Below are 66,656 nucleotides of genomic sequence, written 5' to 3'. Positions count from 1 at the left end.
ACAACAAAAACAAGATAGATCTGGTTTCGACTATAACCGATACCGTAGAATACAGGCACCTAACAGACCGCTACAGAGGGAAGAGGCCCTAAAACTTCACCATGAAGCTAACTTACCGGTAGGACCCGTTAGTATAGAACAGATTTCGGCTTTTCAAAAAATATTAGAACCCGAATACCAAATTATAGTGTTTAGCGCTGAAAATAATTTTAAGAAAATTTATGAAGGTGAAATTTACGCTGAAAAAAAAATTTTCCTTCTGCTTGCAGATACACATATGCATGTTATTAAAAGTTTAGCAGCCATGTTCGGATGTGTTTCTTATTGTAACAAATGCTTAGTAACATTTAGTAATGTATTTAGGGCCTCAAATCATAAATGTTATAATGAACCCACAAAATGTTGGCGATGTTACTCTGAGACATTCCACGAGAGCCCATCCTTGGACGTCGTGAAATGTCCAGATTGTAATAGGTATTTTAAAGGTCCCGAATGCTTCCAAATACATAGAACTAATAAAATTTGTGAAAAAGTAAAAAGATGCAAAATTTGCTGCGAGGAAATTGAAAAAAATCAGAAATGTAGTAAAGTATGCCCAAAATGTAAAATTGAACATCCGCCTAGGCTTTGTTATGTCCAACCCCTTACTAAAAAGTATAAGGAAACACCTTATTGTTATTTCGATACCGAATGTATAGTAGATAATTCCCTTCATACCCCAATACTTCTAGTTTCTGCTATGCAAATAGAGGAAAATGTTTACGATTATAACATTTTTAGAGGACTAGATTGCGTAGACAAATTTATGCAATACCTAACCCAAGTAGATGAAAAAATTGTTTTTACAAGAGACAACAAAAGACGTAGAGTAACCAAACCTAGGTTTGAAAATGTTACTATTGTTGCTCATAACATGAGAGCCTATGACGGGTTTTTCATTTTACAATGGTTAATCCATAATTATGGAAAAATAGAAATTATATTCGATGGAGCAAAACTGCTAGCAATGTTTGTTAAAAACCAAAATTTAAAATTTATATGTAGTTTTTCCTTTCTGGCTATACCATTAAGGGCTTTTTCGGAGACATTTCAGTTGGGTTCAACCTGCAAGCAGTTTTTCCCATATATCTTTTTAAACAAAAACAGTTTAGATTATTGTGGAAAAATTCCCGAAAAATCTTATTTTCAGCCAGAGTTTATGAAAAAAGATGATAACATAGCTTTTGAAAAGTGGTTTAGTGAAAAGTCAAAACAACCCGTTTATAATGCCATGTTAGAGTTACAAGAATATTGCGTGGCTGATGTCCAAGTCCTTCAGAAGGGTGTAGACTGTTTTCGTAACCATTTCAAAACAGTAACGGGTTTAGACCCAATGAACTGCGGTGCGATAACCATAGCTGGAGCTTGTACTTCGGTGTATCTTCACACATACTTACAGAAGAATACCCTTGGTGTCGTTCCAAACCCTGGATTCCGTGGTTCAGGTAACCAGAGCAAGAAAGCCATAAGATGGATGGCATGGGTAAGTAAGGAAAGAAAGGTCGAGATTCAAACTGTAATGTCAGCATCAGGAGAAAAGAAAATTGGACCATATGCAGTTGATGGTTATTGTGGTGACCCGGAAATAATTTTAGAATTCATGGGCTGTTTATATCACGCGTGTAAAAAGTGTTACAAAGGAAGTGAGTGGAATAGCGTAGTTAAGGAAACCAATAAAGATATTTACGAAAAAGGACTTGATAGAATACAATACATTAAAGAGCTTCATCCTAGGGCTGAGATCATTACTATGTGGGAATGTGATTACGATAAACTGATGGCTGAAAATTCAGATTTTAGGGAATTTTGTAATTCAGTCGAAGTGTGTGACCCTATCTTATCAAGATCAGCGCTTTATGGAGGACGATGCGAACCCCTAAAGTTATACTATAAAGCAGATCCAAGTAAAAATGAACGTATTTTATATTTTGACATTATGTCTTTATACCCTAGTCAAAATAAATATGGTATTTACCCGAAGCATTTCCCTGAGGTGATTCAATTCAATTTTGATTATCGGAAAGACGCTTATTTTGGAATCATGTCGGCGACATTGTTACCCCCATATGGTCTGTACATTCCTGTATTACCCTACAGACATAATGGGCGATTGTATTTTCCTTTATGTAAATCTTGTGTAATCGAAGAAAATACTGAACTTTGTAGTCATAGCGATGGTGAAAGGTCCATTTCGGGCGTGTGGTGTACCCCAGAAATTTATAAAGCTATGGAAATGGGTTACAAACTTTTAAAAATATCAGAAGTGCATCATTATAAACTTTCAAATATGAAAAAGGTGTAAGCGACGGACTTTTCGGTGGTTACGTAAATAAATTTTTAAAGATTAAGCAGGCCAACTCGGGGTTCCCCTCCTCAGTTAAAACCTTCGAAGAAAAGAGGGAATATTTAGATTCAATTTATGAGACTGAAGGAATCAAAATCGAAATGGATGAGGTAACTAAAAACCCTGCTATGAGAGCAATCTCAAAAATGTTTGAACTCACTATGGGGAAAATTTGGATTAAATACTAACAAACCAAAGTCTATCATAATAGATGATTATAAAGATCTAATTGGCATTTTAGTAGACGACACAAAAGAACTTATAGATTTAGGGCCCAAAACGAAGAGCTATGTTTGTTAACGTATAGTTTTAAGGATGAGTTTCAACCCACATATTATAAGGGGAACCCATATGTTGCCAGCTTTGTTTCATGTTATGGTAGATTAACTCTTTATAAAACACTTGCAAAGTTGAATGAGCGTGTACTTTATATGGATACTGATAGCGTAATCTTTGTTGCAAAAGAGGGGGACTACATACCCCCCACCGGTATTAACTTGGGGTGTTGGGTAAACGAACTGGGAGAGGAATCAATTTTAGAATTTGTTTGCAATGCTCCAAAAAGTTACGCCCTGAAAACTACAGACAACAAAACTATCGTGAAAGTAAAGGGCTTAAGTCTTCAAAATCGAATAAATGAAAATATTGTAAATTTTGACTCCATATTTGAAAGTATTCATAATCAATCAAAAAGAATTAAAGTAGCCGTTCCTTTTAATGTACGTAGAGATAAATATACGGCAACAATAATAAATAAAAAAATGGAAAAGACATTTGGATATACATTTAACAAGCGCGTAGTTGAGGGTTTTAATACATTTGCATATGGTTACTTAACAGAGACAACTCAGGATGTAACTGTGTTTGAAATACCTATCAAAGATAGACATAATTACGCCCTTTACAATGCACTAAGGTTTAAAGATCGTATTCGAAAGGTGGAAAAAATGTTACTCAAAATATATGCAATTCGAACTGAGCAATAAAATATTCGAGTGTTCAATTTTTTGTGTCATTTTAATTACATTTATTAACCATGGCGTGTCGAATAAAATTTGTAGCGCCCTTTCAGATGTTATGCGCAGGTTCTAGCATGTGTGGTAAATCATCGTGGGTTTTTAATTTATTAAGATATAGAACATGCATGATTAGTCCAAAACCAGATCGGATAGTTTATTGCTATTCAATTTACCAAAATAAATTTGATGATCTGTTAAGGGAAATCCCTGAGATAGAATTTTTGGAAGGGTTACCCCCGAATAACGAAGAATTTTGGAATAGAAATCAAAATAACCTCCTGGTGTTGGATGATTTAGCTTCAGAATGTGGTAATAGTAAAGAAATAGCTGATATGTTTATTAAGGGCAGTCACCACTATAATACCAGCATAATTTTAATTACACAGAGCTTATTTAGTAAAAATAAAGAGTTCAGATTGATTAGCCTAAATTGCGTTTATAGTTTAATATTCAAATGTCCCAGGGATTCATCGCCAATACAATTTTTAAGTAGGCAAGTTTTTCCTAGAAAAAGTCAGTTTCTAGTGAAGGCCTACGCCATTGCTACTGAAAAGCCGCACTGGTACATTTTGATTGACTGTCATCAAGCCACGGATGAATGTCTACGAGTTAGAACAAATGTCCTCCCTCTAGATGGAAATATGTACGTATTTATCGACGAATAAGAAAGAGTGACGGCGCATTTTTAATCTATTTAATACAATGATTCTGCCGGTCTCACTTCGTAAGAAATACTCCTACCTAACTTTGCTTAAACGAAGCAATAAAATTCAAAGAAAACACATTCTAAAAAACAGTACCAAAGATCAATTAAAGACGCTTTGTAATATTTGTTTTAACATTACACACGGCGGGATACCTTTGACCTCCAAACTAAAAAAATCATTTAAAACGTCACAGGAGAGTTATAAGGCTATTGGCTCAAAAGTCTTTGCCATTAAGTAAGAAGCGTCAGTTGATGATTAATCAATCAGGCGGAGCCTTTTGGCCAATGTTACTAGCTAGTATTATCCCTAGTGCTATCTCAGCTATAAAAAGTTTAACATGAAGAAAATGGTTTTGGTGCCTGCCAATACCATTTTGGATCCGGTGGATAAAGAATTATCTGAGCTAGATCAAGAAATGCATAACATTCTTCGAAAGTCCGGGTCTACAGAAACTAAACTTAGAGAATACTTGGAAACCCTGCAAAAATATTTAAATATGAAGAAACTAGTACAACCCATTACCGTAAAAACTGTATCGGCACCTCCTACAACTTATCCAGCGCTACCTTCTACCCCGGTGATTTCTACTTCTACCGCTACCGCTACTTTACCCATTACTTCGAGCCTAACAGGAATACACGCAACTACCCCCATTATGCCTACCGCTTCTGCACAGGGTTCCACCATTTTTCAAGCACCACCTAGCGGGTCCACCTTGACATGGCAGCCATTTACGGCTACGGCTATAGCGGCTAAGTCTCCACCACCCAAAAGAAAAAAAACTCTACGTAAAAACAGCGTGGCTCAATCATTAGATGAATTTAAAAAATTTCAAGAACTATATTCGCCTCTTCATTCTAAACGTAAAACCAGAAAAGATAAAAAACTGTTGTACCCACTACACTATGGAAAGAAAAATTTAAATAAACGTTTTTTTATTGATTGCAATATTTATTTTGATGTTTCAACAAATGATTACATAAAAACAATAGAACCAAAGCTTCATTATACATTAAATCATTTGGTTTATATAAATCTTGAATAATAACGTTTAGATTATAACCGTAACAGGCATTAACTAGATAAAAAATACAATGTAAACCGCATGTTAAAGATAATGGATATTGAACAGGTACAGGGTTTATAAACCATTCTTTAGCGTAGACATAATGATCGCTAAGATTATAATAAGAGGTATCATTTCCATAAGAATCAAAAAAGTTCCCTACATAATTATTTACATATATAGCTAACCAATGAAGTCCTGGACTCGATGAAGGTTCCGTATTTAGATAAAAGCAATATTTAGCTTGCTTTGGCGGTAATGGTTTTTGATCGAAAGAAATAATAATTTTAGATTCAAACTCGGCGTACACTATTACAGTTATGGACTAGCGGAGATTTGAACTTCATAGATATTCTTAGGCTTCCCTGTTTGTTTCTTGACAAATGTTCAGCGCCCGCTTGTTCTTCCGGTGTAAGATCGAACGCGTACAGAGCGTTACCCTCTTTAAATTCTTCGAAGGTAATACAGTTTCCTTTATTACTTTTGAACAAATCCAAGGCCGTATAGTTTGAGAGGTACTCTCTGGAATACTCGTTAACGGCATAGTGGGGTGTAAACGGAGGATTGGGATATGTTTGATTTCCAATTGTTAGTGCCAAGTAGCTTAAATTAAAATGATTGAATTCAAAGCTATTCAAATCTAGGGCTCCATTAAAGGCCGTTGTTCTAACTAAGCCGATAACTACGCGTGATGGTTGTCTTTCCATAAAGACATTTTCTCGTATAATGTCAGTGGAACCGCTACTGATGGAAAAGTATTTTAACACTGTTCTGTTAATTGGATAAATTACATTGTGCTTTTCGTGTACCATCGCCTGAGCTAACATAATCTCATTATTTATTTTAATCTTTTTTATAAATAATGTAACATCGTCAATTTTAATTTTAAATTTAGGATTAAGTGCTGCTGTAGATATAATTGCAAATTCATTAACTTACTTTATGAAGCGAAACCGTACATCAATATTATTAATGAGAAATCGACTCATTCGACATACATCCAAATGTAAATCACCCAACATATCAATGCGTTTCGATAGGGCAGCCCGATCTCTTCGTTTCAGCATTCCATTCTTGTCGTTGTTTGACGCGGGCAAAACCATTTTACTAGCGTCCACAGGGTCATCTTTGTAATACATTTTTGAAGAAAGATAGGACTTTTTGGCACTTGTACCATAGTTTAAATGTGTTTCAAAAAATGCCAAATATCGGTAGGCATTCGTTGGTGTATTAACTTGCGTATCTCCAAAAAATACGTCAACTTGACTAAATAAAGATGCGTGTAATAAATTTGTAGGACCAACGTCCTTGTCTTGAGAAGTTAAAGAAGATCCATCCTCCTTAACTAGTTTGACTCGAACTTGCAATAAGGTTTTAGACAAATCCATAAAGACGTCATTAGATCCAGGGATAAAAAATTCAATTAGTCCATCATCAGAAAGCGAAGCCAAAGCTTTATACATAGCAGAATCACTATTCTCTATGTTGTAATTTGTTGGTGGCTCCGCGAACAAATCCAGTTCAGACATCATTCCTTCAACCATTGTTATTTTTAATCGAGAAAATCGGTTTACGTTCTTTTTCTCTTTTTTGATCGCTTTTTAGGCTTCAGCTTTCTGCGAAGTCCTTGGCCCGTTTGTTGTTGAGCCAAGTCTTGGCTAGCCTTTTGTAGTAAATTTGATCCTGCTTCGCTCAAATTTGATTTCAATGATTCTCTTAGGTTTCTTCCTGCTACGAGATCCCCTGCTATTCTCGACCCCGTTCTGAGAGCTTCCCTACCTAACACATTACCTGCTGGTCGAAATGTCGGTGTAATATATCTAATTAAACTTTTGAAGATGCTTCCGAGTCCGTTTCCTCTTTGAAATACAGGCCCCCGGAAGTGATTAAGACCATTTCCGGTTTGGCTTAATTAGTAGTTTAGTTATATGTTACTTCGTGACATGCTTGAGAATGAAATGAAGTTTTATGACGGACTTGTTTAATTTAAACATAATATTTTCTCCGAAATCTGTCCTCATATCAATTTCGATCATTTCAAATGATGGACATCTTAAAGGGTAATAATCAATGTTTTGAAACCTATGTACAGCTAAGCTAGAAGATTTATCATTTATTATTGGTATAACCCTCAGAAGAGGGGCATAAACGTCACCAACCACTTGTGGTAGAATTAAATTTGTATAAATATACAAACTAGCCGTACCCTTGTCTATATCGGCAACACTTTTTCCAGTTTCATCCATAAGGGGTCTATCCATTTGGTCCATATGAAACCCTAATAGTCTACCTAGACCAGACTGATTTTTGTTAAAACACAAATAATAGTTATTTTCACATTTTACGTTTACTTTTCCGTCGGGATTAAGCTTAATTACAAAATTACTACTGTGTTCTCGAGATATTGCGTGGCGCATTGCTTCAATAACATTTTCAATATGGTTATTCTGGCCGGGTTGAATTTGCAGAGTAATTTCCCTTGGATTCGTTGGGCCTTTTCTTTTTCTTATATGGAAAAAATTATTGGAACTATTTAGTTCTAAAGGATGGTCTTTCTTTCTTTTAATCAGTTCTTCGGGAAAAGTGTATCTCTCTTTGATCCAATCCATGAAGGGTAAGCCTAAGATTATCCCCATTTCTTCCGGTATTTGAATTTCATATCCATTTTTAGCTCTCAGAGCGCAAAAAGCCTTCTCATTGTCATCACTGTAGGTGATAAACATATAAACCGACCGTCGTATTTCGGGGGGTATGGCATTATTAATAGATTTAATTAAACTCTTATTAAACATCGTATTCGTCTCCACGCAAGTTTCCCGCGACAAGTCGTATCTTATACTGGTCCCAGCTGTTTTCAGTATAGTCATGTACTTCAGCATTGAAATATAAATACTCGCCGGATACATTATCCCAGGCCTGGGGTAAAAATGCTTCGGCAAGCCCCACATGCCAATTACCAACTAAGTTTAAAGGAGCTGGTAACTGAACTTTAAAATGAGATTGCGTGTTATCCGGAAAGACATTCATAGAAGCCGAACTTACGAGTGTAACATAAAATGAATCGTTCGACATGGTTAACAAGATTAAAATGAACATTTATTTATTTGCCAATAGACATATATCAGTAGACTACCTTTTGAAGTTCGCATTCGTAAAAGGCACCTCTTATTTCTTCGTCGTTGTAATCTTTAACTACGTAACAAACTGGATTTCTGTAAAGAACTTTTGATACGGTAAATATTTCCCTCGTCCAATAACCTTTATAACCCTTTTCGAAAAGAGGTTTACTCTTTGACAGTCTGACAAAATCACCAATCTTTAACTTTGGGGGTTTAGCAGGTTTTTGATTGCCATACAAACGCTGCCATACTAAATGTTCATTTTCGATATTAACATCTTTTGGAGCGAAACCAATACTTGAATGCGTACTAGAGTTATAGGCCTTCATGATGTTTGGCAAACTACCAATATAATTACATTTTTTGGTTCTTGTAAATAGTTTGAGTATTTTATCCTTTAACGTTCTGTTAAATCTTTCAATAACACCGCACTTTATCCTTCCAACACTTGTATAGTTGAATACCCTCTTTCTTCAAATATTCTTTAAACAATTTTGATAGAAATTCACTGCCTTGTCAACATTAATACGAAAAGGCTTTCTCTCTTTGATCGCTTTCTGAAATGCACTTAAAACTTCTCTACTAGTTTTATTCTATAAAGGAAAACTCCAGGCATATTTTAAGAATACGTCTAACTAAGAGGGTTTTCAGAATCGTAATATACTCGGCTTAATTTTGATTCCATTGTTATTGCTAAGCTTAAATTCTATTACCCTATTCCTTTTATTTAGAATTGATTTCACTATAACAATACAACTGTATTCATACGCTATATGTTATCACCATAAGTATGGGTCTATAGAATATATGCCAAAAGCATTAATCATCTACGTAGATAGTAAGAATTTAACAATAGAATTTTTCCTGGAATTGAACAGTACGAAACTAGCGCCGCGCGCGGAGTTAAAATGGGAGAAGGAACTCGCGGCGCGCGCGGGGAACCCCGCGGGGGTGAGTCTCAGGGGGGAAGGAACTCGCGGCGCAGGGAACTCGCGAAGATTCACCGCGGCGGTGGCGGCGGCGAACAGTTCATACCATTGAAATATGCTAATTTTTGTTACCACGCTCCTAATTTATACCTCTACCGTGGTACCAAGTGGGGCCCTATACTACTTCGAGAGCTAGGGCTTTCACGGGGTTATAATACAAAGCTTCGAGAGCTAGGGCTTTCACGGGGTTATAATACAAAGCTTCGAGAGCTAGGGCTTTCACGGGGTTATAATACAAAGCTTCGAGAGCTAGGGCTTTCACGGGGTTATAATACAAAGCTTCGAGAGCTAGGACTTTCAGAGGGTAATATACAAAGCTTCGAGAGCTAGGGCTTTCACGGGGTTATAATACAAAGCTTCGAGAGCTAGGGCTTTCACGGGGCTATAATACAAACCTTCGAGAGCTAGGGCTTTCACGGGGTTATAATACAAAGCTTCGAGAGCTAGGACTTTCACAGGGTTATAATACAAAGCTTCGAGAGCTAGGACTTTCACAGGGTTATAATACAAAACTTCGAGAGCTAGGATTTTCACAGGGTTATAATACAAAGCTTCGAGAGCTAGGACTTTCACAGGGTTATAATACAAAGCTTCGAGAGCTAGGGCTTTCACGGGGTTATAATACAAAGCTTCGAGTGCTAGGGCTTTCATGGGGTTATAATACAAAGCTTCGAGAGCTAGGACTTTCACAGGGTAATAATACAAAGCTTCGAGAGCTAGGACTTTCATGGGGTTATAATTCAAAGCTTCGAGAGCTAGGACTTTCACGGGGCTATAATACAAACCTTCGAGATCTAGGGCTTTCACGGGGCTATAATACAAACCTTCGAGAGCTAGGGCTTTCACGGGGCTATAATACAAACCTTCGAGAGCTAGGGCTTTCACGGGGTTATAATACAAAGCTTCGAGAGCTAGGGCTTTCACGGGGTTATAATACAAAGCTTCGAGAGCTAGGGCTTTCACGAGGCTATAATACAAAGCTTCGAGAGCTAGGGCTTTCACGGGGTTATAATACAAAGCTTCGAGAGCTAGGGCTTTCACGAGGCTATAATACAAAGCTTCGAGAGCTAGGGCTTTCACAGGGTTATAATACAAAGCTTCGAGAGCTAGGGCTTTCACGGGGTTATAATACAAAGCTTCGAGTGCTAGGGCTTTCATGGGGTTATAATACAAAGCTTCGAGAGCTAGGACTTTCACAGGGTAATAATACAAAGCTTCGAGAGCTAGGACTTTCACGGGGTTATAATTCAAAGCTTCGAGATCTAGGGCTTTCACGGGGCTATAATACAAACCTTCGAGATCTAGGGCTTTCACGGGGCTATAATACAAACCTTCGAGAGCTAGGGCTTTCACGGGGCTATAATACAAACCTTCGAGAGCTAGGGCTTTCACGGGGTTATAATACAAAGCTTCGAGAGCTAGGGCTTTCACGGGGTTATAATACAAAGCTTCGAGAGCTAGGGCTTTCACGAGGCTATAATACAAAGCTTCGAGAGCTAGGGCTTTCACGGGGTTATAATACAAAGCTTCGAGAGCTAGGGCTTTCACAGGGTTATAATACAAAGCTTCTACAGATAGAACTTTCACAGGGTTATAATACAAAGCTTCTACAGATAGGACTTTCACAGGGTTATAATACAAAGCTTCTACAGCTAGGACTTTCACAGGGTTATAATACAAAGCTTCTACAGCTAGGAAGTTCACCAACCATAACGGTATACTAGACTTCTACAGCTATTTCTTTTTAACGAAACATATTCCTTTATGATACGAATAGTGCGATTCTCTGTAAGAGGCCTCGAATCTATCTTGAAAAAGTTTGTTTCCCGAACACTAAATCTAACTGGCAATGGTACTCAGTTGAAATTTCTCTTCAAGACCAGGCAGAAGAGACATGTTAAAAGAATCAAAGAACATTTTCAGGGCCGTTTTACTTTTTAAAAATTTATATTAAAATCTCCAACTACAACTGTCGGAACAGAGGCATCGTATCTAATATCGAACAAAGGATTAAAATCCTCAAAAACTGATCTCAAACTCGCTCTGGGCGATTTGTACAACAAAACAACAGTCATCGGTTCATTTTCAATGGAAACATCCAACCAACAACGTTCCACATGCGAATTTCTGAAAGGTCTATCGGTTCGCAAAACCCTATTATCCAAATTGTTAACTACATTTTCGGGTGTGTCTTTTAAATAAATGGAAGAACCAAACGCAATTCTACGTGCCGTTCTTGGCAGATAAATGCCACCCACTTCCTTAATGGATGGCACACTGAAATCATCGGTATCTTTTTTCCACGTTTCAACAAGCATAATAACTGGGCATTTTTTATTACCGTGTCTGCTAAAATATCTTCCAAATGCGCGTTTAAGGACTGCACAATATGAACATAAATGTAAACCCGTTCGTTCAAAAACGGTAATACAATACTCTTCGTATCCCGTAATCTTTTAAGTTCCAATTCTACTTGATTGTTTTTAGGCGCATTTGGAACTTGAAATTTACCCTCAATAAACAAACCGAAGGCGTTTCTCGCCCTACAGCAAGCAACGTATAAATGAGTTCTCTCTAATTTCTTTCTGGGATTACAATGCACTACTACGGACGAGAATGTATCGCCTTGACTCTTGTGTATCGTAATAGCCTCAGAAATGACCAAAGGAAACTGTTTCCTAGAGACCGAAACATTATTTTGCCTCCATTTTCTGCTGAATGCCTTAGTAACTTTCTCAACAGGAGTCCAAATCCTGTTAAACTTATTCTGCTCGTATAACCCGTGACTCTTTTGTCTCAACAACTTTGCAACATTAGCATCAGCAAACTCAATCCAAACCCTAAACGGAATTTGTTCACCGAGCCTATTTGTGCAGTACTCTATTTTTCTTAACCAACCTGTTGCCCCATTTGTAAGTCCGTCAGACGTATCTACATTGTTAGTCATCATATATCTCGCACCACAAGCGAGTGTTAGTTCTTTAGGAAGACCATACGTATCAGACGTTGCTAACGTTTGAACTTGGGAAAGAATGTTACTTTTAACTTTGCTACTAAGATCACCATTTACAATATCTACTGAAATTGAAATGCACTTTTCCGTACTCATTTTTAAAAGAGTCTCTTGGTTAAATTGGTTGACTTCAACATTAGTAGGAAAAAGATGTATCGCTTCTTTAGCCGGTACACGCTCTCTGTTTACTTCAAACTTACGAATAAGTCAATATCATCCAGATTCATACTTCCCACAGCCATTCTATTCAAAGCTTCCGCAAACCTCTTATCATCTTTTTTCCTCATAATCTCTTCAAGCTCACTAAATTGGAATTCCTCCCATATTGGGTTACCAATTAAAGACGCATATGGATTGTCACTATCACTTTGACTTTGAAAAGCGAAATGATCCCGGACGGGTCTAAGTTGGTTAAAATCTCCAACTAAAAGTACAGACACACCACCAAAATAATCTGGGCAACCCATTATCTCTTGCATTCTCGAGTTAACTCGGTTAAAAACCTTCGCACCAACCATTGATATTTCGTCAATAATTAACAACTTCACTTGACCATACATCAATCTACAATTGTGAAGAGTTTCACTTTCTAAAGGCAGCCTTGCCCGTATGTGCGCATCGCAGAACTTTAACCTCCGAGGGATTAGACCCTGGTTGCTTATGGTAAAATCTAGTAACAGATTCAAATATGGCACTTATCAAAACGCTTTTTCCAACACCAGCGCCTCCTGTAACAAATAGCCGTAAAGGCGTTTCTTTGCACTTTAAATGGTGCAGAACTTCATAAAATATTTCTCTCTGTTTCAAATTCAGCTTTCTAACAAGGGCATTGTATTCTGAATCATTAACTAACGTGACTGATGGAGTAACGGTTTTTTCCGCATTACCATCAAGAATATCTCTGTTAATATTTCCTATTGCCTTTTCCACTGCATCTATTAGAAATTCAGAATCTTCAACAATTAAAGACCTATCTATTTCATTTTGATGTTCCAATTCAGGCTGAATATTAGTAAGATCAGCTTCAATAGCTTCACTTTCGAAATCTCCCACAGCCTGTTCAATAGCTGCTTCGTCAATTTCATGATGAAATTATTTTCTAGATTCCGTTATAGTCTCAAATCTAAGCTCATACTCAGATTTTACATCATTTGTCAAAATATCTCTACTCTCATCACGCCAAGACGAGAATAGCATGACTTGTTCACGATAAAACTACTCGGGATCTTTCACTAAATTGAATCTAAGATACCGTATAATTTTAGAATGACCACGTTTTCTAATGAACCGTAAATCATTTTTCAGTTTTAACCATTTAACACATTGAACATCATCGTTCTCACCGTCATCAATATGACTTTGAGTTTTCGAAACTCTACGGCTTTTGGAAAATTCATACCAAGCGGCAAATTAAGCTAACGTTACTGCCTCTAAATCATCTGGCCTTTGAACATAATGGTTTGGACAATTGTTCAAGCTCAACTTTGCTTTTGAGAATATAAACACGATTTTCGGGCACATTTGTATTAACATAAATGCAAGCACGACTACACCTGGAGACTGGAATTTGTAAAGCGCTATAAGCCGCTTCCTGCGCGCTTACCTCGTGCGCGTTCAAAAACTGATTAGCAATCACCTTCAACTTTTGCTTCACCGTGCATTTATCTGACTGCGCTCGTTTAACGGCTTCACGCAGAAATATTGACGCTGAAATTTCCCTATATAAGACACGATACACATAACCAGAGCCCATGGATCAAGAACAATCTGAATTTCCATATTCGCTTGCCAAAGGCGCAAAGTGCAAGGGTTGTACGGATTAATCCTAGTATCTTTAGGGTGTCTTTTCAATAAAACCACTTTCTTTTCGCCTACAAGGGCATGAATGTCAAGCCGCGATTTTATTATGTGATTTAGGATATTAACTCCTACATCAGGTGTCTTGAAGTTATGAAGCTCTCGGTCCAATAATGTTTGGATATTTCTAACGAAATTTGTGGTGTTTAGCTTAGAGTAATTTCTTAGAGTTGTCTTCCCCTTCATTATTTTTATGCAGTGTTTTTCACGGGTTATTATAATAGTATCGTGATCAGAAATACCAGTGGGAATTACACTGACGTTTGATATTCTGTTAGGGAAATTTTGTATAAACATGGTCAATTAAAATTTTGGTTTTAAGAGTAATCCTGGTTGGTAGTTATTATTATTATTAATATTAGTATTATTTATGAGTTTACATTTTAAGGATAGTGATTTGGCTAGTACGTCGCAGTTTGTATCACCGATTAAAATAATTTCTACGTTTATTCTGACAAAGACGTCTATTTGATAGCGCAGGACTTCCAGCGATTTATCAATATTATGGTGAGGAGGAATCTACATCATACCGATGTGAAGGGGGCTCGAGTTTTGATTATTCATTGTAAGCCAAATAATTTCCAAAGCCGAAATGTCATAAGTCCTTGGGAGAGTGTTAGATGTAATTTGTAGTCCAATTCTAGTGTATACGCATACTCCACCGCCTTTCTTACGAGTTATATATAGCCTCCAAAATTGAATCCTTTTATTTCGCAGACAACATCGGGTATATCAGGTGTCAGACAAGTTTCAGATAATCCCAGGATATCCAGATTATGAGTATGTAAAAGATATTCTATGTTTGGTAATTTGAATTTGAGGCTTCTAACCTTTAGATAGCCAATTTTAAGACCTTTGTGCTGCGTTATTTTATGTCCCATCTTGAGGTTGTCGTCGTCAAAAGCTTAATAAGTTTCGTCAGTAAGTCAGACTTCATCTTCCCAGGGGTTCGGTTAGCGAAATCTTCTTATGGACATCGGGTTTGGCCAGTTTTCCCGTCTTAGGATAATGTTGTCGTATTTACCCCTACATTCGATGAAAAAATCTGAGAACCAGTAGCCTTCTTCATTGTATGGGGATATATTTGAGTTAGTGATATTCAAATCGTATAGATACTTAGTGATATCTTCGATAGAGGTGTTTGGGTCACATTGTGAAAGTATGAAGACTTATAATGGTGTTTTTGACCATCGTGTGGAGTCAGGGTTTTCATTCGTTTTCCATATTTTTGTCTGATCGCACCTTTTGGATCTATCTTTTAATAGATGTATACATGAAACCCCGTTTGGCCATATTTGAGGGTTTAGGATCTCCTCCGGAGACGAGTTAGTGCGAACCAGAAAAAACTTTGAAGTAGCAGCAGGTTGTTTGGATATATAAGTTAATCTGGTACCTGTTAATTTTATTGTTCTAGACGAGAGGTGGTCAAGTATGTGTTTCTCCCGTGTGTCGAGACGGCAATTTCCTATCAGAAAGTAGTTTTGTTCTTTCAGGGTCTTTAGGATGCAGGTGGCAAGTCTTTCTGGCGGCATAAGTCCATCTCTCCTTGTCGTTTCTCGTGTTATTACTGTCCTTTCGATTGGTTTAGGAATAGTTTTATTCTTCTTGCAGGAGATTTCTACCGTTGGTTCGCCCTTTCGCGTTGCTTTATTTAGAGACAGTTCTGTAGAAGATTTATTTTGGATGTTATTATTTAATTGTGACCGAGGTTATGTCTGTGGCTGGCCCGGGCGTTGGAATGACGACATTGGGTGCACAAGAGGGACAGCACCCGGATAGACAAGTGGTGGAGCATGCTTTTGAGTTTAGTTCAGTACTGGTTGAGATTGCTTTATTTTTTCCTCTATTATTGTAAAACAGTCAGAGGTAGTAGTTTGTAGTGTTTCAATTTTGTTATTTAATTCGTCAATTGTAGTTTTGTTTAATTAAATTTTATTCTCAAGAGTAGTAATCAGTACTTCATTCGCTATTCGTTGTTTCACTTCTGCTTCGAGTGTTTGCCTTAGATTGTGCAAATCTTTATTTAGAGTACTTATCGTGTTTTCGGTTTTCTTTTTGGTGTTGTTTACTAGTTTCTTGAAGTCAAGGAAATCTTGAGCCATCCGTTTGACGCTTGACAGTTCTTGTACTCAGTCGGTGCACATCCAGAGAGATCCGGCTACTACATTTTCTAGGCCTTCATTTTTCCAAATTTCTCACCTCCGCCTTTAAATTCACAATCCTCTGTGCAGTTTTTCATTGCTTAAATCCAAAGGCTTGAACCCAGTAAAACGGCCATAAGATATGAACCCGACAGTATTAAAAATTTAAAATTTAATGTTGAAACTTAAATGAAGAGAGGAGTTTTATGCGCCGAGGCTTATCGTTTCGGCTAAAAACGCGGAGCAAAAATAACTATAGAAAAAAGGTCTTACCTTACTTTCTTTATCAATATGAACAACTAGATTTACAGCTTGATTACATCTCCTATCACGAGTTCTACTACATTGGAACGCTACGTTGTAACTCTCCCCACCATAAATACAATGAAAGGCTGGATTAAATTTTATAAGAATGTCGCTTCTCAAAACCTGAAATAAAACCTGATTAATAAGGATTAAAATTTAAAAGAAAAAGTACGAGTAACCTAACATTATACCTTAAAAGAACGGCCTTTTTCTAAATATAAAAGGAAAAAATATTAAAATTAAAATAAATGATCTCTTGTTTTAAAAAAATTAGCATTAAATTAGTCTTAAAAGCGGGGACTACCGCGCCGCCATTGCTAAACCGAACCTCTTTCATCCTGTGAGGATTCAACCAATCCCTTTAGGCGTAAGTTATGACGTGACTAAGCAATGGCGGCGCAATAGTCTCGTTCTTAAGACTAATTAAACGCTAATTATTTTGTTATAAGAGATAATCTATTTCTGTTTTAATATTTTTCATTTTATATTTAGAAAAAGGTCGTTCTTTTACGGTATGTTATGTCATTTAAACGTTTCCTTTAATTAAGGTATAAAAACCAATTAACCCTCGTGAATGAAGCCATTACATACTGGTCTTGTATTATCCTCTCCCGGAGTAGTTAGCATGACTTGATCACCGACTAGCAATGATGGTCTACCTTCTGCTAAACCTGGAACGGTTAATTTAATAAATTCTCCGGAACGTGATAAACAAACCTAGAAATTAATATAAAAATTAAAATTAACTAATAACATTGAATTAATAAATAAATACTTCTTTAAATCTCTCATATCATATCTTCTCATATCTAAAGTTACCTGAATCTCTTCTAAATGTAAAAGGGCAGAAAATCTATCACTGTAATTATCCTTTGCCAGTTATTCGGCTAAAAATGGCATGTATTTAAAAAGGTCTTCATAGTCATTGTCAAGAATGATTCTCCATAGATTCTTTGGGATGAGATATAAGCCCAATTTAACAGGAACGGACCGCGACAAATTGGTCTCGCCGTTATGGTCTTGCCGATTTGGTCTCGCCGTTTTGGTCTCGGGAATAATGGGCCTTGAAACAAATGGGTCTCGGGATAAATGGGTCTCGGGACCTAACCCAACCCAACCTTGTTTGGGGTAAGAAGATTATTTGAGTATTAAAAGCCCGCCTCTTACCACGAACAATTTTTTAGCAAAAATAGGGATATTTTGGAAAAGGTGTCAGATAATTAATTGGAGAATATTTTCGAAAAGGTGGCAGCTAACTATTAGGAGAATATTTTGGAAAAGGTGGCAGCTAATTAATAGAAAAATATTTTGGAAAAGGTGGCGACGAATTATTGGAACCATTGTTTTGGAAAAAGTGGCAACGAATTATTGGGACTATTGCTTTGGAAAAAGATGCAACTAATTAGGTAACGAAATAATCACGAGACCATGACCAAATAATCACGATACCAAATAGTCCCGAGACCAAAAAATCACGATACCAAATAGTCCCGAGACCAAATAATCACGATACCAAATGGTCCCGAGACCAAATAATCAGGATATTAATTGTGATCTCGTCGAGTACGGTCATGCTCTTATCGCGCTCCGCGGTTTTGTCGGTTTTTCAATGTTTCGCGACGTTATGGGTTCCTTATCTTTCTTGATAAATTAGTCTAATTTAAAGTAATTTTATAAGTTTTTTCAGGTTAGATATGGCTTCCCAAAACAATTCTTTAAGTGTATGTCCCCAGTGCGGCAAGCATTTCAAGAGTCTTAACGGTCATTACAGCAAGTCTTCGACGTGTTCCAAACCTTCAACGGTCGACCCGTGTATCTTGGACCCATTGGCCGCCTCGGACCATGTAAATATAGTGTCTCTTCTCGCTAAGTCCAGCCGCCGTGTCCTTCGTCGTATCCCCAAGGGAGCCAGGAACCAAGAGGCGGTTTCCTTGTCCAATGATTTAAACAAGGTGGTACGTGAGAACACTGTTGCGTCTTGGCATGCTCTCCTTTGCTTCGCGGCAGCATGCCTGCAAATTCCCGGTAAAACGAATGGCAGGGTGGTCTCTCTGGCAACACGCGTGAAACAAAATATTTTAACATTTCAGGAGGGCCCTGTCCTCCCCACAGTCGCTTGTAGACCAAAAATTTCGAAAAAGTCTGTTTTACAAGAACACGCTTTCGCTAAGGTGGTAGAAGCTAAACTTGCAGACGGGGATATCACGGGGGCCGTCCGGGTCGTTTGCTCAGATGACTCTTTCGCCCCAAACGATGCTGCCACACTTTCGACCCTCCGAGGTAAGCATCCTTCAGGCGCAAACCATAACGACTTCTCTTTTGAAACTGAGGACATTTTATCATCGCTACCACATTTAATGGCCACCGAGGCTGAGGTTCGGGCTGCGCTGGTTTCTTTCCCTGCTGGTTCGGCGGGGGGTCTGGACTTAGTCACACCCCAGCACTTGAAGGATTTAACAGGCGCGGGCATGGGTGCGGCCGGGGAAGGCCTGTTAAAATCTCTCACGGCCCTTTGAAATTTGATGCTAGGTGGCCTTTTTCCTCAGGACATTTGCCCCGTCCTGTACGGTGCCTCTGTGCGCTCTAAATAAGAAAGACGGTGGTATCCGGCCCATAGCAGTGGGAAGCACCATCCGCCGTCTGGGTTCTAAACTGGAATGCACACGCATTATGCCAACACTGGGCCCGGTTTTTCGACCAATTCAACTGGGCTTTGGTACTAGAGGAGGGGCCGAAGCTGCTGCCCATGCGGCTAGGAGATTTGTCAATCACCCGCATAAAAGCCCTAAAATACTACTAAAAAAATAGACTTTTTAAACGCTTTCAATCTGGCTCGTAGAGATCGGTTCTTGGAATGTGTATATAAGTAGGTTCCTGAACTTTATTTATACCTGAGCCTGTGTTGCAAGACGCCGTCGCAACTCGCTTTCGGGGAAAATTTAATCACCTCTTAGCGCGGGGTCCAGCAAGGCGACCCCCTAGGCCCTGCACTCTTCTGCCTCTTGGTACATAGGATTGCGTCATGCATGGAGTCGGAATTAAACATTTGGTACTTGGATGACTCCTCGTTAGGAGGGGACCCCTGTCGGCACTGAATGATTTGATTCGGGTAAAACAACTTTCCGCGGACGTCGGGCTCGAGCTTAATCCAACGAAATGCGAATTATTGATTGTTAGCCCCGCCGAACAGGACGAGGATTTTTTAGGGCCCTTTTTGAAGCGGAGGCGCCGGGTCTTTCGATAGTCCCCCGTTCGGAGTGTTTTTTATTGGGTGCGCCGCTTTCGGATGAGGCCATTTTCAAAGGCCTGGATCTTAAAATCACGGCACTATAAACTATGGCCAAGAACCTTCCTCATATTTCCTCTCACTGCGGTTCTTTCTTCTTGAAAAACTCAATGGCCATCCCAAAACTGTCGTACTTGCTACGTTGTGCGCCTACCTGGCGCTGTACTGACGACCTGGCAGCCTTTGACGATGTCTTGCAACAGACTATCCAAAATGTGACCAATACGTTAATGGCGGCCCCCCAGTGGGAGGAGGTGGCCCTTCCTGTATCCAAGGGAGGTTTCGGAATTCGCCATGCATCTAAGCTGTCGTTGCCAGCTGTAGCTGAGCTGGTAGAAGACATCTTGCCGTTAGCGTTAAAGGGAGTCAGTGACCCGTCGTGCGAGGAAGGCCTTGCCAGATGGCGTGACTTATCCCATCAGGATTTTCGCCCTGAGGACCTCCGGGGTGTACAACGTGAGTGGGAGCGTCCACTGGTCGCGAACTCACACAAGTCTTTACTTGACTTACCGTTGGATGCCCTGGATAAGGGTCGGTGGACATCTATTGCCTCTAAGGAATCCGGGGCCTCGTTGAACGCGCTTCCTTCTTCTTCGCTTGGCACACTCCTCGATGATGCCTCTTTTGGTATCGCGGTTGGCCTCCGGTTAGGTGCCGAGATATGCGTCTCGTATACATGTAAGTGTGGCTCCAAGGTTGAGTCGCGCGGTACCCATGGTTTAAGCTGCAAGAGAAGCGCGGGGCGTTTGTCACGACACGGCGTTGTGAATGATCTCCTGAGACGTGCCTTGCGTTCGGCCGAGGTGCCCTCCATACTGGAACCACCGGGGTTGTCCAGGGACGACGGAAAGCGCCCGGACGGGTTGTCGTTAGTCCCCTGGTCGGGCGGGAAATCTCTCGTTTGGGATTTCACATGCACTGACCCTCTCGCGCCTTCATACCTAGCCTCCTCAGCATCAGCCTTTCTCTGGGCCGCGTCCCAGGCTGAGAGTAAGAAGAGAGCGAAATATTCGACGCTGGAGAACCGTTTTATGTTTACGGCGGTGGCCACCGAAACTATGGGGTTATTTGGAAGGGAGGGACTCATGTTGGTCCATGACATCGGGCGCCGCATTCGCAACGTCTCTGGAGAAAACGCGCTGTCGAGTTTTTAATTCATTAAATCGCGGTCGCCGTTCAACGCGGCAACGCCGCGTCTATTTTAGACACATTTCCTCCTTGTTTTTCTTTGGAGGATTATTTAGTGTTTTTACCCTCACATCGACGTGTCTTCATTGACTTTGTTTTTCGACCTTTTTTCTCTTTTTGTACAAAAAAATTAATAAGTGAAATAAATTTTAACAATTTTATCAATAAAACATGAAATCATAGATACTGCCTTTATGAATGAGTGAATTCTTTGCGAATATGCTGCCAAAATTTCAACTTTACTCTCAAAGTATTTCTTTGCTTAAAAATTTATCTCTTCAATTACCTTCTTCTATGTCTTGTATGTTAATTTTTTCAAGTCCCGCCTTCAAGTGGTTGACTGTAATTTTTTATTTTTTCGAATATTCGTATATTTTTTTAATTGGCTTTATACGATTCGATAAAAATTCCATTATTATTTTTGGCAGCTCCTTATAATCTGGATCACCGTTTCTAAAGAAATGTTTGGAATGGTTAATATAACATGCTTGAAGTTAGTGTAGTGTACGGTGTTCAATGAGAAAGGCGATTTCGACTGCCTGCTCTTATAATTTTTGGCCTCTGGGAATGGTTGGTTCGATATCCCGTATGTCCATTTATCTCTCTTAAATGGGCAGTCGAATAAGTATTACCCTTGTTACTTACTTTTTTATAATTTCATCTATAGAAATCATGTCAAATGATAAAATTAAAACCAAAACCAATTCAATTATATTAGCACACACAAATGAAACTCTTGACCAAGCACCCATAAATTGGATTCTTATCGAAGCGCTTCATACTTACAGAGAAAACCCTGTACAGTCTGTTTGATGAAATTAATCAAGACATTTTGACCAGGAGATGTAAAGGCATGAGTAGAATAACTTCTCTGTGTTCAAGTTTTGTGAGGAGCGGAAGGCAATACATTTTCAGGTTGGTTATGATTGAGGATTATTTGTTCGAGCGTACTGTAAAAATTTCCACATTCTATTGTATATATATTTAAGTTTCATTTGCAACACTTGGAACATTGTCTTCCTTTTCAAACTCTGTTCCCGACAGAGAGAATTATTCTTTTTTTTTCGGGTATTTGGCCAATCACTCTAGACAATTCTTCCAATTTTGAGCGTTTTCTGGCGTATCCAATTATTTGATTTGTAATAATTCCACGGTTGGTGTGTACAGCTTCATAAATAATAATTATATTAAAAATTTTCCATATTAACCTTTATAACTTCACTGTTAAAAATAACCGTTTCTTCCTGTTGAATTACCGTAAAATTTCAACAAGTAATATCCAATACTAGATATTACCGTTGGATTAACAGGATATTTACTATAAGCAACAGTAAAAATGTAATAATTTTATCAACTGTACATTTAGCAGTAAATGTTCAATAAATAACAAGAAAGTTACTGTTATCTTAATATACCGTACCATCAACAATAAAGTAATGGTAAAAATACTGTCGATGAAAAATACTGTAAAATCAACACTAAGTAATAGTAGAAACATAGTCGTTTAGAAATATCGTAACATCAACAATAAATACTCGGTGATCAACTGTGAGGATGCTGTTAGGTTAGGAATAACATATCAACAATGGTATTCTTTGCATTGCGTTTCGTACTACCCCAAATGAAATAAATTCAAATAATTTCACCTTTTTTCTCTGTTAGGATATTATTTACTATTATTTATTTATTATTACAATTTACGACATTGGACAACAACTTAGCGTGACAAATCGGATTAACCAGCAATCTTCCACGTAATTCAAGGATGCCAGATTGAGGGAAATTTCCCATATCTAGGGAAATTTATTTTAATGGTATTGGATTTATTTCCTATAAATTAATTGAATTAAAAATTACTTATCTCAGATTTTTCAACAACAATTACAATTTCCTAAAACATTTTATCTAGAAATTTATTTTTACCTCTCCGAGTGACGATGACGTCACGGAGAGGTATTATACTGAACGCATCTGTGTGTCCGTCTGTCTGTCAAAGCGTTAGCAGTTGGCAAATAGGAGCAAACGTGTTCGCAATTTCCGGACCGCATTCGCAGTATACAGAAATTCGGAAAACTATACTTCATTGCTATATTTATCTTACTTAACGTCAATCATTAACTAGCCGTTATAACTTCATCAGCTGGCTAACCGCGAACTCTTTCACCCAATAACAATCGGTATTTAAAGGATTCTAACAACAACACCATGCACTAGTCTTTCGTCTATACAACATAGACACCAATCTGAAACATAAGCTTCTACTGCATCTACATCTTTAGGTTTAAGATGTACGCGGCGAGCGGCTAGGGTTACGAGAAACGTCTAGCCTCCCAATGGCAGGGCTTCCACCGCAGGTTCACGCATATGCTAATTTTCTTATACCTCACTGTGAATCGATCACCTTATATACCCTAAATTCACGAAAATTCGGAAAAAGGTGTTCGCTGGAAGTCAAACGTTAACAATAGCTATGTTTAAAATAATTTTAATAATGAAGTTTCTTGCATCGACTTATCTATAATTAATCTAAAATACAGACGACTAAAATAATTAATATAAGATATATAAATTTAATTATTTAAGATAAACTTCTTTCTTCAGAACGACACGATTGAAAGTTTATATAGAACGAGTAATGAAGATTGCATCTGAATCGAAACACTATACGCGTATCAAAGTTAATATAAAGCGAGTAGGATGAAAAGATCTTTTACAAAACCATAAACATTTTCTTTTTGCTGAATATTAAATGAAAATCAATTAAATATATTTCGGTATTACGATTCTTTTAGTAGTTGTGTAGCTATAAATCTCTGATTCATTTCAATATTCCAAGAACATCTCTTGATAATAATATTTCAAATTTTGTGTTTACTATTTAATTCAGCTTTACTACATTTATATATAGCGTAAAAGTAAAATTTATCTTTCATAGTTTCAATGGATGATAACGCTTAATACTTTAGTAACTGTTGCTCTGAGTGGATCCATGAGTTAAGAATTCCTTGGGCTAAAGCAAAATAAGCCTTGATTCATGTTCTCCTTGCGGAGGTCTTAACGGTTCAGAGTGAGCCGAAAGTTAAATACACATTTAAATGATATATATTAGGTCCTTAAATAGAATTAAGGAGGATATATAGTAAAGGAATAGACACTTTAACCTTTACAAATGAACTAGGCAAATTTTTACTTTTTATTTCCTGTTATCTCATTGGCTGATTGTGCTTTGTTTGAAAAGTATAATTCTTTTTAGGAAATGTTAGCTCTCGACTCGGAGAGGTTTATTTTGGTTTCCCAACTTAATTTGAGGGATATTGTTACCATCTATTTAGACTTGAAAATTATGATTGAAAACCTTGAAAATAAACCGTAAAAACACATAAAATTTGCTGTAGTTACGATGGGCTGCCGTCATTTAATTTTAAAATTATGGGATGTTACCAGTAATTACTACGGTTAACTGTAATTTTATTTGAAAAACTAGTAGGAAGGAAGGCAGAATTTAACGTTGGAACAACAGTAACGTTCCAGTAAAAGTAACTTTACTTCACTTCTGCATGGAGCAAGATCTTAATTGCAAGATTTACGTGTAAAATAACGTCGGGGTTTTTTACCGTCATTTTATTTTAAAATAATAGTAGAAATCAGGTACAGCTTACTGTTGACACCACAGTAACGTTTCTGTTAAACTAATTATACTATACTTGTACATATATCAGGTTTTTAATTTCAAGTTTCATGATACAATTAATGTTGATGTTAACGGTAAGAAAAACCTGTAATTTAACGGTAACTTTCCTGGTAATTTTCTGCCAGTAAAATTGCCGTAATTTCAACAGTAATTTTTTACAGTGTTGTTAGTTAAATAATTATAAAAGTTTCCAACTTTAATTTTACAATGATAAAAACTAGTACGGCTTCTTAGTGGTCCTTAACATGCTGGTTAATTATCTACACAATAATTTTACCTCGCGAATGACACAAACCAATTATAAGCCTTTCAGGCTCTAAGCACTGCTCTCACAAAACTATCTAAATTGTGCTTGTTGCACCATCGATTTACTTTTAAATTTTCTAGGAACAAGTTCAGATTACCCGGCGCTTGTAAAAGTTCAAATAAGTATATATTCGTGTTCAAGACAATTAAAAAAAAAGAAATGTAAATTAAGCTCAGGGTTAACGTTTTCATAATTTTTAAATAGCTAAAACATTAATTTGAAGTTGCAGAACAAGAATATCGACTTCATTTTGTTTATAAGTGCGTGGTAACCCGCACTTATACCACTTTCTAACATTTGGAATGCCATTGAACATTTCAGAAAAACGAAAGGGGTTCTGAAGGGGAAAAAAATACCGCGATAGCAAGAGGCTGTGCTTCAAGGCCCAATATCGTGCTTATCATGCAATGCTATTACTAAAACAACAACGAGACATCATAACTGTGTCGTTTCCTTCAGCATATAGTCAAACATTATATAAAATGTTACTTTTATTTTTTTATTTATTTCCAGAATGCTAACGGACGATTGTTACGCTATTACCCCCTTGAACTACAGCTTACTCATGCATTTTTAAATAAAGAAATGGTTTTCTACTCAAAACTATTTACTTTCTTTATAGCCCAGACACTTGAGCAATCCAAGGGATACGTAGTCTCCCACCACCACAAACCCCTGGAAATTTGGAATGTCACCTAAATAATCAAAAATGAATGCAAGCAAGTCAATATCATTGTTTAGCTCTTGCTCAAATATGTACAATTTCTCTGTTGTTTCATAACATTTTCATGGTAACGCATAAAAATTAGTTGTTAACACTATTTACACTCACACACCCAACTATTTACTATGCTTGTCTAAGGCGAATTCTCTGACAAACTCTATTTTAGTAAGAGTCACCAGATAAGCCAAATGGTATGCAGGGCTCACGTCAACTCATATCCTCAAATTTATAATTTGTAAAAAGCAAGCCTAAAGTGACAAAAAAAAAGAAATGTCCTTGCCGAATACAATTTTTTCAGACATGAAACAGGTTTTCATAATTGTTCTTTACATGAATAAAGCTCTTTTAGAATCTCGAATCCGAATGCAAAAACAAACAATTCGTTTCAATCTAATTATTACGAAATAAAAACTTAAAAAATAAAATATAGAGCAAAGTTGGGTTCACTATTTTTTGGTTTTGAACAAATGTGATGTCATTATTTTTGCGTTAAAACCGTCCGGCAGCTTAGTGATAGAAATATATTACGTTGTTGTTGAGAAAACAAATAATACCAAAAAAATAAATCTATAGCGATAAATAGTAAGTACTTTCCGTGTAAGTGACTTTCACGGGAAAAAAAACTAACATAAAAATCAAGGTTGGAATCGGGGTCGTGGGGTTTTACTTTTCAGTGAAAAAGTCACACGGTATCAGCCATTCATCTCTAAATATAAAAACTAGCTTCAATGATAACAGTACATTTCTTACTGAACATGTATTTTAAAACCCACGACTCGGACATCTCCAATATCTACACAAAATCTGACATTTTTCAATGAGAGTAAATAATTTCAATCTTTCATGGTCCCATGCCCATCAAACTAAGAAGCTTTCAAGGGCAAATTACGCTTCGTTATATTAAATTTAATACATGCTGCTGCATGATGAAAAGAGACAATAATTCTTACTTGCGCTTTCCATTTCATTTTGTTTGAAACATTTCCTACAAAAATTCATAGAAATTAAATTATTAGTATAGGTCGTTTACAGACATAGAGGATTCAAAACATTTACACTTGAAGGTCGGGCTCCCTGGAGGACAATAGCAGACCGGCTTTTGTCCTCTAGTTAGCCAGGCTTCACTGTGCAAATCATATGAATACTCCATGCGAGTAAACCATCTTTTCAAAAATACATCCAACGTTACTCCTCGAAAGTATATACATAGTTTACAGGCATGTAGGATTCCTGACATTAACACAAGGCAGACGATTTTACACACTTAAGTTGCCTGGTCTTTTTGTGCAAATGGTATGAATCCTCCTTGCGTGTAAACTATGTATTAATTAAAAGTTTCAAAAACAAAATTGGAATGGCTTTAAACGAACGTCATGTCCACAGTTCCTACTATTTATTTCCATAATCATTACTCCTTGTAACTTTTTAGGCCCATATTTTTAAATCAATGTAAGACTATTTTTGAAAATAGTGACACAAAAGCCGACAGTAGGTCTTACTCTCTTACTAAGTGGTCACTGGCTTATTTTTAGTGATACATTTAAAATATAACAAACTTGAGCCCTTCTAAACTGATACATCACTAAGCAGAATTACATAACTAAACATTTTCAGACGAACTTAGGCGTTAAAGTTCAAACTTATTTAGTCTAAACGTCACTCTTCTTCCCCAAACAGATTACATGACGAACTTTAAAATAACAAATCACCTTCTCTGCATCATAAATTCAACTCCAAAATATCATGTGGTTCTGTGAAACATCGTTTTAACCAATATTGTTGTAGTGTCAGTTAAAACCAACATATGCCCCAAGTCTCCAATTTTTCTACTAAGGAATATACGTACTAATACTGTGGCTCATTTATTGCGTAGATGTATTAGTGATGTGTTGCCCCTCTGCCATACCTAACCAAATGCATCATAGCACTGCAGTGACGTAAACCTCAAATAGTATTGTATAAAAAAGATTAAACAGGTAAGACCAAAGAGAAACACTTATTTAACAAATGACGTAAGGGGATCGAATCTGAAACCCTCTTACTTATTGGCGAAACAAATAATCGATTATTATCTTGTTCATTGTCATATTTACACTATTAGCGCCCTTTTATTTTCATTTTAGCGTAAAAGTTGGCCACTCATTCTTTGTCGCTAGCGATACGGTATTTTTATGGGTCTAAACCCCAGTTTAAAGCAAACCACAACGGATATTACTGACACTGAAGCAAACAAATACTATAGGTAGTTTTCACACGTGGAGGATTCATACCATTTACATCGGGAGGCCGGGCTATCTGGCGGACAAAAATCCGTCCGCTTTTTTCCTCCAGATAGCCCGGCTTCCTGGTGTAAATGGTATGAATCCTCCACGTGTGAAAACTATCTATTCCTTTCATAGATTATCGTTAGAGAAAATACGTGGCAGTATACCCCAGAGATCTGGATTTACATAAAAAATATTTTAGAATAAGACGGTATCAATTAATGCGAATTAGGGCATTCGAAAGATTACTTTAATTAAATAAATAAGCTTAATTTGACGGATAATCACTTTTGGAGGTTTGGCGACCCACGTGCTTGCAGCCCAAGCCCAACCCCAACAGTCACACGATCTCAATGCAAAGGCCCAACGAAATTTTCAATGAACTCACTATTGTATTCCTACGAAGGCGAAGCATCATCACCTCTCCGAGTACTCCTTTCTCTAGAATTATCACGTCTCCTTTCTTTAGAATGTTCTCGCCTCCTCTCTCTAGAATTAGAGCGCCTCCTCTTTCCATATCTGGACGACATATTCATTAAATTTTAATTTTAATTTTAAAAATTTCGACCAAATGAAAACCACCGTTACGAGCGTAGTTAGAACAAAGCGAACAAAGAAATGATATGAACTGCCGTGACTGCCGTCTCGAGTCAAGTTTCACAAAGTTGCGCAACAGAATGGATCTACGGGGGTTCAACAGTAGCTTAAAAACCAAAGGACGTTAGCAGAGCTGTAAATAAGTATATCCATAAGAGGCTCCATGAGGGTGTGGAATTTTATTTTGGTATTAATTACTTTCAATGAAAATTGGGTCCATAGGTCCGCGGCAAGGATGTGATTAATCAGGTTTCAGTTTGTGTGTAAGCAGGGAAGGAAAAGAGGTTTACTTGGTAGGTAACGGAAGGGGTCTGGGGGTCAAGTCACCTCCGGAGGACACGGGGCAGTCGTCACCTATCTGGGAAGGCTCGCCGACATGTGTCTAATTCCCTCAAACTTTGCCTCCTAGAAGCTTGCCTTACAACTTTCTTGGAAATAAGGATTTTTTTAAACTAGTACTCGGGACTAGTAACCCCCCGCGTCTACAATATTAAACTGCTCCTTGGGACCAGTGAACCTATCCCTAATTTATTTTTTACTAATCCCGATAAAACATTAAGGGAGTATTTCGTACAGTCCACTCGATCACGCTTTGGCTTCACGGGCTATATAAGCGAAATACACATTTTGAGTCAAAAATCAGAGTCAGCTTTTAGCTTGAAGTAGAGAGGAATGGAGTGGAAACCCTCATACCTATAGCGTTGCCTGTGTACCACCACCTACGGCACCGTAGTCCTCCCAGCATCCTCAGCGGTTAGGTAGGGTCGTAAGTCACTCGTACTGGATGAAATTGTAAAGGGCGCTCCCTCTATCTTAAAAATAGAAACTAGCTCTCATACAAATAAAGGGCGCTACGCGGCAGCACTAAGCAATCGCCTACCGAAGGGTAGGGGCGTGCGCGAGGTACATTGGGAGAGATACGGTGCCGCAGGTCGCCCATCATCATTTCCAAGCCATCTCAACTCCCTTATCCCTGCTTTTAGCATGGCCGTCTATAGGAAGAACCGAGGGGACCGTCATTACGCATCCAAGCGTACGAGATTTAAAATCACAATCGATTTTGATGATTTCAATGGTTTAAGAATGATTTTTAGCCGATTTGAATGCTTTGAGAGCGATTTTCACCATTTTAGGAAGATTTCGGAGCGATTTATGTGATTTAAAGGATTTAGAATTGATTTGAATGATTTGTACGATTTGAATGACTGGTGACTTAACGAGGATTTGAATGATTTGCTAGTTATTTGAATGACTTGCTAGTTATTTGAATGACTTGCTAGTGATTCGGTATTGATTTGATAGTGATTTTAACGATTTGATGATTTCTTGATTTGACTGCTTTGTATTGTGATTTCACTGATTTTTAAAGTGATTTCACTAAATTTTGCCGCGATTTGAACGATTTGATTGATTTCATTGCGATTTTATTGATTTGCTAGATTTGGGAAGTGATTTGAATGATTTGAAAACTTAGGTCTTTGAGATTCGAAGGACTGACGGCCCCTCGGGACGAACACAGTTTTTAGGCCCTAATTTTGAAAATATTGGCTCAAATCGGTTGACATTTTAATTAGATGTGCAAAGTTGCAAATGTTTCTCTTTCATGGAATTCAAAGAATTTTTTTTAAAATGAAATTCAAAGAATTTTTTTAAATGAAATTCAAAGAATTTTTTTTAAACGAAATTCAAAGAATTTTTTTTAAACGAAATTCAAAGAATTTTTTTTTAAATGAAATTCAACGAATTTTTTTTAAACGAAATTCAACGAATTTTTTTTAAACGAAATTCAAAGAATTTTTTTTAAACGAAATTCAAAGAATTTTTTTTAAATGAAATTCAAAGAATTTTTTTAAATAAAATTCAAATAATTTTTTTAAACTAATTTCAATGATTTTTTCGAATTATTTTTTAAATTAGTAATTGGAAAACTCTGCCTTCCATTTCGCATTTTAGCGCCTGCGCTGTAGACGTTTTGGAGCTGTGAGTGCGCATACTTGGCACTGGAGCAACCCCCTTGTTTTCTCCCAGGGAGCACAAAAATAGAGGAGAGTCAAATATAGAAGGGGTGAGGCAAGCTATAATGGCCGGGCACCATGGCTCTCACGCGCACCTACCTCTGAGCACAGCCGAGGAATAAGACGTCACGTGATCCTTTGAGAAGGAGATTCAAAAAGGGTTAACACGAAAATATGCAGAAATGAATATGCAGATGCAAAATTTAAATTTTTTTTGTGTAATTTCACGTAATAAAATGTTTTAACAACTTGCAAATTAATTAGTGTCAATTTTATTCAACAAAATAAATTTATTTTAAAAATAGTTGTTTCTTTTAGTATGCTCTTTAGAGTCCTGCACGGGCCGGGCTCAAGCCTGGTCCGGCCCGAGGCCCGGCCCGATCGGGTCGGGCCGAGCCGGGCTTTCCACTTTTGAAAATTGTATCGGGCCGGGCCGGGTCGGGCCTGTTCAATTCATTCAATGTGTCGGGCCGGGCCGGGCCGGGCCGGGCTTGGTGAATGCATGTAACGGGCCGGGCCGGACCGGGCCGAAAAACCAACTATGTACTCGGACTCGGGCCGGGTTTCGGGCTTATTCAAAATTCTAAAACTGGGCCGGGCTTGGGTCGGGCCTGAAAAACTCGGCCCGTGCAGGTCTCTGATGCTCTTTGATTGTCTATAGCTGTTTTTCTTCGTGTTAGTTTTTACTTCCAGGCGAACTGGTGAAGTTTTTTACTCTGCATTCTGCAACGCCTTCCACGTTTGATGCTTGGTTTTATTTTTTGTTCTAGCTCGCGTTAATTATCTTCTTACTTTATTGTTTACTTTTAACCTGATTCCTGAAGCAATTTCAGTGGTATTTCCAGCAGGAATAAATGTTTTTGGTAATTATTCTATTCCTGCCGCCGTATTCTGCAGGCTTAGCCTTCCGCGCCCACTTGGATTCTCGTCGCTCGTTGGTCTATAGAGAACTGGATTCTGGCTTTTGATTGGCGGCTTAGGTTTCGAGACGAAATTGGATTCTGGGCTGAGATTGGATGTTCATGCAAGCAAGGCAAGATAGTTGTTCAGTTCAGTTAGCTTTTCAATTTACTCTGAACGCACGGTGTAATTTCAGCATTTTGTGTCGGTTATCGTCAAAGGTCAGTGTAATAACCTTTAACCTCTATGTTTAGGTTCTTTACGCCATCTATTTCGTGAACCTTCAAATAGCAGACTATTTTCCCCAATTCCCACATGTTTAGGGTTAGTGTACTGTATCTCGGTAACATAACTCTGGAATGCAAGTATATTCAAGTATTTAATGTGTAACGATAGTGTACTTTATGGTAGACGAAGTATAATTTTACATTTTAATAATATAACTTCACAATCTTTACTAAAATATAGCATTGTAACAGGGGTTAATTCTGGTCGTCAAAAACCTTGTAGCAGAGGTGTTATATCATTGAAAGGGGCGTGTGTAGCTGAACCATGCAAGACTATCTAAGATATATTGAGCGCATTACACTGGTTAGGCTTTGGACAGCCTATTTGTCTTCATGAAAGAGAGATTCCAATGCACAGAAATTGAAGAAATAACTGTTCTGATATACCATTCCAGTTCACGGGTAGAATGTATCATGTCACCAAGTAATAAGCTGAGAAAAACGAGCGTGATAACGCTGCTGTAGGTTGAATTAGCCTAAAACAATAGATAATTCCCGGGTTGGAATTTCTAATTTCTGTTACTCCTGGATGAGTACTAATTGTTGGTATCGAGTACCTCGATCGAACATCATTACAAGTACTTGTACCAATAATAAGTGATACATATCGTGAAGATTACCAATTACATGAATGACATTCGACATATAAATGCTCGAACGAATTGACGAGCTAGGGCTGTGAAGCCTTACAGCTCCAACTTGAACTTATACACTGATAATATAGTAAAAAGGTGGTTAAAGAGATAGGGATTGGTGGATTTCTTTCCCTCCATCCGAGTTAAAGTTTTAGGAACTTACGTATTTTGAGTTTAAATAGAGAGTGGGCTGGCCACCTACTTCGGTAGGAATGGAGTTCCAGATGGGAACAGTCCTATCATAAGTAAGCAAAGCGCGATAATTGTTCCACAATTTTACATTATTTTTATTACTAACTGCAACTCAAATAAAGATATCCGGTGATCAGTCCAGTTTGTTAGTAAAATGGCTCAATGCCATTGGAAAATCAAATTGGTCTCCTGGGAAAAATACCGCGATTTGTACAGGGTTGCCACAGAATTTTCAATTTCAGAACCAAATTCCCTGACTTTTCCAGGTTTTCCCTGACATTTTTCTTAGATTTTCCCTGACCTTTTTAGGCCGAAAACGTAAATTTTTGCAGCACGTTTTCAGTGCTTTTAATTAAATAAACCCTCTACATAAAGTTTTCCCATGTATTTGTTACCTTAAAATCATTAAGAAACATTTTAACTATCTAACAGTCTAAGAGGTTTTTTTACATAAAAGCAATTCTAGACAGCATTTTTAAGGATTGCTCAAGAGTTCACTTGTGTTAAGAAGAGAGGATGAGGAGAAAACTTTCATTACTCTTTCAATATAGACTTATCCCCAGAAATTTTACTAACTTAAATCAATTTCCCTGACTTTTCAACCCTATTTTAAATTCCCTGACTTTTCCAGGTTTTCCAGGTACTGTGGCAACCCTGTTAGCAATCATTTTCAAATATCTGACTATCGGAAAGTCACCAAAATAAAGTTTTTTGTCACTTGGGAAAAACCGCTATTCTACATTACTTTTGCGTGTACCCACAAACCCACGCCTAAGAGATGGAATTATATTTTATTAAAGAAATTTTTGAGAAACTCCAACTGTGTTTTCAAACTTTTAATCATTAATTATAGGAAACATAGTCGGGCTAGCAAAAAAAGCGATAGTTTAGGGTCATCAAAATCTGTTGATATCTACTAATATATTGTTTTAATCAAAACAACAATTACCTTCCAACGTACAAACTGTCTCAAAACCATATTTTTTCGGAGTAGTAAGACAAAAAGGTGGATGAAACAACAATCCCACGATTTTAAAATTTAAAGCAGCTTATAAGAACGCCTTTCTGGTTGAGGGTTCTGGTTGTGCAAATGTCTTGGCTCGTGATAATACTGTGTCACCAAATTTTCTCAAAGCTAACAGAGGACATTTATATTTTGATGGGTCAAACCTATTGAGAGACACTATTTTGGCTGGATTTGTGTACGGAAACTGCACAAAGTCCTCAAATGCAATCAATGAAAGAGCTTTCACGACTACTGCATTACGACCAAGTCGACCAGAGGATTAATTGTTAGAGATCATGGTAGTTTAATATATCCTTCGGAGAGCGTAGTGAAAATTCTTGATCTCACCAAAAAAAGCCTGCGGATGCAAAACCTTGAAAATGATGGTGGTACTGCTTCTAAAACAATTGCTCTCAAAATTTAATCCCTCGTAAAAAGGTGTCTGATGCGTGAAAACATTTTTCCCAAGAAATTGGATGAAAACATTATCTGAACTTTCTAGTTCCCAAAGTTATTCGTATTTTTAATGAAAAAATGAAAATGGAAGCTGTTAGAAAAAAGCTTACCAAATTGATATTATTTTAAGGACAACAGCTAAGTATAGGCCTACAATTGCATCAAAACATATTTAATATTATAGGCCTACTTTTCACAATAAATAATATCAAAACAATATTTAAAAACATTTTCATTACCGCGTCTATGCGCCCAAATTCATAAGCAATTAAAGCAAATGAGAAAAATTCAGCTTCAGCAAAGCAGACGACAGATAATTATTTCGTCTCAAGCATTATAGATGGCGTTACCAACGAATGATAAAGTTATCGTTAAAAAAAGTGGGCTTGGAAATTGAAAAATTCGAGCGTGGATGTGTAATTCTAGGGGGCTATATGTTCCAAGTTCTTTGATTAAAACTATCCATGAAGAATGTTTACACCACGTACCTTGCAGCGGTTTCGTCCAGAAACCGTTGCAGACGACGAAAGGGACAGACATATTCTCCGGAATATGTCCGCTCCTTTCGTCGTCTACGTCACCTCCTTCTTCTTTCTACTTTTCCCTCCCCCCTTTTTATGATTATAAGCCCGTGTAAGACCCACGGTTCGCTCTCTCTCTCTTCTCTTTCTTCACGTCAAGTCGCCGGAAGCCGTTCTCGGGGAGAAGCCCTGCCTCGCACCTCGCGATAGTTTTTGTTCTCGCGCAGTCGTCCCTTGGGAACTTTCGCAAAAGTTTTCTTTTCTGTAAGATTTATTAAATCCATTTTGATTCTCAACATGAGCCGAAGGTATGAATAATTTCTTTATTAAATTCCAACGGGAAGAAGTTATTTAATTAGGCCTATCTTAGAACCCCCGTTTTTTAAGGCTTAACGTTGTCACAAGGTCCCCCTTAATTAAATCAGGGCTACCTAACGTCCTGTGACGGAATTCCCCTCTTTAGGACCGGCCAAATTAATTTTCCCAGGGGTAGTCCGTTGCAAATGGTGCCGTGCCCGTCTTTTTGAACCCTCGGTCATTGTTTTTCCCGTCCCGTCGCTTTTCTTCTCCGTCGGGGTGGTCGGGCCCGATTCGCGTGTTCAGCTACAGGCTAGTTCTAGTTTGAGTAAGATAGCCGCCATCTTGGAACCTCTCTTCTAGAACATTCGAGGGCGTGTTTCCCGAGTTTAAGTTTAAATCGATTTGAATCATAGAATTTATTTATTATATTATTTATTTAGATTAGTATTATTTATTTTTAGAATAAAACCTAGTATTATTTATTTTTAGAATAAAACCTCGTGATAAATCAAATTATTTTTCGAATAGAACAATTTTTCGAATTTAATTATTTTTGACAATTTTAATGAGTCATCCCGAATCGTGCCCGAAGAAAAAATTATACCGCGAAAGCCCGGACTCGGACATTTCCTCGGTTTCCTCCCGTGAATCGGAAAATTCGGTATACACGTGGCCGGAAACTAAGCCTAACCGCGTGTTCGGAAATATCTTACGTCCCTCTCGGTTAACCGAAACGAATATGGCATACGCATCTAACCCAAATGATGAACCCTTATGGGACAGTAATTATGATTTAAGTAGATTTTTAAGTACTCAGGAAGAAAGGACAGAAAATTCCCCTTTAAACATTCAAAATCAAGTAGAAGACCAGACGGATAAACGCGCTAGAAACCTAGCCTTATTCAAACGCGCAAGCCAAATTTACAACCCCCAGGGGACCATTAAAAATCAATCTAGACATGGAAGGAGTACCCCTGATTTGATTAATTTAACTGAACCCCCACAAACTAGTCAACCAAACCCTAGAGTCGAAATAGTTCCAGATAACGCATATATTAGGGCCAAGAGATTTATGAATAATTGTGCCCCAATTAGTCAAGTTAATAACCCGATAATGTCTACTATACCAATTACAGTTCCTAATAACCCTCCGTATGGAACCATACCCCATTGTAGCTCGGTAACATACACAAATGCCCCTATTAGGCAAAACATAGCTAATCCCATATATGTCGGACAGACACAGAGATCCACTAGACAAGCTCCTAATATCCCTCAAGGAATTTCACAACCCCCTCCTGCTCAAGGCTATAGTCAGCCCCCAGGAATATCAAACACTCAGCCCCAACAAAACAATCCAAATAGTGGAGGTGCTCAACAGGCTGCCTTTTTAGCCTCGATTTTGCAATCTTTCTCGAATATGGCAATAGCTAGCCAAGGCGGAGTAAAAGGTTTAGATCCCCCGGAGAGACTAGCATTTTACGGCAGACAAAACGAGAGCGTACCGGAGTTTCTTAGGCAGTTCTCTCCCTCAAGGAATGGGATGGTCCGAGTTTAAAGAGAAACTGAAACGTCATTATAAAATTGAGGATGAGGAAGCAAAGGTTAGAATAGATCTAAATAATAGGCTACAGAAACCAAATGAGTGAGTAGACGAATTTTTCGGTTCAAAATCTACATCACCTAATACCGGATGAGGAATTACTTGTAATGATAAAAAGATATTTGAGAAATGAATTAAAAGGGCTCCTTATGTTTATCCCCCTGTACACTACTGCGGATTTACATGATGCTTGTTTAAAAATTTAACAAACCTTAGGACTAAATATACCCGAATCTAGTAAAACCCAAATTAAGACAAATCCTAATGAGGAAAAAGCTCAACAAACCCCTGAGACACAAGTCAAGACATATCAGGAACCCCTAATAATTAGAGAACACCCAGTATATCAGACACAACCCCAAGTAGTCTCGCCGTCTCAAGTAATGCCCCAACCCCAAATGATATCTCCACAGCCAGTTATACAGCATGTAGCTCCCCCAGCGACGGTTTATACCCCAGTAACAACTCCACAAGGGTACATCCCGCACATGGGAATATATTACACAAACAGGGACACAAACTTAGAGCGGTTCATCCCCCATGGGAACACAATCCTCCCTCTTCCGGAAGGATCCCAAAATCCTTTCCTGTCCAATATATTCCTTAAAGCTACCCGGCTCCAAATTATATAACTCCTTTCCCGAGACCCAATCCCCAAACAAGGCAATCCCACCTTGAGTCCAGAAATCTACCAAGACGACAAAATCTACAAAGAGACGAATATCCTCGCCGAACTCGAGTCTTCGAATCAAGAAATCAAACTAGTGAAACCAGGGAACGAGAACCTCGACAGCTAGCCCTTCCACCAATTCCAAGACGTCAACAGAATCAGACCCAGGAAGGACAAATACCTCCAGTAGTCAACCAGGACGCCCGTCCAATAACCTGTTTCAACTGCGGTGGCCTGGGTCACTACGCAAACGAGTGCCCGTCCACCAGAATGGAAAGAAATCTAGGTCAGTTTCCGGGAAACGCCAACTCGGGGGAATACCAGAGGTCGTTTCCCTCCCGCAACGCAATAGTCCCTGAAGAAGAAACCCGAATTGTGACCACACCACTTCACTTGGCCACAATTCAAAGAAGAGGACTCCCAAAGAGGAACCCTCACTTAATAAAAATAAAATTTGAACACACAATCCTACATACAAGAATCGATAATGGTGCTGAAGTATCCATGATAAGCCTAGACCAATGGAGGGCCATACAAAGACTAGAGCCTAAGTCAGAAAGATCAGAATGCATAGTCATGGGGAACGGACAGTACTCTTTTAATAAAGGATCAACAGTGTTAGACTTTGAAATAAAATTTGAAGAAGATATCATTAGAAGATTTAGTCAAGAGTTCCATATTGTCCCTTCACTCCTATGTGACGCAATATTAGGCCAAGATTTCCTAGAAGATTGGAATACCATTGTCGATTTTGGAACTTTAACATGCTCAATAAATGGACTAACACTTAAACTATTAGAATGTCGGTGGACAAATTTCCCACGTCACCACAAATGGTCACTAACGTCAACGAAGCAGTTGATTCAACCTCTCTCTCTTACAAGCAGAAGAGAGAGTTCAAGGAACTCCTTCTCAGGTTCCCTGAATTATTCAGCGACAAGTTAGGACGAACCAGCCTGGTCGTCCATGAAATACACACAGGTAACGCCAAGCCTATACATAAAAGAGCTTACCGAGTTAGCGACGAAAAGAGGAAAATCATCGAACAAAATATCTACGACACGCTAAAGGATGGCATGATAAAACCATCAACTTCGCCATGGGCTTCACCAGTCGTAATCCTGGAACAAGACGACGGATCCGGAACAGGAAAAAGAAGTATATGAACTTAATGCCTTTGATTACCGGGCTTGAAAACTACTTTTTATTCGTGGAATTGTCAATAAACGGATATATGTGAAAGCTTTAATAATCGTTATTTTACATTCTTATATTTTAATATGAGTGTTACCAACTATTCATTCCACAAGTTTCCATGCAATCCTTGCACCACATATTTAAGCACAACATTTCAGAGATGGTTTCAGGATTTAGGCTACCTCACTACCAACGAGCTATACAAGGCCCAAGCACGCTCAGTTCGAAGGGGGAGTCACTCACCCATATAGATTTGACTTGTGTGGTTAATAGATGGCGCTTGTTAGTCTCTTTAATACACTTACTAATTAGGCTTAATTCACATGAAATCCCGCCGTGTTCTCCCTTGCTCGAGGTTCGAAACATAGAGCAGGCAGCTGGTCACGTGAGGTTTACGTAGTTTTTTAGACTAAAACGCGCCTTTAGCGGAGAATCGTGGCGATTTAAAAGGTCCGGAAAAAAATAATAAAATTTGCGGCCGCATGGGCCTTGTATATCTCGTTGGTAGTGGCTCCCTATTTTCTTGTGATATGTTTCGAATCTTTAGAAAAAACCTTTTTCATAAGGAACCGAAGTTTCTGGTATTAATCTATGAAATTAAATCAGTTTTCATAAGGAACCAAAGTTTCTGGTATTAATCTATGAAATTAAATCATTGAAAGAAAATTGTATTAAAAAGCTGATAATGTTATGAACTATCAGAATAATAGAATACTTCTCTTCGAGAAAAGTGTACCACAAAGGGTAATAACATGAGAACATTAGAATCAAGGTCACCAAGCCGAATCATATACGCAATAAATAGTTCACTCACACTACTCTATTAGGCTAGCGCTTGACTGTTTCCCAAGGCGTGCTTGTGGATTTTGTCTAAGGTCAAGACGATTTTTTGCTGGTTGATTGCGAAGGATTTTTTACCAATAGGTCTGGAATTCACTACACGGTACTATGCCCAGTTGAAGTTTGATTAGCATTAAATGTGATCTTTTGAAAAATCATGTTACACAACTAAAGTATTAAGAGAATACAGTGTCATTTCTTCATCTATTCTCCCCGTTTTATTTTTGTTGCTCTTATCGTAATTTTTTTCGATATGGTTATAAAAAAGGTGGATGAAGAGGAAAGTATGGCACAAGGAAAAATTCTAGATGCATCAGACTTTCGTCGTAGTTGGCCGTTGAGCTCGCGTAGAGTTACAGCCCAGAAGCCTTTTTACTACATAAAAATGTCGTTTGTGTTAACGCGTAGTATCGCGGTTGGTTCGTCTGCTATTTGTTTTGTTCATTGCTAGCCTAAGTGCTTGATTGCTAGACCATCAAAACAACGTCCTCGCTAAGGTAGAATATTTGAAATTTTATTTAGTTGAAAGTTGGAAAAAATGTATAATGGATTTAAATCAAGTTTGAACATAATGTTTGATAAAATAAAGCAAAAGAGCTTTATTTTTGGGACAGAAGCTCAAGCTAAGATTCACGAAGATATTCTAAAGAGGAGTGAAAGCCTTAAAGGTGTTATTTATAGACTGTGTGGTAGCTTTTTCAGCATTTTTGACAACAATTTGAAGACCAGCAGTACTAATAAGAAAACAACTAACGTAGAAAAAACACCAGAACATTAATTGAGTGGTGTTTACACATATTGCTAGATTTTTCTAAACTAGAGTTTTGTGGCAAAGAAAATGATATTGAAAAGATTGTCTTCACTGTAATGAATGACCATCTTCCACATCGTCAAAGTACAAGCATAAGTAATGTTCAAAAGTCTACCCATTCCCTACCTTTAGACAAATACGAGGGGTCCTTATTGACAATTGGAGTAGGGTGCATGGGGAGATATGGAAAGTGGCAAAGCAAAGAATCATTAGAAACAATTCTATTCTATTTCTGCCAAAACCTGAATTCCTTGGATATTTAAAAGCTCTTAACAAGCCGGTACCCATATTGAGGAAAATCAAAACGCTTCCGAAAACTTAATTTTTTTTATGAGTGGCAAAGAAAAATGCTGCATGCATGCACAAAAGAAACAATCACAGCATGGGACGCTAAAAGATCTGAAAATAACAATTCGTCTATGAAAGGAAGTGCAAGCCCACGGGATAGTGACAGTGGGGTGGCGTAGCGGTTAGCGCATTCGCCTCGCAGCAAGAGGATCCCGGGTTCGATCCCGGACTGTGGCACCGGGTGAAAATCTGGGAACAAATCCTTCTGCGTAGAGTTTGCAAGCTCTCTCCCCGCTTGTTAAAGGAGTTTTCCCGGTTTCTCCTTTCCATCAAAACTTGCAGAGGTTAACGGTAATATTTAGAATATGGCGCTGTAGGTTAGCTGTGGCATAGGGGCTAGCCACCACCACTCTATGCAATGTAAAGGGATCCACCTGTGAATAAGCCACAGGCTTAGTGTGGAAATCCCTTCATAGACAAACCCTAGATTTTTATTATAATTATTATAAATTGTTCGTGCTAACTTCAATAAGAAACTTTTCAAGCGCTGGGACGGAAAAAGAGAGAGAAAAAAAAAGAAAAAATTCAAGAAAAATACATTTCAAGTTAAACATAGCGAAGTTAAACAAAAATTTAAAGATGAATCTGAAAAATCTGAAGTTCTAGCTGAAACTGGTCAAAATGTTAAACAAAAATTTGAAGATGAATCGGAAAAACTTCAAGTTCAAGCTAAAACTAGTCAAGATGTTACACAAACTATTGAAGATGAATCGAAAATTAATCGAATTCAAACTACTCGAAGTATTACGCAAACTAGTCAAGATAAGTCCAAAACCACTCTACTTCAGAGTGCAGCCAATCGAGTCAAGCTAAGAGGAAAACAACCGTAGAGGAAACGAAAACTAAACAAAAGAGAACGAAATCAAAACTAGAACATAAAGATAGCCAGCTGACCGAAAAAGCTAAAGAAAATGAGTCGGTAAACATGGGTGGAGCAACAACATGTGACGAATTTGGAAATAGGAAACGTTCATCCCAAAGACTATCTACGAGGCCAAAATATTTAATGATTATAGATTTTTAATAAAAATGATCTAGATTGCTTTCAACGTCTTTGTTTTAGTAAAATATCTAAAATTTCACAGATTATTTTCAACTTCTTTGTTTTAATAAAATATTTAAAACTTCACAGATTGTTTTCAAAACTTTGTTTGACATACAATGGAGTCCTTTCCAGAGTTGTGATGGCGATGAACGTCTTTATTAATCAAGAGAGTTTTGCATGAATAGGCAAAATTTAACCTTGTGATTTTTCCGTTGGCATTGAATTTATATTGGGAAAAGAGAGTCTCTACGGCACTGCCATTTAAGTATATGGTATTGTTATTAAAAAAATCTTTTTTTATATATCTGGCTTTGTTTCTCAGACATATTTAAAAGGTTTATTGCGGGAAATTCAAACGGGGTAAATGGTTAAAAAAACCTCCTGAATAGGCACAACATGGTGGAAGGCAGGGTTGGTCAGGTAAGATTTTCCCAATCTTGGGTTGGAAGTTTAGTTTGAGTTTGGTGGATGGGGGGTCTGGTGGCCATCTTGGGGTGGCGGCCATCTTGGATCCATGCGTATCTGAGTGGCTATCACTACTCGCGTGTCCCCCGCTTGTTTGTATTCTAACCCCTCGCTTGTTCGCATTCTAACCCCCCGCGTGTTCTTATTCTAACCCCACACGTGTTCTTATTCCAACCCCGCACGTGTTCTTATTCCAACCCCCCCCCGTGTTCTTATTCCACCCCCCCACGTGTTCGTATTCTAACCCCCCCCACGTGTTCTTATTCTAACCCCACCCACGTGTTCTTCTTCTAGTGTTCTTCTACTAACTCCTTCCCAACGTGTTCTTATTCTAACCACCGCGTGACCTTATTCAGACCTCGCGGGTCTTTAATAAAACTACGCTCTAAATTGGACTCATATTCAGCCTTCAGTGTTAACATTCCGGCGTACTCCGAACAGACATATCATAAATGGAAGACACGCCATTGAATAATACTTTCATATTTACTTTGCACAGCAGAAATTAGTGTTTTGGATATATATAAATGTAGTATGGTTTAATTAAAATGTAAACACCCATTTCAAATATTTATATCAAAAGATGTTCTTGAAATATCGTAATGAAACGGAGCTTTAGTGCTAGAACACTAGTAAAGGCACTTTATATTATATTTCCCAAATTTTCGTTTTATATTGTGAAAAAAAAGGTAATTATAATTTTGATGTATTTCTTCACACACCAACACAAGGGAAACTGCTAAAGTGGTGCACTAATGTAACAACGGACGCTTACAGACACACAGATAGACGACTTTATTACTCTTTCTGTATTAAAATTGAGCTTAGAAATAAGAGTATCTTAAAATATCAAAATAAATGTAATTAAAATTATATATTTTCTTCGTTAATATTTCATCTTATTGCGCATTGCATCGTTTTAAGAAAGAACAATTAAACATTCTTGAGAGACTTGACTAATATTGACGTTTGAAATGAAGCATACGCCGGTTGTTTCGCCATACGGAAATCGGTAGTATATAAAGGTTTCGAATTCCAATGATGTAAATGACAGCGCAATTGCATAAAGCTTTGGAGGAAGCACTGAGTTACAATCTCTTTTCGTTATTTTAGGTCAATCACACAATAAAACTTGTATTTAAAAAAATTGCGTCATCTTTTGGATAAAATTGAGCTGGCATAAACCAGAAGCTGCATATGGGCATCTTTCGCATAAAACCTAATTTTGAATACTAATACCTTGAATTTTAATATTAAATTTTTAATTGGTTTCTGGATTTTTTACCTCTCCGAGTGAAGATGACGGTACGGAGAGGTATTACATCGGACTTGCCTGTCAGCGCGTTCGCACATGAAAAATTGGAGCAAACACGTTCACAGGAAGCAATTTTTGGTTTCTACTCCCATCGCTTCACCAAAGATGCACGCAGTAACGACTTTTCTTATAATATATGATTTATTGTGAATCAAGCGCTTTATATACCCCAAATTTCCAAAAATTGTTAAAGAGGCATACACTTGTATTCAAACGTCAACAATAGCAATGTTTTAGATGATTTTAGGAATAAAGCTTCTTGAAAAGTGTAAGCGCGCTAAATCTGAAAGCAAATGTTGTAGTATGAAAATATTCTACGTTTCATAATTTTGGGGTGTGGATATTATTTTCTTATGAATTTATTATTAGTATTTTTAATTGGATAGCTAAATTTTTAAAAGTTTCGGGAACTCAAAGGTTTTTGAAATTCTAGCATTATTATCTTTCAAGGTTTTTTTTTCAGAAGTAAAAGAGTTTGTACTCAGCACATACGTATTATATGTTTTTTTAAAATCGAAAGAAGACCCTCTTGCTTCTTTTTTAACTCAAAGAGGTTTACGCTGTTTGTTCACCCTATGTAAATCTTGTTTTCTAACTGTGAACCCTCACTGGTTTGCAGTTTTTTATAGGTACCACTTTTAAACCAGTAATGCTTTGCTGTTTTCTATGCACCACTTTTAAACCCTTAATGGTTTGCTGTTTTTAGCATTACCATTTTTAAACCACCAAGGAGTTATCTTGAAAGGTGTGGAAACTGACTTTCGCGCGAAGGATTTGAAAATAAGAAAAAAGAAAAAGAAAGAAAAATAGAACTGGTTTTGAAAGAAGTTAGGGGACTGAAAGGGGAAAGCGGCTACCCGCTCGAGAAAAAAGAGGTTTTGGGGAGAGCCCCACGCGAACTGAAAGAGAGAGGACATCCTCGTCCGAACTGAATGTATAACTTGTAAACGGTATTCGCGCGTTCGTCAATAAAGAATGTTTTACTTATGGAATAGACAAAGTCGACTACGTTTATTTTATAATTAACTCTCCCATAAAGCGGGACATCCCTTGAGCTATAACACTGGTGCCGAAACCCGGGAAATTAGAAAAGAATTAGAAGTTAGAAGAGAACTAGATTAGGAATTAGATAATGAAGTGGCCGAACCACAGAAACGGGACAACGCCCAAAAAAGTACTAGAACGAGAAAATGGCGGACGCGGAACAGACAAGTTTAGAATCGCAACAGAAACGAGGAAAACCTACAAGATGGGATGCTATAAAGCAAAGAAGAACGATCAGTCGACAAGCGACTACGAAATTGCTTTCAAGAATAGAGGACAGCCTCACGGATTTAACGTACGATGAGGACAGCCTCCTGGACAACCTTAGTGAGTTAAAAGTTAAAGAAACTAAATTAGAAGAAATAGATAACGCCTTGCAAGATGAGGCCGAAGATTTAGAGGAATTGGGGTTAGAATTAGCGACATCGGAACATTATTCCAAGATATTATTATGGAAGATAAGGGATAAAATTAATAAGAACCTAGAAGAGATGAGAAAAGGCCAAGCGAGAGGGCTATCCCCTTTATCAGTTGAGACGAGACATCCGTCGCCATTTTTGACGCCGACCGGACCCACTATACAATCTCCGAATTTTACCCCTATGGGACCACCCCCAACTAGCCAACCGCTCTTACAACCTATAGTGGGGAATCTTGGTATGCCAGGACCGCATACTTTTCAATCTACAGCGACGTTGCAAGGGGTAACAACAGGAGGGGGACCAAACCCCACGACCGGTTTGACAACGACACAGGCTGGTACGAGCGCCGCGCATGCTAGCTCTCTTCACCCACCCCAACAAGTAACAGCGATGACTAGTGGTTATCTCCCACCGCCTTCACCTCAAAACTGGTTTGGGATGAAGCTGCCAGAGCTAAGAATAGAAAAGTACTCTGGAGATTTATCGAAATGGATGGATTTTTGGTCTAGATACGAAGTGGCCATCCACAATACCCCTATGCCAGCTACCCATAAACTCGGGTACCTTCGATCGTTTTTAGCAGGATCAGCTGCTAGCTCAATTTCAAAATTAGATGCAACAGAAGAAAATTATAACGAGGCAATTCGATTACTTAAACGACGTTTTGGAAGGAAGGACGCGTTAATAAACGGTCATATTCAGAATTTATTTTCCTTGGATCCAGTAAAGAAGGCCAACGATATCGTCGGTCTTAGAAATTTATATGACCGCTGCGAAGTAGAAGTGACGTCATTGGAATCCTTGGGAACCCATTTTCAATACTATGGACCAGTATTGTGTCCTCTGATTTTGAAATTACTTCCGCTGGAAGTTACCTTGGAGTATAGCAGAAGAAGAGACTGTGACAGGAATGGGACATTAAAGAGCTCTTGACAGTCATAAGGGAAGAAGTAGAGGCTAGAGAACGAGTAAGCGCTTACACTACAAACGCTCATGACGGAGGAACCGCAACAAAACCTCACTATTCAGAAGCCAGAGCTCCTCAACGTCGCAGTCAAGTCGATTATAGACCAAAACCATTTTCCACGACAGCCTTGACGAGTGTATCTCAAACAAGATGTCTTTTCTGTCGAAGAACAAATCATACCTTTGAAGAATGTAAAACTCTTAATGTGGAGAAGAAAAGGGACATCCTACGAAAACAAGGACGCTGCTATATCTGTATGAAGCCGGGACATCTCGCGAAGTATTGCAAAGAAGATATACCTTGCAAGTTCTGCGACCGAAGACATCACTCTTCTCTTTGCCAAGATTCAGAAAAGAGAACACCTCGTGATCAGAGAAGAGAGGAACCAAAAGAAGCCTATACTAGAGAAGAAACCGAACCGAAACAAAGGATTGAAACGACAACCACTGTAGTGGCTGAAAAGGAAGAAGAATCGGAATCGCTTTTACTCCAAACAGCAAATATAACTGTTTGTGGAATTGCTGGATCAAAAACAATTCGATGTTTATTCGATAGCGCCGCACATAGATCTTATATTTCAAAAGATCTATCTGAGAAACTAGAACTAGAACAGGAAGGAGAAGAGCAGTTAAATGTTAACGTCTTCTTGGGAGGATCCCCAACCCAGGTGATCAGTAAAAGAGTCAAATTAATTCTGAAAAGCTTGTTTGATGAACAAACATTGCATATGAGCGCGGTCGAAGTTCCAGAGATTAGTAGAGCACGGCTTCAAGTTCCAGGAAAAACTATAAGAAAAACGATGGAGAATAGAGGTTTGAACTTAGGCGATTATCCCAGATCTGATTTAAAAGAAGAACAGAAAATTGATCTGCTGATTGGAGCGGATTTCTATTGGCGCGCTCTGACTGGACGGTATTTAAGATTATCAGACTCGCTTGTGGCGCACGAAAGTAAATTTGGATGGGTACTGCTTGAACCCGAACAAGACCGAACAGTCAAAGGCAGTGAAGTAGCAGTCAATTTCGTGACGACTGCAGAGATAGAAGTGGTCGGAAAAGAGCTCAAGGCCCTCTGGGAACTAGACATAATAGGAATAAAGAACGAAGAAACAGAACATGAAGGCCATAAAGAAATGATGAACGAGTTCCAAGACAGTCTACGAATGGTAAACGGTCGGTACGAGGTAAAATTCCCTTGGAAGAAAACTGAGCGCGTTTTACCAGATACTTACCACATGGCAAGAAAACGTCTCAAAGGTTTGCTACGCCGTTTGCATTCCAACAGAGAACTGCTAGAAGAATACGACGGAATCCTTCGCGAATACGCTGATCAAGGTGTAATAGAAGAAGTACCAGACTCCGAGATCAATAAACCGGAAAACGAACTATTTTATTTGCCACATTATCCCGTGGTTAAAGATAGGATAACAACCAAAATCAGACCAGTATTTGACGGATCAGCCAGAGAAAACGATTCCGCTTCGTTAAACGACTATCTCGAATCCGGACCAAACCTAAACCCGGATCTCTATCACATACTCCTAAAATTTAGGACATATCGAGTTGCTATAACCGCAGATATGCAAAAGGCGTTCTTGCAAATTTCAATAGCACCGGAAGAACGGGATTTCGTTCGATTCCTTTGGATAAAAGATTTGGATCAAATGGACAACCATGAAAACATCAAAGTCTGGCGATTTGCAAGAGTATTGTTTGGTCTCAGCTGTAGCCCCTTTCTGCTTGCCGCCACCATACGCCATCATGCTAAGCTTCAAGCACCGGACTATCCGAAAACATGTTTGAAAATCGAAAAGGAGACGTACGTGGATGATTTTATCTCTGGAGAACAGGATGACTTTGAAGCTAAAAAGACAATCCAGGAAGTTGTCACTATTATGAAAGGAGCTAAACTGACACTACACAAATTCCAAACGAATTCGAAAACCTTAAGACAAGAATTAGATGGAACTCAGAGAAGAGAAGAAAAGCTCGTTTTCCAAAATCATGACACCAATACTAAGGTTTTAGGCCTCTCCTGGTGTCCAGAAAAGGATCGGTTTTCGTTTGAAGCCACTGGACTTATCCAGTTTGTAAGGACAGTTTCGAATACGAAAAGAAGCGTGTTACAAGCCGCAGGACGCGTATTTGATCCAATAGGATTAATAACGCCCTTTACAATCATCATTAAAATTCTGATGCAGGCACTTTGGAGAGAAGGAGTGGATTGGGACCAAGAATTGCCCCCTCAACTCGCAGAAAAGTGGAAAATATGGAACAGCCAATTGGACAAATTGCCTGACATACAGGTGCCAAGATACTATTTCGAAGAGTCCCTAGATCAAACTGTAACTGACAAGCAGTTGCACATATTCTGCGACGCGAGCGAAAACGCGTATGGGGCAGTGGCGTATTTACGCTATACCAACGAAAACGGAAAAATTGTTACCGACTTTGTAACGTCGAAAGCCAGAGTAACACCCGTAAAGAACATAGCAATTCCTAGATTGGAATTGATTGCCGCTATGATTGGAGCCCGTTTGAGTAATAGGATTAGACCTATTCTAGAAATAGACAAGGCCAATGTTTGTACACCTTTGGACAGATTCAACGACAACCTACTATTGGATAAAGGGACACACCCGAAAATGGAAGCCATTTGTGGCTAATCGCGTAGGAGAGATACAGAGACTAACGGAGCCCCAATCATGGAAAATATGCAAAGGAATTGAAAATCCGGCCGATTGTTTAACCAGAGGATTAACAATTACTGATTTAAAAGAAAAGAAAGCATGGTGGCAAGGACCGCCATGGCTTCAGTCTCGCGAAGAAGACTGGCCACCCAGCGTACCCAAAACCAAGGAAGAAAACGAAATAATAGAAAGCGAAAGTAAGAAAAAGGAAACTGCGACCAACCTTAACACAGCTCTGAAAATTGGACATCCAATCCTGAATTTAGAGAATTATAGTGATTTGAGAAAAGTGTTAAGGGTCACGGCTTGGATAAGAAGATTCGTACATAACGCGAGACACCCAATGACGAAGGTTAAAGGACCATTAGAGACACAAGAACTTAATCAGGCTGAAGAATATTGGACAAAAACAGTGCAAACTGAACATTTCGCTGTTGAAATGAAGCAAATCCAAAACAAAGAAAGAATTAGAAACCCAAGCATAGCTGAATTAGATCCGTTCCTTGATGATAAAGGATTGATGAGATTAGGCGGAAGACTTCACAAATCGTCATTTAGTTACGCCGAAAAACATCCAATTATTCTACCTTATGCCCATAAATACTCCGAGCTACAGATGAAGATTGCACATCAGACGGTTCTTCACAGTGGTGTTCCGGACACCCTCATTCAAGTTCGAGAAAGGTTTTAGGTAAGAAAAGGAAGATTACTCGCCAAAAACTGTGTTAGTAGATGTTGGATTTGCCGACGATGGAAACTAAATCATTGTATACCGAAAACAGCGCCTCTTCCGAAGGATAGACTTCTGATATCAAGACCCTTTGAAACCGTTGGATTGGACTTCGCTGGACCGATCTTTTACAGAGACAACAAAGAAACAATGAAAAGTTATATACTTCTCGTCACATGCGCGAACACACGCGCCGTTGATTTAGAACTAGTTTCTAATTTAACTTCAGAATATTTTTTAATGGCGTTCAAAAGATTTATCTCACGAAGAGGAATACCGAGCGTTGTATACTCGGACAACGCGAAGACTTTTAAAAGAGCAGAAAAGGAAATAGCGACTCTTTGGACAAATACCAAGAGCGAAACGGTTAAGGCGTTTTTCGCCAATTACAGAATAGAATGGAAATATATCGTGGAACGAGGCCCATGGTGGGGAGGATTTTACGAACGCCTCGTAGCCTCCGTAAAATTACCTCTTCGAAAAATTTTGGGAAAAGCCTTATTAAGGTTTGAAGAAATAACGACAGTATTAGGAGAGATAGAAGCCGTTTTAAATTCACGACCACTGACGTACACCTATTCGGACCCTGACGACCCAGTACCCTTGACCCCAGGACATTTCCTGATAGGAGAGAGACTTACGTGCCTTCCTCCATTTCAATCTCGTGGAGAAAAGGGCGTAACGAAAGCGAACGAGTTGAAAAGAAGATTGGCCTACCAACAAAATATTACAGATCGGTACTGGAACAGATGGAAGAAAGAATATATACGCGAATTACAAACGGCTCACAAATTAAAAACACATGAAACGCGGTATTTCCCGACGAAAGGTGATGTTGTCTTACTTGACGATGAAAATGCGCCTAGACAAAAATGGAAACTGGCCCGAATTGAAGACGTTAAAGTAGGAAGAGACGGAATAATCCGTTCAGTAGAACTAAAATTGGCCACAGGTGGAACTGTGCGACGGCCAATTAATCAAGTGTGTTTATTGGAAATTAAGTAAAAAAAAAGAGAAGGGATAACGTTTTAAGATGTTTAAACTTTCATATAATAACTAACTTTGATTTTATTTTATAGTAAAAATGTTTTCATTTGTAATGTAAAAAAACTTAATTTGATAATGTTGTTTAAAATATTAATATTGCATGCATGCATAGAATGGTGTCGGGTAATAATTGAATGGAATATGTTTTATTGTTAAAAATTTAAAAATTAAGGGATGAACATGACAACATGTTCATGGTGGGGAGCTGTGGAAACTGACTTTCGCGCGAAGGTTTTGAAAATAGGAAAAAAGAAAAAGAAAGAAAAATAGAACTGGTTTTGAAAGAAGTTAGGGGACTGAAAGGGGAAAGCGGCTACCCGCTCGAGAAAGAAGAGGTTTTGGGGAGAGCCCCACGGGAACTGAAAGAGAGAGGACATCCTCGTCCGAACTGAATGTATAACTTGTAAACGGTATTCGCGCGTTCGTCAATAAAGAATGTTTTACTTATGGAATAGACAAAGTCGACTACGTTTATTTTATAATTAACTCTCCCATGAAGCGGGACATCCCTTGAGCTATAACAACATGAAGGTGAAGTTTAAAGGAATAGTATACCCATAATTATTTTTACCAGAAAAGGTTAACAGTACTTTCGTAAAGTTAATGTTATGGCTGAAATTAAATTCTTAATAATATTTTTCATTTTTAACTAAAAAATATATTTCATATCGACATCACCACCTTCATCTGCCTCTAAATTTCACTGCCAAGATATATTCTTATACATCAATGATAATTTATTAAATAAAATCAAAATTAATTCTCTGAAATTGATTCTAAAATAATGTAAATTGTTACATCGTGTGGGAAATATGGTTTTATACCCGATAAGAACGCTAGCCTATGTTGGCCTTGGCTATCAATTTTTAGGAAAAAAGGCCCTCAATGGAAAAATTTCTACCGATTTAATATAAAAACTTTAAAAAAATTTTAATTTAAACTTGAAAACTTGGTTTTTGGTTTAACAGAAGGGATTATAGCATAAAAATAGGGGGATCCATTCCTTTAAAAATACATTTATGGGGCCCAGACTTGAAATTATAGAGGGTGAAAACATTCGCCGCTGTCCAGTCTCTTACCAGATTTTAACGAAAATTTTTCTAAAATTGGAAGTTACCTTAAGTAGTTTATAATAAGGTGTCATAACTAGCATATATGTATACTATCAAAAAATAATCTTTTATGCTTAAAAAATTTATTTAAAGGTTTCGTTCTTTTCACGTTATAACATAACGAATTGATATATCCATTCTGCCAAAAGAAATATTGTCATTAAGTTCTGTTATTTAACAAATCTGCAGTGGTTGATTTCACGAAAATTGGTTTAATTGAAATCCTCAAGATTGAATCGTCGAAACCCAGAGATTAAGGCTCATAAGAACGTCGTATTCCGGACCAGTAACATTTTGGACTCACGATTATACCTCAATAAGCAAAGTTTTATTGAATTTGAAGGGTAGATAATTAAAAACCACTTTCTTGAAGATACTTCATAGAGATGGGTTCTAAAAATATCAATTGTTGTTAGTGTCACTATAGGCAAGAAAATCTTCCAAGTTAAACTTTCCGGTTTCTTTCAATATCCGCGCGGCTCCTGTGGATCCCCTACAAGTTGACTTTCCTTACGAACTCCAGTTTTGGCTTGGCGATGCTAGAGGCGTTTGAGGGCGGGATTTATACGTGCATGTATAAATCCCGCCCACTAGCCTTTGCCGAGCCAAACCCGGAGTTCAGGAGGAAAGTTTTCTTGTAGGGGAGCCGCGCTATGCTTTAAGTATTAGATGTTTAATTTTTAAAGCTGACAAAAAATAACTTAACCCTGTCCATGATCAGTGAAATATTGTATGAAGGAAGCTCAGAGCAACGAATTCCACACTGTATACTTTGTTCAAAGTATTCTTATTGTCTTAGTTTTAAATGCACTTATTTCTCCGCCTTTTATTAATACATTTTTCTTTCTTTTAGTTACCTTTGTATAGCCCAGTATAATCACGCATGGGTGCACGCAAAATACTTGGATGTGGATTAATTATCCTTTCTAAGCTTCATTTTAATATAGCTGTCACAAGGTTCAATGTAGCCGATATTGATCGTTACTTTTACTTGTACAAGTCACGTATGTCACGAAGAGGTTCTGTCACGGTCGTATATCTGTTTGTGTCTGTTGTTAGGGCTCGGGGTTTTCTGATCGATTTTTTGGAAAAGTACGATTAACTACAAATAATCAAAAGGTATTCAGTAGTTTATTATTTTAAACAAAACAGCAATTTTAGATGATATTTTTTAGATTCAATGATCTTAGTGTGATTATAACCCACAAATGTGTTCAATCGACCAAATTTCCGAAAAATTTATGTAGAAAGAACTGTTGTATTCTATGTTCGGTAAATTCACTTTATATCAAGTATAATGTTACTAATAGCAAAATTACGCAGGTTTTAGTGTGTATGAACTTAATGCCTTTGATTACCGGGCTTGAAAACTACTTTTTATTTTTGGTATTATTTGCGTAGTAAATTGTCAATAAACGGATACATGTCAAAGCTTTAATCATCTTTATTTTACATTCTTATATTTTAATAATAAGTGTTACCAACTATTCATTCCGCAAGTTTCCATGCAATCCTTCCACCACATATTTAAGCACAACATTTCAGAGATGATTTCAGGATTTAGGCTACCTCACTACCAACGAATGGCGCTTCGTAGTCTCTTTAATACACTTACTAATTTGGCTTAATTCACATGAAATCCCGCCGTATTCTCCCTTGCTCGAGGTTCGAAACATAGAGCAGGCAGCTGGTCACGTGAGGTTTACGTAGTTTTTTTAGACTTAAACGCGCCTCTTGCGGAGAATCGTGGCGATTTAAAAGGTCCGGAAAAAAATAAACAAATTGGCGGGCCTTGTAAATCTCGTTTGTAGTGAATACCTATTTACTTGTGATATGTTTGAATCTTTAGAAAAACACTTTTTCATTAGGAATCGAAGTTTCTGGTATTAATCTATGAAATAAAATCATTGAAAGAGAATTTTATTAAAAAGCTGATAATGTTATGAACTATCAGAATAATCTAATACTTCAAGAGAAGTGTACCACAAAGGGTAATAACATGAGAACATTAGATTCATGGTTACCAAGCCGAATCATATACGCAATAAATATTTCCCTTACACTACTCTATTAGCACTTGACTGTTTCCCAAGGCGTGCTTGTGGATTTTGTCTTAGGTCAAGAAGATCTTTTGCGGGTTGATTGCAGGATTTTTTACCAATAGGTCTGGTATTCACCCCACGGTGCTTTGCCCAGTTGAAGTTTGATTAGCATGAAAGTAAACATTAATTGTGATCCTTTGAAAAATCATGTTACACAACTAAAGTATTAAGAGAATACAGTGTCATCCTTCATCTATTATCCCCGTTTTATTTTTGTTGCTTTTATCGTAATTTTTTACGATATGGTTATAACAAAGGGGTGATGAAGGGGAAAGTGTGGCACAAGGCAAAATTCTAGATCAGACTTTGGCCGTAGTTGGCCGTTGAGCTCGCGTAAACTTACAGCCAAGAAGCCTTTTTACTACATAAAAAATAGGTCGTTTGTGATAACGAGTAGTAACGCGGCTGGTTCGTCTGCTATTGGTTCTGTTCATTGCTAGCCTAAGTGCTTCATTGCTAGACCATCAAAACAACGTCCTTGCTAAGGTAGAAAGTTTGAAATTTTATTTAGTTGAAAGTTGGAAAAAATGTATAATGGATTTAAATCAAGTTTGAACATAATGTTTGATAAAATAAAGCAAAAGAGCTTTATTTTTGGGACAGAAGCTCAAGCTAAGATTCACGAAGATGTTCTAAAGAGGACTGAAAGGTGTTATTTATTGACTGTGTGGTAGCTTTTCAGCATTTTAACGACAATTTCAAGAGCAGCAGTACTAATAAGACAACAACTAACGTAGAAAAAACACCAGAACATTAATTGAGTGGTGTTTACACATATTGCTAGATTTTTCTAAACTAGTAAGCTATTTAGAGATTTTTGGCAAAGAAAATGATAATGAAAAGCTGCAAGTGTTACATGCTTATGGGAAGATTGTCTTCACTGTGATGATAGAATGCATCTTCCACATCGTCAAAGTACAAGCATAAGTAATGTTCAAAAGCCTACCCGGTCCCTACCTTTAGACAAATACGAGAGGTCCTTATTGACAATTGGAGGGGGTGCATGGGGGAGATATTGAAAGTGGCAAATTAAAGAATCATTAGAAACAATCTTTTAAATGCGCAATTAAAAATATCGAATATATTATATAATTGCATAATGAAATATCGCATGAACTATCATGAAAAAAATGTTAAGTTTTCGGGCCTGCGAAAGAGGGATCGTGTCGGGCTATTTCTGCCAAAACCTGAATTTCATGGATATTTAAAAGCTCTAAACAAGCGAATGAGGCAGGTGCTATGCCAAGAAGGAATAAAAGTGCATGGGAGACACCTAGCAAAAGTAAGTAAAAAAAAAGCAATAATATCTTAAATTATTTAAAATTTTCCAGGTTGCAAAAAAACGTGGTTTTTGAAGATGACAATTTAAAGGAGGAATTTCTTCAAGCCTGCACCCATATTAAGGGTAATCAAAACGCTTCCGAAAACTTAATTTTTTTAATGAGTGGCAAAGAAAAATGCTGCATGCATGCACAAACGAAAGGATCACAGCATGGGACGCTAAAAGATCTGAAAATAAGAAGTCGTCTATGAAAGGAAGTGCAAGCCCACGGGATTAATTGTTTGTGCTTACTTCAAAAGGAAACTTTTCAAGCTCTGGGACGGAAAAAGAGAAAAAAAAAAGAAAAACTTCAAGAAAAATACTAGTCAAGCTAAACATAGCGAAGTTAAACAAAAATTTAAAGATGAATCGAAAAAAACTTCAAGTTCAAGCTAAAACTAGTCACGATGTTATACAAACTATTGAAGATGAATCGAAAATTAATCGAATTCAAACTGAAACTACTCGAAGTATTACGCAAACTATTGAAGATGAATCGAAAATTAATCGAATTCAAACTGAAACTACTCGAAGTATTACGGAAACTAGTCAAGATAAATCCAAAACCACTCTACTTCAAAGTGCAACCAATCGAGTCAAATTACCTACTAGTCAAGCTAAGAGGAAAACAACCGTAGAAGAAACGAAAACTATACAAAAGAGAACGAAAACAAAATTAGAACATAAAGATAGCCAGCTGACCGATAAAGCTAAAGAAAATGAGTCAGTAAATGTGGGTGGAGCAACAACATGTGACGAATTTGGAAATAGGAAACGTTCATCCCAAAGACTATCTACGAGGCCAAAATATTAAATGAATATAGATTTTTAATAAAAATGATCTAGATTATTTTGAACTTTGTTTTTATAAAATATTTAAAACTTCACAGATTGTTTTCAACTTCTTTGTTTTCATAAAATATTTAAAATTTCACAGATTGTTTTCAACTTCTTTGTTTAATAAAATATTTAAAACTTCACAGATTGTTCTCAAAACTTTGTTTGACATACACTGGAGTATTTCGGTATCCTTTTCCAGAGTGGTGATGGCCATGAACGTCTTTCTAGCAACATCTTCTCGGATTGATTCGCCTTCAAACAATAGTACTTTGAATACGCAGCCCTTAAATATGTGAAAAACAGAGGGTTCCCCGTTTTCTTCTACAATAATTTTAACCGGATCCAACCCGTGCCTTACAATAAGCAGATCCTTTTCTGTTATTTCTAGGGTTGTAAGCCGGAAAACTTTCCGCGGAAAATTTTCCGGAAAATGACCGAGCTATATTTTTCCGGAAAATTTTCCGTATTTTTCTGCTACCGGTTTCTCAATTAAAAAGTTAAAACTTTAAAATTTTTCAAATACCTTTCTTTTCAAAACATTCATTATTTTGCTTTCGGTGAATTCGGAGGGGGGAAAAATTGACCAAGGGCACAGCCACAGAGTCTAGTGACCCTATTCTCTATAGAAAAAGCTCACTCATTGGCTATCGCTTGCATGCATAGGTTACTGTTTGCTCTTATGACGGTATAAGGCGTTAGAGAGTCGAGACCTAACTGTTAAGATACCCAAGTGAAACTAAAATTATCAGGCATAAAGGATAGTGATCGTCTGCGTCATTGTAAGGGAAACGAGGTGTTATGTTGTTAATGTTATTAAGTTTGTTAACCCTGTTTAAAGTCACAAATTATGGGAAAATCAACCACTAATATTTGGCGGTACTTTAATAAATCTACTAAAGATGGCAAAATATCTGGAGAATGTTTTAAATCTTTAAAAGTTAGATAAATTGACTCAAAGCTCACATAATTGCTAGTTTTATATTTTTCCGATTAGCGGAAAATTTTCCGCGTTTTATTTTTCCGGAAAATTTACAACCCTAGTTATTTCCAAAATAATCTTTAAATTAAGAATAATTTTTGGGTTTAAGTTTTTGAAATTAAACAATAGAAAATGAACTAAAAATTCTGGCCTCTTTCGATTCTTCGTGAAGACTAATTTTTTCGGCTATTAAGAGGCATGCCTTTTTATATTTGTTAAAGATCCAAGTCCAATTTAACCAATCTCACACTTTCAGAAAACCCCAGTAATCATTTATGTAGGTTTTTTACAATGTAACTAAACAAATATTTAAATCAACTTTGATAATAGAGGCACTAAGGCTTAACCCTTACCTGAGGTTTCTCTGTATGTTTCATCCGTTTACTGGGAATTTCTTCATTGGAAACGTCATCACAATAATAAAGATAACCTCTTTTTTGTAATAAATTGTATTTTACAGTTGTTTGGACTAGTTTTGATTTAAGTTCTGGGCCAAATTGGGACGAAAATACCGCTGTTGAGCGCGCCACCATTTCGATACGATTCTCCCCGATGTCTCCCTCGAATTAAAAAAATAGCTTGTGCCCGTACTACTTCTTTCGATGTAACTATGGAAACATCGCGGTAGCTTGCCAGTCCATAACAAGGACCATATTTCACGTTAGTAGGCTATGTTGTCTTTGGCACAAATTTGAACGACGCCATTTTTTCACAAGTTCTATGAGACGTAGCACACTTATCCCTTGATCCACTTATGGTTATAAGTATCAAATCGGGTCACCAGTCCAAACTAACCTTATAGGAATTTTTACTTACGAGGGTAGCGATCAAGGGTAATGGAACTAGGTTAGCGATCAAGTTTAATTGAACTAGGTTACCTATAAAGGGTAATTGAACTAGGTTAGCGATCAAGGGTAATTGAACTAGGTTATTATTATTATTGTTGTTGAGGAGGGCACGCGCCCTAGCACAAATGTCAAAGGCATATTGTGCATCCTCGTATTCAGGCCTTGAATAGGCCTGTAGCTGCAGCGTAGCGAAGATTTCGCTCGACCGTAATAAAGGAGATACTCGAGGGCTCCACAGTGTGTGAATCAAAATGTTCTAGTCTAAGCGAGGCGAAGCAGTCGCACTCGCAAAGTACGTGAGCGGATGTTTCATCCTTCTCCCGGCACGACCTGCAGAGAGGGTCGTCAGCAAGACCCATCAGATGGAGGTGTCTATTAAGCCGACAGTGTCCGGTCAGAAGACCGGTAGCCAGCCTAATAGCCCATCTGCTGAGCGAAATTAGGCCTCTAGCACGAGACCTGCAGGGACCATTGACTAACAGTTTTGTCTGTCTCTGGCCCTCCATGTTATGCCAGAGCTGGTTTTGTATGACAGTCAACCTGTCATGCAGACACCGTTTAACGTTCCTGTAGGGGACGGGGACGGCCGGCTCCGGTCCCAAGAGCTTGGCCTCCGCACCCCTTTTCGCAAATCTATCGGCTTGCTCATTGCCATAATATCCGCTATGCCCTGGAACCCAGTACAACAGAAGCCTGTTGCGCGATGCCAGTCGCGCTAGCAGATCAAGGCAGCTACGCACCAGCTGAGATGTAATCTCACACTGGTTCAGCGCTTTCAAGGCGGCCTGTCAGAGTAAATTCTCACAATCCGTCCGGTATACCCTTTGTTAATACAGTAATCTGCGCAATAACAGATCGCGGCAATTTCCGCCTGGAACACACTAGCAAAGGTGCCCAGGTAAGGAGAAAAACTGACCCTGATGGTTTGGCAGTAATAGCCGACGCCAGCGCCGGAGTCAGTCTTGGAACCATCGGTGAACCAAATAGTTTCACCTCCAGTGCCAAGAGGCAGCAGGTTAGTCTACTCGGCCCGACTGGGAAAGTGGGTGCAGAATGGCTTGGTGAAATCATTTTCCGCCAAAAGCAATGCATGGAATGTTGTAGAAAGATTAGGTGGTGATTTTGCTAGTGGTTGGCCACCAAATATTTCTGGGCTCTTTTTACAAAAACTCTAATTTACCCGCAACAATTAATTATGATCGCTGGCTTCCGCTATTTAAATGGCATTCCGGCCCACAGTTTGTTTGATGCGGTATCGCATAATAAAGTAGACCACATTAACGAAAACCCATTCAAATTTGTAACACTTCTATACACGTTGTGGGATACTAATATAAATATAAAAATGTCGATTGGCAGTTATTCCGTTCCGAAAAGGGCTTACTGCTATTTGGACGGAAGCAGGTAATTGGCATTATATTTTCTAGTAACATGCAAAATTTAAATTGGTTTGCAAAATAATTAAAATTCCAGAAGAGTTTTTGGGTCGAAAAGGAAATTTATTAGAAATTTTCTTCGAAGACAATTGGTATTTATGACAAAAATATCTTGTTTTTACATTTACTTCGTGTAACATAAGTTCATAAGACATCTTACATAAGTTTGTCACTGTATATTGAGAGCTTGTCAAGAACTGACGTAGGTCAAACGTCATAGATTCTAATAAGCGATGCGCTGTCAAAGGCTAAATTCAAACTAAACCGCGTGTAGTCCATTTTCGCGTCGTTCTCAAACTAGGTGTCAGCAAGGATTATTTAAAATCTCTTAGGATGAAACGCACACAGATCTCTATAGTAAGGGAATGTTCTCTAGTTGTTTCGAAATTTTAACCCATCCCTCTCTCCTCCACCTACTGTTTTGGTGCGTCAAGCGGAAAAGAAATACCGATATGGCGCCACCTATCTCATTATCGCGAAAGCATAGACGAAAGAGATAGTTTTCTAAAGCATGCTGTATAGTGCTATTTTGAATTGTTAACTAATGTTAAGAGCATTTAGTTCAAGATTCAAGTACGACGTTAGTTCCTAAAAATCATTATTTTATTTTAATAATAGATTAAAGCAACAATCCTTGATTAAAGCAAACATTCAGTTCAAGAATATATGAGGTGAGTTTCGACTAATTTAGTTTAGGCCAAGTTCTACATCGGCTAGAGCAGATGAGAGCGACAAAACTCAAGAACCCGGTCACGTGTTGGCGCTGCAAAATGTTGGCTTTCCGGTATGCCGATTGTGCCCGCTAGGTACCGTTTGGAACATCTACCTTCGATATTTCCTTCTCTGCGTTTTATGCTTAGACATTTTAAATAATCCTTGGTCTCAGTAAGTCTCTAGCATTACGAAGTATGGGAAAATATCTTATAATCTCCTGATATAATTACTTATACAGTTATGCTTGCGATTATAGTTTTAAACAAATTGTAATTATTATGGTTGCCCGTTTCTACCATTAAAACCCGTAGTACACCCCAAAAACTGTTAAAAGAGCGGTTGAGCTTCTTAAATTTGTTTAACGACAAGAAAACAAGGAATTAAAATCTTTCAGCAAGTATGAAACTCAACCAGCTGGTTACACCAAAGAGGTTATAAAGGAAGGGAGTAGAAGGCTCTGCTCAGTGTTCTTTGGAGGTGTGCGGAATAGTTCTCTGCCCTCTTATTGGTTGAAATGCGGTAAATTGGCTATTAGAAAAAAATATATCAAGTAGAGAAAAAGAAAAACGAGAATTCCAAAATGCCTTGCTTAAGCGCTAGCTTAAACTTCTCTTCTTTATACCCTCTTTGGTTCCACGTAAGTGTAACTTCCTTCTACAGAGCACTGGTCCAATACACAGTGAGGACAAAAAACAAACTTCTTCAGTTTTGTCACCCTCTATTGCGCCGATTAGGCATATGCGGCACTCTCTTTGAGAGCGACAGCACTGGTACCAATTTTGAAAGGGGACTGACGGAGTATTTGAACACTACAACTCGTTTCGTTCTCCCTGATCTACACACTTATGAGTAGTTATCAAATACTTTCAGTGATCATAGATTGCATGATAATGGTTTTTTAAACAAAAATTTCTTTTAGGAGAGTTTCATCACCGTTAGTGGTGAAGTTAGACTCGTTGGACATTGACAGTGCTGACGAAAAAGAGTTATTGCAGTTCTTTGATTGAAAAGTACGTAATAATCTCCATAATGAGTTTTTTGCCATTAAATGGCTTTCTGATCAACATTTTGCTTGTTTGCACAATATCAGCTTTAAAATGTATCAGATATTACTGTATTTCTTAAACATATTTTTGCGAGTGAAATAGCTTTATTGGAGATAGCATAAAATTTCTACACCATTTTTAAACATTTCGTCTGTTTGAAGTGTTAAGAAATAGAATTAATCTTTCTCAATATTTTAATTATTCAGACACAACTAAAGTTCGCGGTGAAAATAAAATAATTAAGGAAGAACATGACGAGTTAACTAACGTGGTTATGTTTATTTTTAGCTTGAAAAAATGGTGAGACGTTTTATTAATGCTATAAGAGAAGCAAACAACGGAGGGGGGGGAAGTGCCAATGGAGCTTACTTCCCTCGCGCCCGTGTATAAGTTAACACACAGTTAATCCTAGATAAGAAAAGGCGTTTTTATATCTAGGAGCAATGATTACTTATTTTTTATTAGTCATTTAAACAGTTTTGGGCATCTTAAGCTAAATTTTATTGTTATTCAGCGCGAATAATGGAATAATTGTTTTTTACCTCTCCGAGTGACGTATGTCACGAAGAGGTTCTAATTTCGACGTGTCTGTGTGTGTGTGTCTGTCTGTTGTCATTGACTTACACCCCAGGGGACCGCGTTCGCAGTTTGAAAATCGGCGCAAACGTGTTCTCAATTTCCGGAAATTTCGAAAATTGTATTACACTTACAGGCTATTACTCCATTGCCTGTCTAACACCAACAGCCTCTGGTCTATGCCCATCCCACATGGACACCAGTCTGTACACACTGGCTTCTAATCACCACCCTGTTATGGTCTTTGTCCATCCTACATGGACACCAGTCTGTACACACTGGCTTCTAATCACCACCGTCATCTGCTCCATGTCCATCCCACATGGACACCAGTCTGTACTTACTGGCTTCTAACACCACCATCTTCTGGTCTTTGTTTTTGTCCATCCCACATGGACACCAGTCTGTACACCTGGCTTCTAATCACCACCGTCATCTGCTCTATGTCCATCCCACATGGACATTAGTCTGTTCTTACTGGCTTCTAACACCACCATCTTCTGGTCTTTGTTTTTGTCCATCCCACATGGACACCAGTCTGTACACCTGGCTTCTACTCCATCATCATTCTTAAGGTTAAGACATACGCGGCGATCGGCCAGGGTTACGAGAAACGTCCGGCCTCCCAATGGTGGGGCTTCCACCAAAGGTTCACGCAATTGCGCTGTTCTTATCCATAGCTGCGATTCGAAACCCTTATATACTACCTATTTGAGTAAAGCGATGCAACCGGCGTATGCTTCATTTCAAACGCCAATATTAGTCAAGTCTTTCAAGAATGTTTAATTGTTCTTTATCAAAACGATGTAACGCTCAATAAGGCGAACAACTAACGAAGAAAATAATTAATATTAATTATATTTATTTTAATATTTAAGATAATCTTGTTTCTCAACTCAAAATTAATACGGAAAGAGTTAAAAAGCAGTATATGCTTTTGTCTGTGTGTGTCCGTCCATTGTTACACTAGTGCGTCGCGTTAGCAGTTAGCTTTGTGTTGATGTGTTAAGAAATCATACAGAACCTTAATATTCCCGTTTTCCATAATATAAAGTGAATATCTGGAAGTATTTTTCGTAATTATGATGCATTTAGTATTTTGTAGCTTTAAAGCTCTGTTTCATTTTGATATTCCAAAGATTTTTTTAATATTGTTATTTGAAATGGCAGTTTATATATTACTTAAGCTATACTACATCTGTACATAGAATAATCCTTGTTTTAGTGATTACATGAAGAAAACTAAGTCCTAAACTCCGGCGGGTATATCAAGTATTATCTGCAATAGGCTTAGTGAAACAAATAGTAAATAATTGAGGCCTGAGGTGAAATAAACTTTGGGCTTTGATTTTCGTGTCTGAAATGAAGAGACATCAACAGTTCAGAGTGAGCCGAAAGTTAAATACACTCTTAAATAATCAGGTTAAGATTTTATAATAGAGGAAAAGATCATGGCGGCAATTAGAATAGTAAAAGGGCTAATGGTAAACGGGTAGTAGCTACAGACTTTTTATTCTCATTATGATGCGCATTGAATATTAGTGCGTCTAGCTACAATTTAGCTTCGGTGTTATTTAACGTTAACAATCATGTTGGCAAACTAAGAATATTGTTGAGGTGAGACGAGACGATAGTGTTTACACTGCAAACCAGTTGTGAATGTAGCTATCAGAATATAGGGTAAACAGCTGAAGCGTAGACTTCATTTCCTGTTCTTTTCCCCATTGACTGATTTCCATGTGTCGAAGATTTATCCTTATTGGATATAAAATGTCGTCTGCTATACTGTATATTCGCAATGCTTGGAATACTGCTTCAATATTTCGTAATTTTTTACTTCAAAAAAGAGAAATAATTCCATATCTAGGTAACTAAGTTTGTAGTAGTAGACCTCTTGACTCGGAGAGGTAATATTTTGGTTTTCCCAACTTGTTAATGTTTTATATAATTCATCTGAAATTCAGTTATATACCGTATGTACTAAATTTAGGATCCATGGTGTTTTGAGCCACATCGTAGTATACGATGAGGCTCTTAGTTTGACCCGAGCCGTAGTAGTAGTGGCCGGGGTTGTCGCTTTTGTTATCGTCAGATTTTAGCTTAAAAGGAACTCTATAGTACCTCCACCCACCAATAGGGATAACTGAGGTCGGTAAGAGATTTTATATTAATTAAAATTGTTTCAGTTCAGATCCGGGAATCGAACCCGGGTCGCTGACACAGTCTACCACTGAGCCATAGAGACTTTAGAGAAAATCTGAGTTTTTATGGTTTATTCTTATATCTAAAGTGTCGGGGTGAGGTGGGGTGGGGTACCTCTTAATCTGTGAGGTTGGATACATTTCAATTTTTATCAGTGGGGTCGGATACTTCTGAACATGTATGTTTGGGGTTTTTATATTTATTTTCATTTTATTTATGTGCTAATTAAATAGATAACGATTTTCCCCGTTTTCTACCACGCTCCTCATGTGTTTCGTTCTCGTTCGGTAGCTATCGCCATCTATGTTATGTTTGACTGGAACGTTTTGGCGATTAATTCAAATATGGGTATAGATAGAGCTAACATAGTGTTAATTGAGCGTTATGCGTTTGATCAATTGCTAAAGGTAATTCGAGGGGATAATCACTACTAAACTTTCTCTTTCAAACGTTTCTGGGCATAAGCCCTTGTTAGAAATTTATAAGACGCGATAAGTGTGCATCGGCTTAAGTCTATGTTGTAAACTCATCGAGGGGATTATCACTAAAACTATCTGTTCTTCGATTCGCCGGAATATTACAATTACAGCATAAATAAATTTATACGTTTATTATTTTATTACTGTTTAGAGTATCATTAGGGTAAGTTATGGAGGGGTTATTCACTCATTAGGGTAGGGTATAGAGGGGCTATTCACTCGTACGATGTGGCTATTATTACGAGCCCTTAAGCCGTCTTGTTTATTTCAATCTTTATTCAATAAGAAGTGCTCCTTCATGGAAATCTTAAAATTATATGTTTATTAACAACTAAAAAGTATTATTTTGGGAGCTTATGGACCGCGGTCCTTCCTCACGCAAGGAACAATTTTTTTCTATGCTATTATACATCTATTGCAATTACGGTAAAAGTCAAACTAATAGCTCCATCCTAGATATCCATCATATGAATTGGCTAAAAAATAATCGTAAGCTTCTACATGTAGTTCAATATAATTTACGAAGATAACTTTCACGTGACTAAAGGGTCTCGAATCAGAGTATTCCACTAGTTGTGTTGCCCTATTTATTATATACTCTTAAGTTTGTGTTAAAAAATAGTACACGCAAACGGTAAGCGCTATAAAACGGTAGCTATTAATTATACAGTAATTTCTAGAACAAGAAATTTAAGTGCTGTATGCGTGACTTGGAGCAAAAGTAGGCGCAATGGGACTGTAGTTAAATATTACTCAAACATTAATTTCAATAATTTTGAAAAGGCAATATGTAGTTCTTGAGTTCATTGACGTATTGCTATTTAGACATACTTGTTATTATTGCATAAAGTAACTGCCGGGAATTCCACTTTTCCAGATCTATCTATAGCCACGCTCTGCAAAGTCGGATGTCGAAAGTAATCTGACATGAACTCGAAAATGTGATAAGCGCAACAGAACAAGAGCGCGATACCACACAGCGCTTTGAAAACACTGGCAACATTAAACATTTTAGAAGGAGCTTTTTCTGTAACTTTTTTAAAATCGCGAAACAAATTTGTCTGTTTTTTCAGCAAAACCATAATGATTTACGTCTTCTTCACTCCTTATATTTAAAATTGTCAATAATTAAAACTGAAAATGTTAATATCTGCAGTTTATGGAGTTAGTTTTCTACACTTTATAGCTTTTACTTTTTCAAGACAATTTTTTATTAAGTTCCTCAGATCTATGAAAGAACGTTTTCGTCATTTTGGGTAAAGTTAATATCTTATGCTCTGTCTATAGAGAAGTGTCTCAATTTTACTCTTGTATTTCGAAACTTATGATAACACGTCAAAGGATTCAGTGTTGTTTCGTACGTTTCCATAGTAACAAAAACACAACCTTACAATATGATCATTACCTTTTTTAACGTCAATTTGCGAGTAAAACTACAATGTTATAGTATACATTAGCTTATGTGCAATCTTAACGAATCAATTTCAGGAAAAGCGTAAGCAGGTATACGGGCTATATTTCGAAGCAACAAATAGAAAACAAGGAAAAAAAAATTAAATTTCTTAAACCTCTTTGTTATTTCCTGTGGAATTAATAATATTTTATTAAAAATGTTTACAAATTCAACCGTCACTTAAGAATTTAAGGGAGTTCTGTTTTGTATAACATTGTTATCCTACAAGCGGCTTCTTATCTCCAGGTGGGATAAGAGCGTTTTGTTTCATTTGGTCAGCTCCGATTTGGTTTATTACTAGATAAATTGTGTTATAGAAGTATTAAGACAGTTGCTTTTCGGCCTACTTCCTATTGATTTTAATCAAAATTTAGTCTAAATTCCACTTCTACTGCTTTTCACACTCTTTTAAGGTAGTAAATATTTTGAAATGTTATAAGGGGTTAAAATTTTAAGTCTAGGAAGAAAGCTAAAAAGATGTTGTATGATACTTTTATTCATTGCCGGGGCAAAGCAGTTTTTTCAAAATTAAGCTAAAATAGTTGAAGGTCGCACTCGCAAAGAAACGGGGTTTGCGGAAAGGTTTAAAGGAAGGGGTTACTTGCATATGTAAACAGGAAGAACCGTGATATTTTTTTTTAAATGAAAGGTGACTTGCACTTGTAAACTTGAAAAATCCTGATAGTTTTTTAAAGTATTAATTAATTCCAAATCAAAAGTGAGCAATAAACTTAGGGTCAGCTGCCCTAATTTGTAACACTTTTCTTAAAATCGTCATAACTTAAGTTTGAGAGCTTCAAATGAATATTGTAAGGGCTCATTTAAAAGAATGAACATCCTTCTATCCACAAAACACGGCCTCAAGACTCTATCTTAAATTCCAGAGAAGATACAAGCATAATTAGACAACCTCATATTTTGCATAATTTATTTTTTCCAAAATGAAGGGAAAGTTCTCCCATGGGTCTCGGGAAATAAGCTTTCAGGGCCAATGGGAAAAACATAGGCTTACGAAAACGATTCCATTGAAAACTTCGGATCTTTCTCTTCACATTAAAAACTTTAAACGCCAGGTTAGGGCCAAAAATTATTGAGAAAACTCGAATAGAAAATATGTCATCATTTGCCTAAAATGGAACACCCCGAAACACGGAAATCTTTTTACATCCATAACTAATGTTTTACTCACAAAAGGACAACAAAAAAGACCTTACCTGTTTAATAAAAATGTGGCTCCCTTAGATAGCAAAAATTTTGTCGCTTCCGTAATTGAATTTACTGTAACATATAAATTATTCAAATAAGTTTACACCCTTGATTAATAATGAATCTCTGATTGTTAACCTGTTATATGTATACCATTTAGACTTGGGGCGCTCACATCAT

The 66,656-nt window shown here is 37.7% G+C and overlaps 2 protein-coding genes and 1 long non-coding RNA gene across 5 annotated transcripts; 1 reads left to right on the top strand and 2 right to left on the bottom strand.

Annotated features, from left to right (window-relative positions):
- Nucleotides 1–8,296: 8,296 nt before the first annotated feature.
- On the bottom strand, nucleotides 8,297–12,230 carry LOC149666212 (uncharacterized). The gene is made up of 2 exons (XM_089841582.1): nucleotides 11,795–12,230; nucleotides 8,297–8,433 (listed from the first exon to the last, which is right to left on the bottom strand). Exons 1-2 carry the CDS (start codon nucleotides 12,228–12,230, stop codon nucleotides 8,297–8,299), a joined length of 573 nt encoding a protein of 190 aa, XP_089697708.1.
- Nucleotides 12,231–33,507: 21,277 nt separating this feature from the next.
- Nucleotides 33,508–35,063, bottom strand: LOC149666211 (uncharacterized). 3 transcript variants are annotated; one of them, XR_016368226.1, is made up of 3 exons: nucleotides 34,388–35,063; nucleotides 34,259–34,298; nucleotides 33,508–34,190 (listed from the first exon to the last, which is right to left on the bottom strand). It is a non-coding gene; the product is annotated as an uncharacterized LOC149666211 (long non-coding RNA). The 3 variants fall into 3 exon arrangements; XR_016368224.1 differs by having other exon boundaries at nucleotides 33,508–34,298; XR_016368225.1 differs by lacking the exon at nucleotides 34,259–34,298.
- A 9,390-nt stretch (nucleotides 35,064–44,453) lies between these two features.
- Nucleotides 44,454–50,120, top strand: LOC149666210 (uncharacterized). Its single transcript, XM_089841581.1, has 4 exons — nucleotides 44,454–45,560; nucleotides 45,638–48,277; nucleotides 48,327–49,069; nucleotides 49,118–50,120. The coding sequence occupies exons 1-4, from the start codon at nucleotides 44,454–44,456 to the stop codon at nucleotides 50,118–50,120; spliced, it is 5,493 nt and encodes a 1,830-aa protein (XP_089697707.1).
- The last annotated feature ends 16,536 nt before the right edge of the window (nucleotides 50,121–66,656 follow it).

Source organism: Phalangium opilio, unplaced genomic scaffold (genome assembly GCF_054372755.1).
Source record: "Phalangium opilio isolate 3A_F unplaced genomic scaffold, DU_Popi_V2 ptg000060l_1, whole genome shotgun sequence".
Lineage (NCBI taxonomy): Eukaryota > Metazoa > Arthropoda > Arachnida > Opiliones > Phalangiidae > Phalangium > Phalangium opilio.
Note: the sequence above shows the minus strand (reverse complement) of the source record. Positions and strands in the feature narration are given on the sequence as shown.

Excerpts from the sequence above, each read along its gene's own strand:
- LOC149666212 (XM_089841582.1), bottom strand. The coding sequence starts at position 12,230 with ATGACTAACAATGTAGATACGTCTGACGGACTTACAAATGGGGCAACA. Across the intron at positions 8,434-11,794 it reads CTTCGGTTTGTTTATTGAGG|GTTATTGGACGAGGGAAATA; the intron begins GTAAATTTCAAG and ends AGGGTTATAAAG.
- LOC149666210 (XM_089841581.1), top strand. The coding sequence starts at position 44,454 with ATGGCGGACGCGGAACAGACAAGTTTAGAATCGCAACAGAAACGAGGA. Across the intron at positions 45,561-45,637 it reads ATTTTCAATACTATGGACCA|GAATGGGACATTAAAGAGCT; the intron begins GTATTGTGTCCT and ends AGACTGTGACAG. Across the intron at positions 49,070-49,117 it reads CTCATTCAAGTTCGAGAAAG|ATGTTGGATTTGCCGACGAT; the intron begins GTTTTAGGTAAG and ends CTGTGTTAGTAG.